General features: G+C 46.4%; 1 protein-coding gene across 1 annotated transcript; it reads right to left on the bottom strand.

The window, feature by feature from the left end:
• Nucleotides 1–35,762: 35,762 nt before the first annotated feature.
• On the bottom strand, nucleotides 35,763–71,878 carry LOC142484937 (indolethylamine N-methyltransferase-like). The gene is made up of 3 exons (XM_075584185.1): nucleotides 71,242–71,878; nucleotides 65,724–65,931; nucleotides 35,763–37,512 (listed from the first exon to the last, which is right to left on the bottom strand). Exons 1-3 carry the CDS (start codon nucleotides 71,390–71,392, stop codon nucleotides 37,077–37,079), a joined length of 795 nt encoding a protein of 264 aa, XP_075440300.1. The 5' UTR covers nucleotides 71,393–71,878; the 3' UTR covers nucleotides 35,763–37,076.
• Nucleotides 71,879–72,089: the final 211 nt, after the last annotated feature.

Raw genomic sequence — 72,089 nt, 5'->3', positions numbered from 1 at the left:
GTGTACTTTCTTTTTCACACAACTGTATATATATATATATATATATATATTTACAGTATAAAAAAAAAATACGAATGTAAAAACAATACATATAAAAAACCCCAATACATATAAAAAAAATACTTATTTTTAAAAAAACAATACCCTCCCCCCCCCCAATACATATTAAAAAAAAACTATACAATTAAAAAAAAAACAATACATATAAACCCTCACCTTGGGGCTGGTCTCAGGTCTCGGGCCCGGTGGCTGCGGGTGGGCCTGGTGGCTGGACAAAGCAGTTTGGACTGACCCATTGTGGCTGCCGGGCCCCAGCCCTCCCCAGCTGCAGGTCTCCCCCTCACTCTGTTCCACGACCGGGCCCTCTGACGTCAGCGCGAGCCTCTCATGCCGGCGAGCTCTGGGAACTGAGCCCAGTTACTTCCCGCGCCGACATCAGAGGGCCCGGCGCGCACTAGCAGCCTGGCGTGGGACAGTTAGTGAGTAGGGAAGCCCGCAGCTGGGGAGAGCCGGGGGCCCGGCGGCCACCAGGGGTCGGTCCCAACAGCTTTGTCCAGCCGCCAGGCCCCCCGCGGCCACCGGGCTCAGGACATTTGTCTCGGCTGTCCCACCCTGTTGGCAGCCCTGCCCCAAACCTCTCTAATAGCATATGTAACAGTGTTTCCCGCACCCTCTGGGAGATCTGCCTGTTACAGGGTGTGAAGTCAGGGCCACCAACAGAAATCATGGGGCCCAGGACAAATGAAAGGAGCAGGCTCCCCTTCCCGCCTTAATCCATAGCGCACCTAGCACGAAAAAAAATGTTTAGCGCACAACTTTTACTTAACTGTTTTCTTGTTATTGTTAATACTTTAATATTTTCAACAAAAGACAAAGATACCCAATGCTACATCCTATGTGACAAAAGGCCTGGGGGAATTCAGTATGGGCCTTGGGGAGGGCAGGGGGGGCAGAGGGGGGAAGTGGGGGGGTAGTTGGATGATCAACTTTGTTAGGCCCCGTGCGGGAGGATTTGACAGAGGGAGAGAGACAGGGAGAATGAGAGAGAGACACACACAGAGAGAGAAAGGGGGTGGGGGGTGAGTGGCTGACTGACTCTTGGGTGGGTGACTGACTGACACTTGGGTGGGTGACTGATTGACTCTTGGGTGGGTGATTGACTGACTCGGGTGGGTGACTGACTGACACTTGGGTGGATGACTGACTGACACTTTTGACTGACTGACACTTGGGTGGGTGGGTGACTGGGTGACTGACTGACACTTGGGTGGGTGACTATGACTGACTGGATTGGTGTTTGTATTCATTCACTCTCAGACTGACACTCTCAGACTCTGACACTCACACCCTCTGACACTCACACCCTCTGACACACACTCACACCCTCTGACACTCACACCCTCTGACACATACCCTCTGACACTCAAATCCTCTGACACACACACACACTCACACACGCTGACACACACTCACAGACTCTGACACACACACACTGGCACTCACACACACTTACAGACTCTGACACTCAGACTCTGACATTCACATACTCACACACTCTGACACGGACACACAGGGGACCAACAGAGCAAGGGGGGGCAAACGGCGGGGGGGGGGCAAACAGGGCAAGGGGAGGCAAACAGAGCAGGGGGTGCAAAAGGAGCAAGGGGCAAGCAAACGAAGCAAGGGGGGAAACGGAGCAAGGGGGGGCAAACGGAGCAGGGGAGAAACGGAGCAAGGGGGGGCAAACAGAACAAGGGGGGGGCAAATGGAGCAGGGGGGGCAACTGGAGCAGGGGGGGCAAACAGAGCATGGGTCAATGGAGGCATGGGAGGTAAGGTGGAGGCATGGAGCAGTACTTACCTTACTTGCTCCATGCAGGAAAAGGCGGGCTTACTTTGCAAGCACGGATAGAACTTGGTGCGGGCCAAAAAACAGTCCTGGCAGCGTGCCAACATGGGCCAGTCAATCAGGAGGGGGCATGCCAGCATGGGCCAGCCAATCAGGTTGGGGGATTTTTTTTGTGTGTGAGAGAGAGCACCGTGGTGACGGAATTTATCGAGGGGCACGACCGCGCAGGGGGCCCGGGCGGCTCGGCCGCCAGACTCACGGGGCCCGGGATGCCAACCCCGGCAGACCCCCGCTGTTGGCGGCCCTGTGTGTAGTGCTGTTTACCTGCTGGTTCACAGGATGCTGAGCTTTCCGACGGTGGTATGGGGAAGACAGGACAGGCTTTTGGGGTGATGTTTAGTCCGTATCTCACTGGTGCAGCGCCTCCATCCCCCGCAGGCTCCAGGAGTGCCAGAGGCAATCCCTGCAGGAGAACACTCGTATACGCCCCCCATAGATTGCACTCAGAGGCAGGAGTATATTTATAAACTGGAACAACTTTATTCTCACAGCAAACAGTTAACTTCGACTGCTTACAATTGGCCACCAGCCTTCAGATGGTCCCTGGACTCAAAATCTGGGGCTTGAGGCCTCAGAGCCGGTCCTATGTTCTTTCCTGACCCCCTGATGGGATGAGGGGTATAGTCCTCATTCCCACTCACCTAAGGGAGGGGATGGAAGGTGACAGAGCCCTGCGCACCTCTTCTGTGAGATCAGTCTCTCTCAGGGGAGAGACAACTCTGCCTAAATTTAGGAAGTGCAGCCCCTTAAGTACCCTGGGTGAGGGTCCACGGTCTGAGCCCAGGATTGGGCAGAACACAGGCCTTGTGCCTCCCCCCTGTCACTCAAAGGAGCTGCTCACTGCAGAGGAAACCTCGGATTGGGTCTAACACTGCCTGCACTGTACCAGGATTTACATGTTAGGCAGGGCAGGGTAGTAGCCCAAACCAGACATGGCTACACATGTCTGAGATTAGATACATTGTAAGGAACTCCAACCCTCTCTAATAGCGCGTCTGAGATCAAATGCATTTTAAGGGAACCCCAACTCACTCTAATAGCACATCTGAGATCAGATGCATTTTAAGGAACCCCAACCCTCTCTAATAGCGCGTCTGTGATCAGATGCATACAGTAGGAAGGAACCCCAACCCTATCTAATAGCACATCTGAGATCAGATGCATTGTAAGGAACCCCAACCCTCTCTAATAGCGTGTCTGAGATCAGATGCATTATAAATTATTCTGTATTTGGTACAACTGTCAAAAGGTCTGAAAATTTTAGGGAACCCTAAATATGCCCGGGGAAGCCAAGCGTTCCTAGGAACCCCTGTTGAAAAACACTGGTTTGACTATACAAATATATGCTGTCCTGCTTTAAATCAGTGACCAATGCATGTCAACGTTAAGAAATTATTTATCCTTCTCACCCTTGAAAACGAGTGCCCCTACTTTCTTGATCTATAGTTTTTGCAACTGTGTCTTTCCCAATTCTTGAAATATTGAGCTTAAAAAAAAATAGGATTCTAGGGATGGAATAAAATGGTCAACATAGAATTAAATCCATGGTGTCATATAAAAAACATAAAAACACCAATAACATATGATCTTAATAACATCTATAACTGTACAACCAGCTGCGGTGCTGTTTATTGCTTGGGGCAATACAGTGCATTAGACATACGCAAATGACAGTACCGATAGGTTTCATTTCTCATCCTGATTCGACTTTTCATCTCTGATCACCCGCTGCATGTTTGGAATTGTTGCAAAATTCTTTACTTGGGAAAGTACAGTAGGAATTCCCAAGTAACTTCTAAAGAAACAAGTATGTTCTGGTTTCTTTTTCTGTGGTATTAATTCCTATGCTTTTGAGCCCACTTTGACAATACTTAGGCTGTAAAACAAAATGTAAATACATTCTACAAATAACTGACAGGGAGTTGAGTGACTGTGTGATTTCCCTTAATAGGACTGAACAAAAATGTGCTTTAATATCATCAACCCACTCCCCTTGTGTAGCATGCTGCACTGTCTCTGGAATTTGTTGCAGATCTCCCTGCTCAGACAGAGATTAAAGCATTGATTGTCCAACATGGTCCCATGCCCCTTGTCACGTACGGCAAACCTGTGAGCATGTGACCTGTATACGGGACAAGGGTTAATACACAGCTCTCTAGCTGGCCCACTTTTCACCTTAGCAATGGTCCCACAAAATGAACAATAACTCCCCTCAATATGTATCCATATACCACCTGTCACGAACAGCACACTTTGGAGCACGTAATTTAGATATGCATCCAGGGTTAATACACACGGCTACTCTAGCCAAGTCACCTGTCGCCTGTGCAGAGTCATTTAATTTAGTTAATATTAACCCCTTACTCAATTGCAATCATGTCTATCCAATTTCACCATCCAAGAAATATGCAAAATATGTAAATTAATATATCTGCCAGGGTCTCAGGTCCGTTTATTATAGAAAAAACTGTGCACAAGAATCTGTTGTAGCAAAATGTGTCCGAAAATGTAAATACTCTATCCAGAGCGTGCTACAGTTCATTCAGAGCCTCAAATTACTTATGATAGAATTGTTTAATATATATAAAAAAAAGTGTCAGATTACAGAAAAAGATCATTAGAAGACCATACAATTACAGTAAATGCAGAACCGTTTCTTAAAATAACAGGATAAAACAGAAATCCCTATACAGTACATTACCATATGTCATAGTTTTCCCCCTGAGAGGTCACTGGCAAAGAAATATAAAAATTCACGTTTGTTCCTAAACACCTCTCTGTTGAATTTTGATTTCATAACTCCAGGGCAAGCCCTATATATAATTCTTTTCCTATTGAAATATCCGCCCACCTCTGTTTTAAATCAGCTGCTCGGTTGACAATTTTACAACACGGAGGAAAAAAAACTCTTTTAATATTTAAATGTGTTGCCTCAATATATAAACGCACTCATAACTTCCTATCTCTGATGCTTAGATACATGTGCGTTATATACATAGATGCAGGTTATTATGACGGATGTAACAAGACTAATTAACCATCTTGCTTCTAAATTTGAGTGACAAATGGATATCTGTCCTTGGCACCTCTTACCCATGTAGTATGTGGTATAGTTTGATTTGTCTTTTTGCCATGATTACAAATATGTACCTGTTATTTTGCAGAGTAGATGACGTCACATAATATTCTCATTGTTAATAAAGTCCCCCAACTAAGTTGTCACCTGTGGGTCACCTCTCTCTGGGACGCACAAATAATCATCCAAGAACATTCAGTTTTCTTTGAGGCTGACAGAGTAGTATCTGGCTATCATTTATTGCCTTCTAAATGATACATCACTTCTAGTGTTGGCCCCCTCACCCCCCTCCCAATTAAGCCCTTCTTGAAGATCAGCACAAACCCAGCAAAATTCTTGACCTGTCATAAACCCAATATATTGTATGTTTAAAATCAAATTGTAGCTCCATTTACCCTTGAAGCACCAGATTGATTAAAAGAAGTAATATCTCATGATACTAACACACTAGGGATCAATTCACAAGTCAGAAACGCTGAGCGTTTTATTTAATGAAAAATTAATTTATTGGAAAAAGAAATATCCACAACTATGTACAGTAAATCAACACACACACATGCAACTGGGAAACTGGGGTACCCTATACACTTGGGTGCAGGGAACTCCCTAAAGAGATTTACCCTGTTCTTTCTTGGTTCCTGCAGACTGCTTCTCCCACTTACTCATAGCTGCTTTCCAGCTACCGCAATTTCCAGCTTCTCCTAGCTGCCTCTCCACATGAAATCTGCCTCACAACTAAAACTCTCAGGTAACAAAGAACTGATTTTATCTCATCTAGCTAGGTGTTTGCAATATAACTCCAGCCCCTGATTGGTGGGGGGAAGTGCAACATCAAACAACGTTACTTGGGAAGATCACAGCCCACTTTACAACACCCTCAAGTATAAACAAAATTAAACCCTGGTCCCTGAAGTTCTGGGGCGTTAATTTAGGTACGTGCTTTGTTAAGTCAGGAACGGTCTCTGATTCTGGGCCTTTAAACAGCAGTGATGGTGATGAAGGACTTAAAAACTTTGGTGCTTCCAAAACAAAATCTATATATATGTAATTTGGATCATTTAAAAAAAGGTTTTTCATTGACATGAGGGGCTTTGAAAAAGGGGGGAGTGGGCTGTTATGTCGTTTCTTTTACCCCCATCATAATGCATCAAAACTTAATGCACAGCACTTTCCTGACAGAACGACACACGCACAGGGCAGAAGATAAGGGAACCAAGAAACGCTCAAATCTACAGTTACAAATGTTTATAAACATTTCAGAAGACAGATGCGTCAGGACAGGGATTATGGATTTACATAAAAAGTAACACGTTCACCGAGCCAAAATAACGCTAATGGTTTTGGTAAATGTTAGCCTGTTGTACAATGGGTACAAACTTCATAAAGGCTGCTACAGTAGGTCAACCAAATCTTATTGGCTAAATAATTCATATTTTTTTAAAGCACCAGTTATCAAGACAATCTGACTAGTTCAATGTGGTTTACGTGGGCCTGCACCGTTAATGGATGAAAAGAATAACATTAGTGAAGAGGTTTATATTTGCAACTAAAACACATATTGCTAGCACTGAAAAAGAGCTTCCCATACTATATATAGAGCTTTGACTGGTCTCTCTATACACATCTTTCCTCAGCCCTGTCTGCGTAAAAAAAAAAAAAAGTTGGCATAGATCTGATCTAAGTTTGAGTTGCACCTGCTGACATCTAACCTACTGATATAACCAACCAGGTAAGCAATTTCCTGCCATTTATATTTTCCCTCGTGCTATTTGGAGGAGTAGGTAGCATGGCTTGGCAACTAGAATGGTTGGCATAAAAGCAATAATATCCGATAGGTCGCTCATCAGGGCTGGGCAACCCCAGTCCTTATGGCCACCAACAGGTCAGGTTTTCAGGATATCCCTGCTTCAGCAAAGGTGGCTCAATCAGTGGCTCAGTGGTAGACCGAGACACCTATGCTGAAGCAGGGATATCCTGAAAACCTGACCTGTTGGTGGCCCTTGAGGACTGGAGTTGCCCATCCCTGTTTTAGATGGTAGGTAAAAGCATAACAGGACTCCGTATAGCTAAATATTGCAGCAATGGGAGGCGCAAACTGAAGTTATTGGTAATCAAGAGTGGACAATGAAACAAAACTAAAAAGTTGATCATAGCTTACACTTGTGTAGCCCCCTGTAAACAGCACAGGCTATACATATCTTTCTCCTACTGTGGTAAGTCCTGTTAAGGGCAGGCGACAGTAGTAATCATGGGTTTTCCCCCTGCATGCCCTACCTTGAGTGATAGATGCAGGCCCCTGACTCTGCTGCAGGCATGAGACAGAGGGGAGGTCTTGCTGACATCATGAGAGGTGGGGCTGACTCTATTTAGCAGCCAGCTCCTGTAAGTCTCAAAGCTGTTCTGTCCTGGGAGTTGGAGGTAACAGTCTAGTTCGAGCTCTGTCCTGGGAGCAGGAGAGAAAGAGAGCTCTGGCCTATGATAAGTTGGCGAGTGAGCAGAGCTCCGGTGGACCAATGCCCCTCACCCTGATGAGGGGGGGATGGGGGAGATTCAACCCCCACCCAGAGAATATCCTCTGAGGTGGGCATTGGGGTATTGAGGCCCCCCACAGACCATCCTGTCGGAGTGCACACTTGGAGGGAAGGAGAGGAGGAAAGGCCTGTACAGATTGGAGGGCCGTGTGCGCTGCTGTGGTTGCTGTTGTTGTTGCTGCTGCGGGCTGCCAAGGCTGCGGTGTGCGTGCTAGAGACAATAAAGAGAGACCTTGCTGATTTTACCAAAGACTGTTGTGTGATTCTGGAGCATCCACCCTGGGACCAGGGTCATTTCTTCTATACGGGTCCTACCCCATATCCCTGGGAAGGTATAGAGGATGGAGGCTCTGCACCACCACTAAGAGAATGGAGGCTACTAACCCAGAAGCCTGGTCCTGTTATCCCCCACACCATCGTGGGAGACTCAGACCCTCCTGTTCCACGCAGGTACGCACCACCAAGTACATGTAGCCAGCCCTCACTACACCCTAGATATGTCAGTTGTGTCTGGGTGGGGGGGAATAAGGGTTACACTTATAAAAGTATATGAATCTACTTTGTTGTCGGGGGAGCCTAATACACTGCAATGCAATGTGAAGAAGGTTCCTCCTGCTCAGTCTGACGTAACCATTTGAGGAAGGGACTCTCACAGGACATGCCTGTAGCCATGTGGATTCCAGTGGGAGCCATTTTCAGAAGGTTTGCAGGAAGTAGCCAAACTAGAGAGCCTGATAACAGTTAGTTTGGTGACGTGTGGATAGCAACTCAATTGGTTTCACAACTCATGGCTCACTGGGTTAATACAGGCTACCAAGGACAGAATTAAATTGGGCACAGCCAGATGCTCCAGAAGTGAAATTAGAAGAGCCAATGCAAAAATATATGTTGAAACCAAACGGGCATCAATGAAGCCTGAGAATGTTATATTTCCTGAGATACCCTGGCTTCAGTTTATAAGAATGACATTGTCAAATAATGCTCAAATGGTTAAAAACAACCCTGCACACCAGTCTTTTACAGCTCACACGAGATGTTGTACTGTATGCCCATGAGATATTTATCAATGTTAACGCTAATGCTAATGAAAATAAAGCTATATGTCAGTAGATATACAAATTATGTCATTTGCGTTATACATTTCATTGCACGATTGATGTTATTACCTTGGGCAGTTGTCACCATAAAAAATATAACAGGAATGGAGTTAATCAAACCACTCTGGATAAAGATTATCCAGTTACGTGCACCAGTTACACTAGATACTTTTGTAATTTATAGCTTAGAAAGTGAAGAGGGAACCATTTATTTTGCAAGTGAAAGTACAGTATATAAAAAAAGAAAAATGTAAACAATCGTTGAGGGCTTCCTATTCCTTTCATACCAAACCACACTTGGCATTGCTTATACGTTATGTGGAACCACAATGTGAGGGATTTCTAGATCCTATTCTCCCTGCTCAAGGAGGTTAACCTCTGTTCCTCCAACAAAATGATTCAGACACGGAGTTCCTACGTAAATGGAGAGAGAATAGTCACCTAATGTAAGTCTTCTCAGGGCCACCTGAAAGCTAGCACCACCACTCATGCGTTAATACTGATTGGCTAGAAATACCTCCTCATCTAGTTCTCTTCCTAACCACTTATTTGTTGGCTTGTCTAGGAATGGCTAATAAGAATAATTGGTCATATCAAGCCAATGGCTTTTAGGAATGCAGTTTTGTAAAGCGCAGGGTTACGATTTACTGCAGCTGTCGCGGTTTACCAAAATTAAACCAGAGTGAAATCGTCTAAGCCAGAAGACGGACAACTCCATTGTCTGAACACAAGAGAAGAAGCCGTTTGGTAGGAAGAACAGCTAAGTTGGTCAAAGTCCCCCTGAAGTTCTCCGAGCTGAGTTTGGTGCTGCTTTTGGGCAGGTCAGAAGAATCCAAGAGGGAGTAGATTCCAATCTTGTTTGCCACGGTGCCAGTGACAATCTCGCTGTCGTACAGGTCGAACGCATGGATGGGGTCAGAGGTAGATTTAAACTGATGTAAAGGTTTCTGCTCTAGCTCCTCCCAGACGGTCAGCGAGTGATCAGAGGATGAACTTACAACGATGTTTCCATCTGCTACCTGCAGAACAAAAACGAAAGCAAGTGAAGCAGACAGGCAACGTTCAGAGTTAAAATGCTTAAATAGGGCAAAAAAAAAAAGAGATAGAGAGATAGATAGATAGAGATAGAGAGATAGAGATAGATAGATAGAGAGATAGAGAGATATAGAGAGAGAGATAGAGATAGAGAGAGAGAGAGAGATATAGAGAGAGAGATAGAGAGATATAGAGAGAGAGATAGAGAGAGATAGAGAGCGATAGATAGAGATAGAGAGAGAGAGAGATAGAGAGATAGAGAGAGATAGAGAGAGATAGAGAGAGATAGAGAGAGATAGAGAGAGATAGAAAGAGATAGAAAAAAAATCAGTAAAGAAATAAGGGCAGTAAAAACACCATTAGACTTGTTTGCAAAACATTTCTAGGATGAGCATTTAAAGAAAAAATGGAAAATACTAAATCACTTAGTCCTGCAAAATTAACCCACATAACTTCCCTTGAACGGGATTTCACCTTTAAAGGCGAAGTTCCACACAAGTCTTAAAATGCTACAGAAACAGCCCTCACTAAAATAACTAATGATCTCCATGCTGCCAAAGACAGAGGTCATTACACTCTGCTCATATTACTCGACCTCTCTGCAGCATTGGATACTGGGGACCACCCTCTCCTCCTTCACATTCGTCACACACTTGGTATCCGTAACAAAGCTCTATCCTGGATCTCCTCTTACCTCTCCCATCGTACTTTCAGTGTCTCTTTTGCCAACACCTCTTCCATCGAACCCTCTGAGGGGCTACCCCAGGAGTCTGTCCTGGGACCTCTTCTCTCTTTATACTCTCTCTAGGTGACCTAATCACATCTCTTGGGTTCAAATATCACCTCTATGCTGATGACACACCCATTTCCTTACACCTGCTGTTCAGACCAAAGTTTCTGAATGTCTCTTAACTTAACATGTCAAAAACAGAGCTCCTCGTATTTGCTCCCAAACCTGGCCCTATTACTTCCTTCCACATTACTGTTGGAAGTACTATCAGATGCCCAGTAGTACAAGTACACTGCCTAGGGGTCACACGCGACTCCTCTCTCACATTCTCCTCTCACATTCAAAAGGTAGCTAAAACCGACCTTTATGTCATCCGCAATATTACAAAGATATGCCTTTTCCTCTGCTGCTTGACAGCTAAAACTCTGACAGAGGCCCTCATTGGCTCCAGTCTTGATTACAGTAACCTCCTGCTGTCCGGCCTTCCGGCCTCTCACCTGTCTCCCCTACAATCTATCCTAAACGCTGCTGCCAGAATCACTATAATGTTTCCTAAATCTGTCTCCGCGTCTCACCTGCTGAAATCCCTCTCCTGGCTTCCCATCAAATCACGCATCTCACACTCAATTCTCCTCCTCATTTTTAAAGCTTTACACTCTTCTGGCCCTCCTTACATCTCAGCCCTAATTTCTCGCTATGCACCATCCTGACTCCTCTGTTCTGCTCAAGGATGTCTTCGGTCTATCCCTTTTGTATCTAAAGCCATCTCCCGCCTTAAACCTCTCTCACTGACTGCCCCACACCTCTGGAATGCCCTTGCCCTCAATATCAGACAAGCACCCTCTCTATCCAAGACCCATCTTAAAACACATCTGTTTAACAAAGTATAATGCCGTGGCGGATACATTGCATCTCATACATAACCCTTGCCCCTTGCAGGCGCCCTTACCAGAACGCCCTCCTACGGTCTCTGTACGTTCTTCTTACCTACCAATTAGATAACACAACACAGTAGAACAACCACACCGCTCACTTAATCAATATTAGTGAAAGTTTTTAAACCATTAGTTAAACCATAGGTGGGTGCTACCTATGCACTTAGTGTTAATAGTATTAACAATTGAATGAAGGTGTAACATAGTCACAGAATCATCCACAGATAGTACATTTGCCCCTGACGAAGCTCCGCCCGGAGAGAAACGCGTAGGGCGTGGGCGTAGTGACGCGGTGACGTCACGACACGTGGTGTGACTGACTCATTCACTGCAGAGACTCATACAGCAGCGCCGCTGCGACGGACATTTGAGGGCTCAGACTGGCGGTGTTTGTAGCTAAGTATCTTGCTGCTACTTCTTCCTAGTGCTTACATTGTTATAATCACTGAATGTGTCACTAGCATAGGTTTCCTAGTAATACTTGCCAGCGATGTTAGAGCTGGGCTGTTATTATTAACAGCATTCATATGTGAGGTTAGAAGCAGGGATTTCCCTTAAGCACCCACTGCTCATACAGCAGCGTCACTGCTACGGATATCTGAGGGCTCTGACTGGCAGCGTGTTTAGCTAAGTATCTTACTGCTACTTCCTTTGAGTGCTTACATCGTTATAATTACAGAATGTGTCACTAGAATAGGTTTCCCTAGTAATACTTGCCAGCGATGTTAGAGCTGGGCTGTTATTATTAACAGCATTCATATGTGAGGTTAGAAGTAGGGATTTCCCTTAAGCACTCATTAACTACTTTGATACACTGCAGTTTGCTGCCTGCGTCTGTACACAGCTGTGCTGAATGTCATGGAGGGATAAGGGTTGAGACTGTTGATTTGCTAACTTACGATTGAATATAACTATTGACTTGCTCACTATCTGGAGCATTGCAGCCTATTACTTACCTTCGGTTGATAATTATATATTGCTATCATATGAGTCTCATCTGAGTGGTTAAAACTTCATGTCATTTGGGCTGTCTAATTATCACAGCTGTGAAGTATATTAATGTATCCTCAGTGTAATCAGTCAGTCAACACCACGTGAGATTTTAAAATTGTTGTTGTTTATTTTTATTTTTATGTCACCTAATCACCTACTGTATGATTTTTCACGTTACAGTATATCATCACTGTAAAAATATAAACATAATATTAATGTGGTGTGCACCACAAATGTACTATCTGTGGATGATTCTGTGACTATGTTACACCATCATTCAATTGTTAATACTACCAATTAGATTGTAAGCTCTTCAGAGCAGGGACTCCTTTTCCTAAATGTTACTTTTATGTCTGAAGCAATTCTTCCCATTATATGTTATTTATTATTTATATGATTATGTCACATGTATTACTGCTCTGAAGCGCTATATACATTAATGGCGCTATATATATAAATAAATTCATGCATACAGTACATGTTTCTATAAAGACCAACTCCTACTGCTATGTCCTGTATATTGCCAACCCAGTACTTCCGCTTGAGCTACAATGGCACCTTGACCCCTGTACATCTACAGGGTAAAAGGTGGATGTAGTTGGCAGACATTTTCTTTTATCCCTTCTACTGCTTCTTTTTACATTGCTGGCCCGTTTTGCCAAAACTGATGAGCTTAAAGCCGCACACTGACCTGCAGTCCTGGTTTCCGGAGATCAATGAAGCGAAGGACGGAGTCAGCACTTCTAACAGCGACACTGCAGTGAGGAGGCGGCATCGTTGCTACAGCCGTGATGGGCACTTTGCTATCCCCAGTCTCGTAGGTTCGGATGGTTTTACCTTTGCAAAGTGAAGAATGTTTACTGCACCTAACATGCTGTGTGCACCAACAGATCTTTAGTAGGAAGAGACCGCTAGTCCCTCGCATTACACCCGTATCTCAAAAGCACAAAAAATATAAAATCAGGTGGTTGAAGACCTTATTCTATATACACAGAAGGCAGGACCCGGCTTGGGAGAAATCACAGGGGCCCGGTGCAAACTAAGTGTGTGGCCTATTCCCTTCCCGGTAGCCCTATCTGTCGGATGGCTGCGGCGCTGGAGGGAGCCCACTCGGAAAGGAGGGAGGGGATCCTGACATGGAAGTTGGGCCAGGTTTCCGTGATTGCTGCCGTGGGGGGCTCCCTCCCTCGTCACTCCCATTCTACAGGTGAGCGCAAGAAGGCCTCAGCAATCATGGGCCCCGGTGCAATGTACCAATGGCACGCCGGCATCAAACCGGCCATGAGAAGGGGGGCGGGGGGAAGGGGTTTTTCGACCGAAAAAAATCACCATAGACATCAGTGGGGATTTTCAGCAAAAATAAATTTAAAAAAAGAACAAAAAGATCCAGAACGTCGGCTTCAGTGTATATATATGTAACGGATTTTCTGGACTAGCCTGACCCACCCAATCTCATATTGGCCCCTGTGGTCTAACCAGTCCCCATTACAGTGTGATGTCTGGTGGTGCACCTGTTGGCAACAGGACTCCTGAGTCTCCCGCATGATGTTGTGTGGGGATTTGCCAACCCAGACAGGCAGCTGAGGTAGTGTGCTGAGTCCTACCTATATCCAGTGCAGCGCCTCCACCTCATCAGGATCCCAGCGTCCGCTTGGGGATGAATCTGATGAGGAACTCCTCTGTGGTGCTTCTCTCTGTGCAATTACTCCACACTTGCACACGAGAGTGTTGTTAATCAGGAACATCTTTATTAGTACGGTGGGCCAGCTGCCCTCCACAATGGGGTATTCTTAGCCTCCCATGTTCACCGCACTTCCCTTTGAAAGGTATGTCTTCCCTTAATTGGTGGATTCCCTATCTCCCCTTAAGGAGATAGTCCCTGTGCCAGGTCCCTGGTCACAGTCTTATAAGCTGTCTCCTCCCAAGCCTGCACTCAGACTTGCTCCTTGTCTCATAGCTCTTACATAACCTCCAACAGCTTTTCTCTGTCTGCCCTGTGCTGCTAGACTCACAGCTCTGCATCTGACTACTGCAACAATGTTGCAGACCTGCATGTGCCTCTTACTGAACAGAGGCAGCACAACAACAGGAACTCAATTAACTTTAGACAGTGCTGTGTCTTATATCACCTAGGAACAGGCACATCTCTGATGTCACTAACCGTGGACACACAGCATGTTGTCACTTCCTATGGGACATATGACACCTCACCAGGGCGTGAGGGCAAACCTCCATGATAACTGCTGGCATGCCCATAATTTACCAGGCCTTACTGTCAGCAGGAGAAAGAGATATGTACACCAATTTTACACATGGCTACATTCTCCCCCTGGTGGAACCCAACGACCCGGCTGCGATCTAAATTTGCGGAACCTTCCTTCAGGTAGCACTGCAAAACATAACAACACACATTACAGTACATCTCTTTTCATCACAATATATAACAGATACATCCTAACTTTAGATGATAACAACCAGGATTATTCCTTGATGGAGTATCCATTAGTGGTACTACCATACCCTTTTAAGGTGGCCTGCACACAGCATGGTCCACTGGGTTTAAAGCAGCAATGCTGTAACCCTCTGGGTGACACTTCTTAGGTAACCCGCCAGGATCCCAATCTTCTTCCCCTGATCCTTCCTCCTCATCAGTGCCATATCCCCTATCCTCACCAGTGGAACCCATCTTAAACTCAATTTCTCCCTCCATGAGGGGCTCAGGGACGTATGGGTATTCCAGGCCATGCGAGTGTTTGTACTTGGCTATAATAGCCCTCTCGGCCCGGCTGCTCCTAGTTAGGTTGACGTTCCCTGCTCTCCCTGGTAACACCCATGATAGGGGCTCGTCTGTGTCCACGGGGTCAGATAATATCCCAGGCCCCATAGGCTCTATATTATGCTGACATATCTGAAACCATCGTTCCTGCATCTCCCTCTTCCTCTGGGCCGGTGTAAATTCCCCCACCGCCCACCAATAGTCCACTACGTCCTCTTTCTGCAGTAAGAACCGTGTGCGGTCCATCCACCCCACGTATCCCTCAAATAAGGGAGCCCACCATCGGGTCTCCTTACGTTCCTCAGACCCCCACTCTAGTGAGTCCCCCTCCTCTGTATCCCCCCAAGAAGATACCCCAGAGGTCCTTGATGAAAGAGGCCTAGACCACCTCTCTTGTTTGGAGCTATCCTGAGACTTAACTATGGCCACACTGGGTACCCATCGGCACTCGGATACTTTTCCCAACTGCCCTCCACCCCTCGACCCACCATCAGAGGCATAGCTGTTCAGTCTCTCCCCAGTCCGTTCCTCACCGATTCCCTGGGACCCTTCCGACACTCCCAAACTGGATGTGGGCCCACAGGAAAAGGTGACAGGGACAGGGGCTTTAGCTAGGGCATGGGGTTGGGCATAGGGACAGGAAATGGGCATCCACGGGGTTCCGACCCGCTCTCTGCCTTCGGATAGTCCCGTATCATTGTGCGTACGTGCCGCTGGTTGGGCCTCACCCGTCTCAGCTCTCCTCGCAGCCTGCCAGCTCTTTGTTGACACAGGTGATCGGGAAGCACTGCCCGATCGCCGAGGCATTGTGGTTCTCTCTCTGGTCGTTCTGCTACCTCCGCCGGAAATGACATCATCACCGGAACCGGATACTCCGCCATCTTGCGATGGATCCCCATGCGGGATCTCTTCCTCCACAACGACATCCGCCGCCGGAAGTGATGGTTCTGCTCTCCGCTCCACTCGGGCCTGGGCTAGGCCTTCCTCCGCCGTTGCCACCACCGGCGCCTGGGGAAGGTAAGGATGTATCTCACCGCTCCGTCGGCTCAGGATGGGATCTTCTCCTCCTTCCACGCTGTAAGTCACCACGGCTGTGGGACTCCGCCGCTCCGGTTGTCTCCGCACAGGCGATCTCGGCACCTCGAGACTCCGCTCCGCTGCGACACAGGTAAGTGCTGGTTCTTTTGCAGCACCGCTGTAGTGGTCCGCCGGTAGGCGCATCACCACCGATGTCGGGCTTGCCTGCTCCTCGTCGGATGAAGCAGACTCCGACGCTAGTAGTGGCACTTCCGCAGGGGACCGACGGTGAGGTTCCGGGTTCTCACAGCGGTTGTAGACCCCTTTCTCTCTAGGCTCCATTGCGATCATTAGGAGCGATCCCCATTCTCCGGGATCAACTGGTTCGGTGCAGGCCGCACGCGGGGCTTCAGCCGTCAGCATGGCTGTGTCCGTTCCCGCCTTGACTACCAGGGAGCCTCCTGGCAATGAATAGGGATATACCCCAATGTCCATCTCGCTCTTTGTTGCGCTGGTTACGGGAGACACTTTGCACAATGGTCTCTCCTGGTCACCAGCTCACAACTGTGGGCCAGGAAGCTCACCCCCAGCTCCTCCCTCAGACAACTCGGGTCTTGCCTGGCAGAGATAGAGACCCCTCCCCCTGGTGAATATTTGGGGAGGGTCCCACAAGTTAATTGGATGCCCCGGCACAGGGGCTGAACTTTTCACAGTCCTGGGGGGCGCGGCCTCAGGTTTCGCGCCAACACCCGAGCACCACTCCTTATTTGGCGCCATCCCCGGCCAAATTTGCTCAGTCTCTTTATCCTGTCCCTCACAAGCAGCAGCAATTACAGGGATTACATTCTGTAAGGGTGCGGCCGGCTCACCAGTTCCTTGCTCCGCTGGATTCATGCCCACGGGGCATAATTGGAAACCACTCCCCCTGGTTGAGATTATGGGCGGGTCCCACAACGGGATAGGATGTCCTTTAATTAAGGCCGCACCTCTTTCAGTCCTAGTGGCCGCAGTCACAGCTTTCGCGCCCTTACAACTGGGTGGGGTTCTGCTTTTGCCGCCAATTCCAGCCGCTTTCTTTCAGCTGCCTTGCGTGCAAAGTATCCCTCCTTTTTGCACGCCACTCCCGAGGCCGGAACTATTTCAGGTAGTTGTGCCGTCAGGGCGCCAGTTCCTTGGCTCGCCGGATTCATGCCCACGGGGCACAATTGGAACCCACTCCCCCTGGTTGAGATTAGGGGAGGGTCCTACAGACTAATCGGTTGGCTCAACACGGGGTCTGAGCTGGTCACTGTCCATGAGGGCGCGGCCTCAGCTTTCGTGCCATACCCCCCAAGAGGGCAGGGTTTTCCTGTTGGCGCCACTCCTGGCCAACTCTCTGCAAGTTTTGCATTTGCAGAATTCTCTGCACTCGGCCCACGCGGTCTCCCAGGGAAGCGGGAGCCGCCATTTTGGGTTGCACTGTCAGTCTGTTCAATGAATGAGGTAGCGTTCATCTGTTTGTATGTCGACTGACAGTCACTCTCACAATGTTCTCCACTTGTTACAACAATGTCCTCCAGGGTAGTACCCTGCGGCCATAGGTAGGAACAAAACGGTGCGGCTACAGCCTTAGCACCACTCCACAGCAGGCTCGTGAATGTCATTTCCATAGCATGCTCTTCACCCGCACACACACCATGTGCGCTCTCTCCATCAGCCTCCGGTCGCCATTTTGGACTATCCGCACCGCGCGGATCCTCCATTCTTGCGGTCGCCATTCTCTCGTAATAGTTATCGTACATGGGGCTCCTCTCTGCGGGGCAGCCACCACACCGTACAATAAAGATTGCCCTGATGCACCACCTTGTGTACCTAATGTAGGCTGGACTCGTGTTTCACTACCTCAGGCTAGGCTCACTCTCTCAGTGTCTGCTGTATCTCCTTCCTCCCAGTCTGTGCTCCCTACGGTGAGTGGTCTGGAATGGGCTAGAGTACTCTGGGGCTTCCATGCAGTACTGGGGCGTCTACCTGTCTTGGTTAGCCTAGCGCAGTTCCCTCTCCAGGATTCCTGACCACGTTAACAGGCTATCCCTTCTGGCATCCTACCAACTAGCACTACCTCAAGGTGACTAGGACAGCTATAGCCCGGCTCCAAACCCCCCACTCCTTTCAGGCCCCTAGGTCGTCCCTGCGAACTGACATACGCCATCAGCCCCCTGACTGCCCCTAGGTCCGTCCCAACGCAGCACAAAGTGGCAGCAGACACTTCTCCCTGTTTCCAAGTGACCTAGAAAAAGCCTGTCCTGTTGACAGGTCTATCTCAGCAGCGCCTCCAAATGTAACGGATTTTCTGAACTAGCCTGACCCACCCAATCTCATATTTTCCCCTGTGGTCTAACCAGTCCCCATTACAGTGTGATGTCTGGTGGTGCACCTGTTGGCAACAGGACTCCTGAGCCTCCCACATGATGTTGTGTGGGGATTTGCCAACCCAGACAGGCAGCTGAGGTAGTGTGCTGAGTCCTACCTATATCCAGTACAGCGCCTCCACCTCATCAGGATCCCAGCGTCCGCTTGGGGATGAATCTGATGAGGAACTCCTCTGTGGTGCTTCTCTCTGTGCAATAACTCCACACTTGCACACGAGAGTGTTGTTAATCAGGAACATCTTTATTAGTACGGTGGGCCAGCTGCCCTCCACAATGGGGTATTCTTAGCCTCCCATGTTCACCGCACTTCCCTTTGAAAGGTATGTCTTCCCTTAATTGGTGGATTCCCTATCTCCCCTTAAGGAGATAGTCCCTGTGCCAGGTCCCTGGTCACAGTCTTATAAGCTGTCTCCTCCCAAGCCTGCACTCAGACTTGCTCCTTGTCTCATAGCTCTTACATAACCTCCAACAGCTTTTCTCTGTCTGCCCTGTGCTGCTAGACTCACAGCTCTGCATCTGACTACTGCAACAATGTTGCAGACCTCCATGTGCCTCTTACTGAACAGAGGCAGCACAACAACAGGAACTCAACTAACTTTAGACAGTGCTGTGTCTTATATCACCTAGGAACAGGCACATCTCTGATGTCACTAACCGTAGACACACAGCATGTTGTCACTTCCTATGGGACATATGACACCTCACCAGGGTGTGAGGGCAAACCTCCATGATAACTGCTGGCATTCCCATAACTTACCAGGCCTTACTGTCAGCAGGAGTAAGAGATATGTACACCAATTTTACACATGGCTACATATAAAATGAGCCCCGTAGGCTCTTATTTAACATGCTGAGTCCGCATCCCTCAAATGGAGAAGATTTTAGTCCCAGTCATTTGAATAAAGCGTTATTTTCTCCAGTACAAGGAAGCTGCTTCACAGGTTACTGAATTAGAGCCTTATACGTAGTGATGCACCAGCGCCCCACTAGATGGCGCTAAATAATTATAGCATTGCATTTACCATAAGAGGAGGGCTCAAAGTCCAGATACACAAATTGTCGCCATGCTTTTGCACTAACACGTGTGTTATTATGTTTTGTTAATTGAACGAATTGTAAAGAGAAACAGTGGATAACAAAAAAAAAAATTTAAATCATAAATAAATCTGTGACCACCCAGAAATTCACAAACTTCACCAGGGGCCACTAAATGGAATTAAGTATATAGAAAAACTCTGGTTAATAAATGAATAGCTAAAATTTGGCAGCAAATGATTTGCTCGCCTCTGACAGATATCATTAGAACAAGTTTTTGAGCCCCACTTGGAAGGCGAGCATAGATTGGTCCGAATACAATCTGACGGACGCCCGTTTTAATATTTGTATTTTTAGTCCAAGTAAAAGCCGTCACCTTTTATGAAAATGCTACATTTTTACATTGCACAAGTGCAACAAAATAACTCCAAATTTTAATTTTTTGTTTTTAAATAAAATGCATTGCAAATTGGGTCCTATTGAATGGTCATCCTGCCCGTGATGATGCCACCAGTGACCATTTTGATTTCCAGGCAGCCCGACAATTCAGGTTGTTACAATTGTATTTTGAACAGAAATAGCACAGGCAATTCCCACTTTGTAAATGCAAAAGATATTGCCAAGAGGTGCTACACTTGTAAAGCTGACACTGCTCTGCTATTATGGGCAGAAGGAGCGACTTAGGGGGTAATGTCACTGCCTTTACAGCAGGGGAGTCTGGTTTAAATCCCAATGGCAGATCTCCTTGTGACCTTGGGCAAGTCACCATCTCCCTGTGCCTCCCTGCACCAAAATTAGATTGTAAGCTCTACGGGGCAGGGACTCCATGTCAGCACTAAGAAATAGTTAGATGGATAGAGAGAGATACATACACGTCAAAATGGATTTGAAGCAAAAGGTGGCATTGTATGCTCATTTGCATGTCATTTCCCAGAATCCCTTCTGCAGTGGAAGCACTGTATGCTGGGTGATAATGGTGAAGGCAGGGTTACAGACCTGTCTAAGACATGCAAATGAGCACACTAATATTTCCATTTGCACACACACACACACACACACACACACACACACACACACACACACACACACACACACACACACAGTCTCTCCTCTCCCCCCCCCCCCCATCACACTCACCTCCCTCCCCGGCGCTCACAGGCAGGGGGCAGCCAGCCTGCAGCTGCCTCGCGGCGTTCACCTCCCTCCCCGGCAGCCCACACTCACCTCCCTCCCCGGCGGTGCACGCTCACCTCCCTCCCCGGCGGCGCACACTCACCTCTCTCCCCGGCGGTCAATGGCAGTGGGCAGCCAGCCTGCAGCTGCCTTACGGCGTTCACCTATCTCCCCGGCGGCGCAAAGCTCACTTCCCTCCCCGGCGGCGCACACTCACCTCCCCGGCAGCGCACAGCTCACCTCCCTCCCCAGCGGCGCACAGCTCATCTCCCCGGTGTTCTATTTGTCAAAATAGGTTCAAGTATTATGTCAAAATGGGTGCTGCTCAAAGTGAAGTCTGTAGCAAACACCCTGGAAGTTTACTTTTAAGGAACTTGGTATGGTGCTCATACAGTATGTTAACAAGCCATTTTTAAGAGCCACAGAAATGTTTTATTTTACCTTGCCTTTTTAAAATAGAAAGCCACCAGCAGATTTCATATTAAATCATGTTATCAAGAGGGAAAAGTAAAGGCTTTTGGCTAGGGAATGGTTCTTCGTTGTTTTGTTAAAAAAATAATAATAATAAATAATAATAATGGCAGCAATGCCACCTGTTTTTAATAACAAAACAAACCTGTACGAGCTATTGAATATGTATAAACAAATACATGGCTTCATTGTATCAAATTGCCTCCCCTGCCTTTGTTTGTACCTGTAAACTGGTCCAATATGCAGACGGCTCCGGTCCGCAATGTGCCGAACCCAGGCACCCGGGAGACAACAAACTGTTCGGTTCATGCGGTCACGGCAACAGATTGACCTATCTACCTTCCTAATAATGGAGTCCCCTACCACTACAATCTTTCTTTGTATCTGAGCATCCTGAGTTTCCTCTGTGCTGGAAGAACTATTCCCCTGGCTGCTAGAGGAATCAGTCTCCCCCCGCCTTGCAATTTCTGCCTTGCCATTTCTGCCCTGACACTCCCAATATCTTCACTCAACACGGCAAATCTATGGGATGGGTCAGCTCAGAACTGGCCTGCCTCTCCCTATTGCCCCTGCTTCCCCTTCTAACTGTTACTGAGCTACCTACCTGCTCCTCACTAACAGCGCCACCATCTGCACCACTAGTCGAAGCAAGAAATGAGATACTAAGATGAGATAAGTAAGAGAGGAGGGAATGTAGGGTGCAAAGACAGGAGGAGAAACAGTAAGGCAGGGAGTGCAAAGACAGGGGAGGAGAGACAGCAAGGTGAGAAGGAGGATAAAACAGAGAGACAGCAAGGAGGACGTGGAAACAGATGAGATACGTACTGCACCGACACACTTTATTCGAGCAAATACCCAGTATGTACCTGGCAGATACCTGGAATGCGCCGCTCCTCACCTCTGACAAGCCCCGTTGTGTTTGCCTTCCCAGCCTGGGTTCATGCCTGGCTGACGGGCGGCTGATCTGTTAAATGATAATGATTAGGATTTAATAGGCTGCAATGCTTCGCGTGTCTACCAGATGGCATAAATTCATGAATTGTAATGCAGTATATATATATATATACTGTGCAGTATTGCAGCCAGCGGGAATAAAATGCTTCAATCCCTGCCTGGAAAATACCTCAATGCACTCGGGCAGAAAACAGTCACAAACCTCAATACACCCGGGTATACCCGAATTCGTGGGACTAGCCGAGCTCGAATAAAGTGTGTCGCCAGTGTAGGAGAGGAGGGAGTGTTGTGGGCACAGAGAGGAGCAGAAAAAGTAAGGCAGGGAGTGCAAAGAGAGGGGAGGAGAGAGTTCAAAAGAGAGCAGGGCAGGATTGAGGAGAGAGTCAGTTGGGGAAGAGGGGACAAGACACAGCAAGGTGTTACAGGGAGGGTTAAAAACAAAGAGTAATGTTTCATTACTAACCTTTCAGATCTCCTAGATCGGTGTATATTATGCTAGTATTTTATAATAGCCATACTGTAAACATTTAACATTGTGCTAATGTATATACTTACATTTATTAATTAACCGAGGTTGTCAGAATTATACCAGGTTTATTTTGCCATACAATTTTGAAGTACGTAGTTTTAAACTAATTTCTTTTTAACACAGATACAAATAATTTTAGTACTGTACATACTGTACCATTTACGTTCATTATGCACATTACTACTGCTGCTCCACTTCTTTATCACCTGTTTGCGGCAATATACCCAAATTAAAAATGTTATGGATGCTTACCACGCACTTTGAAAAAAATTGTTAGTAGTTAGACGTGCACACACAAATAACTCTAAATATTCCATTTGTGACACTTAGTACATCAATCCCAGAGAGGAAAGATTCTCCCGTTATAGGCACAACTTTTGATACATCTGAGAAAGTTGAGAATATAATGCAAGGAGTAGGGGGGGGTCTGACGTAAACAGCACTAGGATCTGAGCAGCCATTTTAGTCAGCATCCATCTTAGGTGCCTGATCTAGTCATCCATTTTGATTGTCTGTATGAAAGTTGGAGTGGACGTTTAGTGTAAAACCACATTTTTTCTTTTTATTTGCTCCTGGAGGATAAGCTTTCAACTAACCACAAACCTTGAAGAGACTGGAGAAATGCGCCACTGTTATGAAAATAAAATATAGATAACAGCCACTTCTCACATTTAGGGGGAGGTTCTCATGGTCAAATTCACCCTTTCCCAGAAATCCTGTATATAGAGAAAAGGTCACTGGCGTGTATAATAAATTTTAGCTGATTCAATCCATCTTTAGTATGAATCTTACAGTTATGTGATTAACTCAATGTTCTCTTATTCATATTTTGTTTATCTTATACGCTTATGTAATGACGCACACGCCACCTCATATAGAGGGCGTGGGCTTAGTATTTTGGTATAAATATGGCTTGTAGGCCAATATGTCGTTGGGGAAGTTTTATTTTGAAACTTCCTTCTATGTGCACATGTACGCAAAATAAACTCATTTGTTATTCTGTGATCCTCAGATTTGTTTCTTTATTCACGCTTTTCATACATCCATTACACTGTTACATTGACTCGCTCCTCCTATAATTATTCCCCATAAAGTGAAAGACACAAGTGGAATAATGTGGTGAAAATGGAGCAAGGATTGATGCAAAGTCACATAATGTTAACATGTCGCTATATTCACCAGTTTGCGAGCAATGCTCCAGTTTGTTACACGTAACCACATCGCCCATAATAATGCCTGTTAACTCATCTCTAACTCCTCCTATTTACACAACTCAATCATAAATTGGCAGACAGGGGGCAATATCCCAACACATTGGAAAAACATCTTCACATTATTTGGAACAGGGGCCATGGACGCCATAAAGGTCGGACTTCATGAACATTTAGCATAAATAAGTATTACATACTGTAATTTCTCAGCATATTTAAGGTTTCGTGGGTTGGATGTGATACTTTTAGTGGGTCAGCATTAATCCTCACTACTGTAAAGAAGTACACGCTGGCCTAATTATGAGACCCGCCATAGGCAGATTTGGTAGGAAATAATAACTCATCTTTTACTGACTTGCATTGGACACAAACAGCTTACTTGGAGAAGAAGTTACATTACGAATATAAATCGGGGGTGTCTCATCAATAGACAAAATGAGGGGAGGGGGGAGATTACAGACTGACCAGTCTCTTGAATCTATCCATGCACTGTTAGTAAGGGGAGAAAATTGCCTTATTGCCAATATGTACTGTTTGTATACAAGGAGAAATTAGCCATTACAGGTTTTCATTTGTCTTTTAGAACTTTTAGTCCTTCCTATTGGATTGGTCCTGAAAATCCGGTAATAATAATAGTTCTGACCAGTGTCTCTGTCACAATGGTCATTAACAATCCCAATAGACAAAACGGGCGACAAGAAAAGAGGCTGACCAGTTGTCACGATGGTCATTAACCATCCCATTGTGGTGTATTTAATGTTTAGCACAAGAAATAACACAACAATCACCGATGATGCAAACAGGGTTTATTCATAATCAAGCAGAGCTCTTCTATGCACATTTACAGATTAGTCTGATAGTTAATATCTTGCCTGGCACATGCCGAGAGAATTAGAGACAAAAGGTTAGAGAAACAGAGGGGTGACCAAAACCAATAACAGTGCTTTAACCCGCCATGTATATCATCTAAATATAGAGGAAATCTGAAAAGCTTTAATATTTCTACTTAAAAAGAAGTCTATTTTATTTAATGAAACCAAGTATTCTCATATCTCTGTGCCCAAGACATGCATGAAAACGAAAGGTAACTCTCAATGTATTACTTCCTGGTAAAACATTTTATAAAAAAAAAAAAGTGTGTTATAACTGCTGTATTTATATTTAAAATAACGTAAGTGAATAAGGAAGAAACAGCAAGTAAATTTGCCGATTGATTATTGGAAATAATATAGGCATATGGAAGAATTGAGGAAGTAGAGATGAGCACAAGACCATTAATAGTGGCAGTTTTTTTTTTAAAGGTTTACATGCAGAAATTGGGACGAAAGTAGAGGAAGTGTATTGGTTGAAAGCATAAAAGATTGTCAGACATTGCTACTGTGGTAGAGAAAAAAAAAGAGCAGGGAAGCTAAGAAAGCAAAGGAAAAGAAAGGACAGGAAGTGCTATAATTGTAAAGAGACAGGATATTTTGCCAGTAATTGCAAACTAGCCCCTAAGAAGAGAACCAGAGAATTTTTTTAGTAGAATATTTTAGTCTAAATTCAGACGGGTCTTTCCCGCCGGTATTGAGAATCTCAAGTATTGTAAATCTTAGTGGAAAATATGTTTTGTGTGTAAATTCAAGGTAGGAAAATTGTTTTTTCCCCAGAATGTTTTATTACATTTTATAAATATGGTAAAAAGGTTGATTGAGTAATCCCTGTGTGCTTGTATAATCTGAGTGAATCCTAACTATGTGAAAGTTTTATGTGCATTGAATAATATGAATGTCGGTTTATTGTATATATACAAAATTATTATCTAGATACTATCAAGTGTTTCTAAAATAAGAACATAATTAATTGCTCGTTAAGTTTAAATTTTAAAGGTGAGAAACATCCCCACTATAACACAAACTAATCAATAATGGGAAAGGGAGAGTTTGACTGGTTATTGAGAGAAGGACAAAGAATGGGCAAATGTGAGAAAAAGGAAAAAAAATTATAATTCAGCCCGGTCACTGGTATATTTTGAGGATTTATTCGTTCTGGCCAGACGATGATTTCTTAAAACCAGAAAGACATCCTTTTCCAACTTCTCTATTTCCATGTCAAGAGAGAGAGAGGGTGAGAGAGAATCAGAATAGCAGCCCAGACAGCCCCCCTTCTCCAGTTGAAAAAAAATATGCAGAGATACATTTGAGACACGAAAGTTAACCGAAGCTCTGTAGCTACAAATTAGGTTTAACTGTTTTATTAATATAGTTTGCGGGCAGGATCAAACAGTTTTACATTGCTTTGTCTTGGTAATTTTTGTTGTATTATTTTTGTTTCTTTTGTGTGTCACATTTTATTCTGTAATCAGGCCGTGTGAGGAGCTGCATTTTTAAGATGTCCCAAATTATATTGCAATGTAATTAACAATTTTTTTTCTTATCTGTTTTGTTCTAAGGTTTTGGCAGGATGCCCAGAAATTTATTTCAAGCTTGTTCCAATCCGGAAAAAAAAAAAAAAAAAGTTTTTAAATCTGTGTCTATAATTTCTTATATTACAGGATGTTTCTGTCAGTAGACAATAGCTGATTATATTTATATTCAGTAGTGTTTTCAGGGGTTTTAATGCAAATTTTATACCCAAAGGTTTCAGGTTAGTTTTGCTACAGATCGAGCAACAATAGTTAGTTATGTTTTGAATGCTGTTATCCTTTCTGTAATATTGTTCACATACAGCAGCGGCAGCTCTTATTCGAGCAAATGCCGCTGGCTGTATGAGGCTGGGAAGCGGGTAGCCGCGGCGCGTGGCGGCGCACTGTGACGTCACAGTCACAGGCGCGCCCGGCTTCCCCGTCTTCCCCGGTTTCCCACAGGCTTCCCCGACACCCCTGGACATCAAATTAAGGTAAGCAGGGGTGCGGGGAAACAGAGGGGCAGAGCAGAAGCCGGGCTCGGGGTCCGGAAGGATAGTAAATTGCGCGCGAGGTGGAGGGGGGGTGCGTGTGGGAAACGCGGCGGCGCGCGGATATTACTGGCGGCAGCTGGGGTAGATCCCGGCATGCCGCCGGCATTTAGTGCGATAAAGTATGTCGCTACTGTATAAAAAAATGATGTGAACAAAGGAGGGGTGTTATTGCTGTTTATCATATAGCTGTCTATGCCCAGAAGTTAGATGGCTTAGTGCCCGGGATGAACGAAATCTGAAATTATTATTATTATTTTTTTTAAGAATAATGCTGAGTGCCTTTTAAAGTTGGCAGTGTGCTCGGCACTTTTCAAAGAAATTATATTACAAGTAATTAGTTTGGAGTTCTATACAGAATTATTTTAGCCATTTTTTTTCTTTTAGTTTGGCAATAGCTGAGGCACCAATTTTAATGAATTTAAATTGTAGCAAAGTCAAGACCACAGTGACTGTTTAGTAAAAAATTAGTAAGTATTGTATGCAACTAATATATTTTTGAGTCTCTCTAGGCACATGTCAAAGTTGAAAGTGCACCTACGATAGACGGGTTAATGGTCAAGCATTTCCTACGCAAGAACGTTCTTCATCCCAGAGGAAAAGGCCCTACTACTACTATGAAAAGTACTACTCATCACCATTACAGCAAATAAAGTGGCAGAGGTCTCTTTTTGGATCCACGTTACGCATATGAAACTTATCCCAGCACCACCCACAGTTGCTTCAATCTACACCATAGCCAAAGTGGAAAAGCCTAGAGACACAGCCAAAATTCCAGGCCTCAACACATGAACTTTGAACTTTTTAATAATCTTTTTTTCTTTACAGGTTTTGTTATTTTAATTATAAATGTATAGTTTATTAGGTTTGTGTAAATAGTGTGCACACAAAGACGATAGGGTAGGAGCAGGTATATTTTGTTTAGTAATTGTTATTTTGTTTTTATTGATTTGTGTATAGCATATATGCAAACTTTTTGTCACACAATGGAATCCTGGTAAACAAAGCCCATATTTTATATATAATGTAACCCAATGTACTATCTATATTCAATAGGTTGCACCCCAGGAAAATGAGTGTTATATTTAACCCCTTGAGAAAAGGACAATATGATATAAGACATTTGTAGAACCATCTATAAGAAATTGGTTACGAAGGGTGTAGAAATACGAGTTTTCCCTAGGGAAGTTGTTGACTCTGTGATAGAAGGACAGATAGAATATTACCCTGCAACTAGAACAGGTCATGGTATTTGGGAAAAGTAGTTCCAGTGTTTAAAGGTAGAAATGACGGATGGGATTTGTTGGGACTTGGTGGTTGGATTAGTTCTCTGGAAGCAAAGCTATTGGATGCTTTTGTATGTGTGTCTGTACTACCCATCACTCTCTATGTATGTGTCATATGCAGTAAACTTTGATCCAGAAGTGCGTTGCACCCCCACCGACGCTATGCCTCTTTTCGGTAATGTTGGCAGTCCCCCAGAAGAAGAGACCGAGAAGAAATCAACTGCGCCGATATAATGGCCGAAAAGGAATGACAAGGCACAATTGGACAATCTCCTGGACCAGCAGGACTATGCAATGGTTTACTGTTCTTTAAATAGACTGTCTCTAAAGAATAAGAGGGGACTAAGAAGATTGGATATGAGGCTATGAGGAAAGTGGGAGGTCACCCAGAGGCGTGTATCAGCCACAAGGAAAGGATCATAAGTCAGCCATTTTTGACCATAGCAGCCATTTTGCTGTTTTGCCATTCTGAATAAATGCAGTATGAAAGATGCGTGCAAGATGGATATTTGTGCAATCGCTTCCGGTTGAAATTAGCCCCCACCAATTTTCATAAATTTTAGCCGCCATAATGTGCTAGTAGTTATAGAAGAGCAGTGTGAATAGTAATTTAGAAATTGGTAATGGGTTTTGTAGTAATAGTCAACCTGGTAAACAGAAAAGATATTATACCAGCCACACCGATATATATCTCTCTACAAACAAGAACTCCTGTAACCATATATATATATTTATTTTCTTCTGACCCCCAAAACCTGCACCACTAGTTCAGTACGACAAAGTATATCAACAATATCAAAAACAATTTAGTAGTTGTTAGGTTATGGACCCATGACAAAATGAGGGAAAGAGAATTGTTATGGGACTGATATTAATCATTTGCATGTTTGTAGTATTATTTGTTATTATTTCATGCTGCAAAATAATGTGTTCATCTTTATGTAAAATGATTATGCCTTCTGTTAAGTCAGTTAGCCACACGTATGCTTCACTGAACATTAACGCCCCTATTCCTGGTCCCGCAACTATAACATACGACTCTAGAATTACACCCACTAGTGTCCCGACACCTTTAGTGGATTATGATAATATTCAAATCCAGTACGAGACCCCCGCACCAGTTTGCGAGCAATGCTCCAGTTTGTTACACTTAACCACATCGCCCATAATAATGCCTGGTAACTGTCACGGTTGTGCTCGCCACAAACCAGGGTCGGACCGCGAGGCTGAGGTGGGGTTGTAAAAGCACCGACCTTAGACCGCGCAGGCTGATCCGGATTGCGCAGTTCGTAGTCATATGTAGCAGAATCAGGATTGGAGAAGACAGCATCGTCGTTGTACAAGCCAGGGTCAGGACAGGAGACGTCAGAATAAACATTGTCCACGCAGGAGTTCGGCAACAGGGAGTCAGGAAAGCCCCGCTTCAGCTTAGGAGCGCGGGGGAGGCCTCTGCGCATGTGGCGACCATGGCCCATGGTACTGGTCACAGGAGGTGGAAGACAGACCAGATTACACACCGCCTAGCTGCACGGGTAAACCAGTGCACAGCGCAAGAGTCCTGATCGGGCTGGGGAATCCTCTGTTTCAGCGCAGGAACCAGGACACGGCCTCTCTAGATTAGGGAAAGAGTAGGCCCCAGGAACCAGGAAGCTGAAGATACACAGGGAAACCTCCGCTTCAGTGCAGGAATCCAGGAGGCTGAAGGACGCAGGGACGAAACCTCTGCTTCAGTGCAGGAATCCAGGAGACTGAAGGACGCAGGGACGAAACCACTGCTACAGCACAGGAGAACAGGAAGCTGAAGGACGCAAGACGGAACCTCCGCTTCAGCACAGGGGAACAAGCGGGAGCTTGAGGGAAGCTGAAGGACGCAGGACGGAACCTCCACTTCAGCACAGGAGAACAAGCGGAAGCTTGAAGGAAGCTGAAGGACGCAGGGTGGAACCTCCGCTTCAGCACAGGAGAACAAGCGGGAGCTTGTGGCAGAACAGGTAGTGACATCCGGTAAGGACTATGCTCGGCCGGGAGCATTGTGGGAAAACAGTACTTAAAGGCCAGAGGGCCAATCCCCGGCGGGGGTGTGAAGGTACTGCTCCAATGAGTGAATGCAAGTCTAGGTTGCAGTGATAGGCTGCACAGCTGCAGTAGATACCAGAGGGAGTGTGTATTGCTTTGGTGAGTGAATCCAGGCTGCAGCAAACATCAGGAGAGCTGTTCCAGAACTGCACCGGTCTGCAAGGTAAGGGAACCAGTAAACCGCGGAGCGGATTCCTTCCAGTACCCCCCCCCTTCACGCGAGACCTCCGGGCGAACATGAGCACTCATAGAGTTGGAGGACCGGGAATTGTTGCTGAACCGTCTAGGATTGGGGTTAGAGTCGTGGTCCTGAGACTCGTGGTTAGTCCTTAGTGTACCCCCACCCCCCAGTGAGAACTGCGGCCAGACAGGACCATCCATGGGTCTCGGGGACATTGAGTTGTTCCTAAAATTCTTTAGGTGGAAAGGGCATCCGTAAACGAGCAGTTCTTTGGTGAGTACAGTTCTAGGATATGAGATTGATGGAAGAAACATCCTTGGTACATGGCTCGCCTCGCAAAATGTCTTGGAAATCCAGGGCTGTGAAGAACCAGAGAGTTCCAGAGCAGAAACGGCAGAAGAACCCCCACTGAAAGCCCAGTCTTTAATAAAGGAACCGGAATCTAGGATCAGCGGCCCTGATAGTTGATCGAATACACCAGGAGGAACTTTGTAACAGAAAAAGTCTTGGCTGACCACTGCATGTTGGAATTTGCGAGGAATTTTTCCTCTAGAAGGCTCCCAGGTAATGGTTAGTAAGGGTATAGGCTGGTTGGAAGCATCTCCCGGTATTGGTATGGAAGGTGACAAGGCAAGCAGTAAACCAGGCATAGGGACCGAAATCTTGGGATACGTACAGAGTATTTCCAACTGAGAGGAAATAACAGGGGCAACCGAAAATTCCGAGGGACAAAACCATGGTTTAGCAGGAGCAGAGAAGCAAACAACAGTAGAGCTCTCCAATACTGGGAAATCTTCATTGGAAGATAGTATTGTCAGTGAATCAGGAATAGACCTTGGGATTTTCATATCAGTAGCTTGAGAAAAAGGCAGAGCCAGGGTAGTGGCGGGAGGGAAGCTAACATCAGAAGCTGAAGTCTGTACCTCAGTGACAGGGACCTGAGAATCAACAAGCAGCAAGTATGAACTATGAAAAATCTTAATGACAGGCACCTTAGGAATACAAGGAGTCTTTTCCGAAACTGCAATGGCCCTAACCACAGGGGTACCTAACCTGACAAAAACATGAATAGGTGTGTTTTCTAGTACAAAATCTCTGATCACAGGACTCCTAACCGATAGTGAGGGTGTCTGGGTTTGATTAGAGAAAAAATCAGATGTATTGATAAGTGACTTAGAAACAATTACTGAGGTTCTAGATTTGCTGGACATGTGAGAAAAAATACCCTTTAAGACAGGAGCTTTAATTTCTTCCCAGAGTAACCCCATGTTTGCTGGGGCATATTTAGACACAGTACTGAGGGACTGGGTTTCAGCAAAGGCAGGACAGCTAAATAGCTTAGATTTAAACCCCAGGACTTGTAATATAGGCATGGTGACCTCAGACAGTACTAAGGGAGTGACTACAGATATGCTGATCTCTGGAGAATTAGCCTGGACAGAGAAATCAGGGGGACCCCCAGTCAGGATAATCATTGTAGGAAGAGCTTCAGAATCAGAAGGAGAATCATTACCTCTCAGAGTCTCAAAACTAGTAAGACACAATTCAGCGAAAAGGGAAACAGTGTGCAGGCTTTTTACTAATCTATATGAAAAAGCGTCACTTTTGGGAGAAAACCGTGCGTCAGCAAACATTCCTGGGAACATAATATGAACCCCAGGAGGGACATACAGACTACTATATGCTTTTAACCCTAAGCCTAAAGAGGAGGAGAACTCAGACAGTACACGGGGGTTAATCATAACTGTACTGGTCTCTGAAGTAGGTATTTGGTAAGGAATGTCTGGGAAACCAGAAATTACTGCAGACTCCATAATGTGGGAACTATGCGCTGAAGCAGGGATCACCGCTATGTGGGCGACAGGCTGGTTCAGTGAAATAGCCGGGAGAAGGAACTCTGCGACCAAGCTTAGGGAAAAACCTGACTCCTGACTACATTTATCAGGAACCAGAACTTTAGCCGAAGTCTCCGGAGGCAAAACTGCGGAAACTTGAGCTGAAGCAGGGGATTTATAGCAAAAAATATCTAAGGACTCCGTACGGTTATGGGAATCCCTCAATGCAACCTCTGCTGTCTGACTTGGGGACTCATTCTCTGAGGCTAAAACGAAGGCATTAACTTGGAGGCAGCAAGAATTTACAGGGGTTAATGCAGACAATGCCTGAGAGTAGAACATAGGTAATCTTCTCTCTGTATTAGGAGAGACCAGGAATCTCTCTTCTGGAGCTAGGGGCGTGACCATGGCTGGCAGAGAACAGGGAATTATCAAAGGAGACTCAGAGAGCTGCCCCACAGGGGTTAATACAGAAATGACCCTGGGAACAGAACTTAGGGATTCTCTCTCTGACGGGGAAAGCGCACAGGACTGCCTAGCAGAGGTTAAAGCTGGAAAACCCTCAAGACCTAAAGAGAGGGATTCAGAGCTAGAAATAGGGGAACTAAGGGACTTATTCTCTGATACTAGAACCTTAGTGTTAGTTAGTGAAACATATGTACTCTCCAGGGGAACCTCACAGGACTGATCGGCAGGGGTTAACGTAGACATATCATTAGTGTCAGGGAACCCGGGCACACAATCAGAGCTAGGGACTGTGGCAGTTACTACGTTAGGAGATATTGCTAATGGGTTCGTTTGGTCATCTCCCGGAGAGGGAGATACGTCCCCCGGTTTAGCGACAGGACTGGCAGCAGAGGAAAACCGCCAGAGGACGGCGTTAGCGGCCAGGGGGCGATCCTGTTTTAACAAGTAACCGTCCAATGCCAAGGAAAGTACATGCAGCGTGTCGTGAGCGAGAGCCAACATGACGGAACGGTCCGGGAGTACTACAGGAATGTCCAATGTTAAAGCCAGGGCATTGAGTGTACTACAGGCGTTGACCAGTTCCACAGGACTCACCTTATCCCCAGTTAAAGGGGAATCAGGGGAGAAAGCACTGTTTGCACTGGCCAGAACACTGGCCAGATACTGTTTTAAGTCTCTGAGGCAGTAAGCCTTACAAAGCAGATCATTACGGCATTTCTTTTGCAAGGGAGTTAAGCCCTCCGACATAAACGGATCTTCCATCAGGGGTATTATATCGCACAAATAATCATTCTCAAACTGGGACTGGTCTACAGACTGGGACAGGTTTTTAGGAAAAAACTTACCAACCCACACCTCAGCGCGGTCCGAGTTTGTGAGGCCGAGCATACTGTCACGGTTGTGCTCGCCACAAACCAGGGTCGGACCCCGAGGCTGAGGTGGGATTGTAAAAGCACCGACCTTAGACCGCGCAGGCTGATCCGGATTGCGCAGTTCGTAGTCATACTGCTGCGGCCAAGTTTATTCGAGCATTTGCCCGTTCTTGGCCGCAGCAGTATCCTGGCGCGCGCCGCAGGGTGACGGGCGCGCACCGAAGCAGCGGAAGAGCGCCCTCCGATCGGGGCGCTCTCCCTACCGCTGCCGGGTCCGCCGGGTCCCCCGGAACCCCCTGCCGCCGTCCCGCGATTGCGGGACACCAGGGCTCCCTCGGGGAGCCCTGGACGCGCGTGCAGGGGGCGCTGGCACCCGATGATGCGTGACCGCGCATCGGTGATGCGCGGCACGCTGAGGGAGTGCGGCTCGCAAGCCGGAACATTTCCCGGCTTGCGGAATGAGCCGCACTCGGATAAACTGTGTCGGCAGTGTATGTAGCAGAATCAGGATTGGAGAAGACAGCATCGTCGTTGTACAAGCCAGGGTCAGGACAGGAGACGTCAGAATAAACATTGTCCACGCAGGAGTTCGGCAACAGGGAGTCAGGAAAGCCCCGCTTCAGCTTAGGAGCGCGGGGGAGGCCTCTGCGCATGCGGCGACCATGGCCCATGGTACTGGTCACAGGAGGTGGAAGACAGACCAGATTACACACCGCCTAGCTGCACGGGTAAACCAGTGCACAGCGCAAGAGTCCTGATCGGGCTGGGGAATCCTCTGTTTCAGCGCAGGAACCAGGACATGGCCTATCTAGATTAGGGAGAGAGTAGGCCCCAGGAACCAGGAAGCTGAAGATACACAGGGAAACCTCCGCTTCAGTGCAGGAATCCAGGAGGCTGAAGGATGCAGGGACGAAACCTCTGCTTCAGTGCAGGAATCCAGGAGACTGAAGGACGCAGGGACGAAACCACTGCTACAGCACAGGAGAACAGGAAGCTGAAGGATGCAGGACGGAACCTCCGCTTCAGCACAGGGGAACAAGCGGGAGCTTGAGGGAAGCTGAAGGACGCAGGACGGAAGCTCCGCTTCAGCACAGGAGAACAAGCGGAAGCTTGAAGGAAGCTGAAGGACGCAGGGCGGAACCTCCGCTTCAGCACAGGAGAACAAGCGGGAGCTTGTGGCAGAACAGGTAGTGACATCCGGTAAGGACTATGCTCGGCTGGGAGCATTGTGGGAAAACAGTACTTAAAGGCCAGAGGGCCAATCCCCGGCGGGGGTGTGAAGGTACTGCTCCAATGAGTGAATGCAAGTCTAGGTTGCAGTGATAGGCTGCACAGCTGCAGTAGATACCAGAGGGAGTGTGTATTGCTTTGGTGAGTGAATCCAGGCTGCAGCAAACATCAGGAGAGCTGTTCCAGAACTGCACCGGTCTGCAAGGTAAGGCAACCAGTAAACCGCGGAGTGGATTCCTTACAGTAACTCATCTCTAACTCCTCCTATTTACACAACTCAATCATAAATTGGCAGACAGGGGGCAATATCCCAACACATTGGAAAAACATCTTCACATTATTTGGAACAGGGGCCATGGACGCCATAAAGGTCGGACTTCATGAACATTTAGCATAAATAAGTATTACATACTGTAATTTCTCAGCATATTTAATGTTTCGTGGGTTGGATGTGATACTTTTAATGGGTCAGCATTAATCCTCACTAAATAAGTACACGCTGGCCTAATTATGAGACCCGCCATAGGCAGATTTGGTAGGAAATAATAATTCATCTTTTACTGACTTGCATTGGACACAAACAGCTTACTTGGAGAAGAAGTTACATTACGAATATAAATTGGGGGTGTCTCATCAATAGACAAAATGAGGGGAGGGGGGAGATTAGAGACTGACCAGTCTTCTGAATCTATCCATGCACTGTTATTAAGGGGAGAAAATTGCCTTATTGCCAATATGTATTGTTTGTATACAAGGAGAAATTAGCCATTACAGGTTTTCATTTGTCTTTTAGAACTTTTAGTCCTTCCTATTGGATTGGTCCTGAAAATCCGGTAATAATAATAGTTCTGACCAGTGTCTCTGTCACAATGGTCATTAACAATCCCAATAGACAAAACGGGCGACGAGAAAAGAGGTTGACCAGTTGTCACGATGGTCATTAACCATCCCATTGTGGTGTATTTAATGTTTAGCACAAGAAATAACACAACAATCACCGATGATGCAAACAGGGTTTATTCATAATCAAGCAGAGCTCTTCTATGCACATTTACAGATTAGTCTGATAGTTAATATCTTGCCTGGCACATGCCGAGAGAATTAGAGACAAAAGGTTAGAGAAACAGAGGGATGACCAAAACAAATAACAGTGCTTTAACCCGCCATGTATATCATCTAAATATAAAGGAAATCTGAAAAGCTTTAATATTTCTACTTAAAAAGAAGCCTATTTTATTTAATGAAACCAAGTATTCTCATATCTCTGTGCCCAAGACATGCATGAAAACGAGAGGTAACTCTCAATGTATTACTTCCTGGTAAAACATTTTATACAATTTTAACAAAAAACATGTTTAAGTATTATTTAGCATATTCACTTGAATTGGGCTGCAAGGTAACTGCTAGAGCTGGAAGCCTTCTTGTAGAGCAGCACCACTTAGTAAACATGGACCTACAGCTGCACAACAGGCCATATGGGCTAAGTCCCCCTTCTCCAGCACCTGGGGAAGACATCATGTTGAATTGGAGCCATAGACCTGATTACGGTTTGACTTTGTGAACATAAGACACCTTGACTTGAATGGACCAGGAGGTCTGTTAGGAAATCATACTGCTTAGTTCGCCCCAAAGTGTTATCTAAAATATCTAACCACGTGCTCAATGTAACAAAGTATTGCAAAGCGTATATGTGAGTTGCATGGTATTTTTAACCATATGTTAAATGAAAATGTAAAATGAATATTTCTTCGTTACTCTTACTCAGAACCCATAACACACTTTATGAATGAAAGGGTCAATTTACTACAGTATCCCGGCTGCAACATTTGGGCAGAACCAGTGGAATAAACTGAGAAATATTCATCAAGAAAAAGGAATCCCATTAAAAGCAAAGGGAGTTTTTCCTGTGATAAATCTGGTGCAATTCTTTTGCACAGTCTTTGCATCAGTTTTGCTTAAGTAAACAACACACAAGGTGTCTTACAGGTTAATGTAGTGTTATATAGCTTTGCACCACTTAGTAAATATTCCCCTTATGTTTTCAGTGCTGGAGAGGCTGCAACATTGCTTAATACACCAATATACAGTAAAACACTGCAACGCACCAACGTTACTAAATGGTGCTAAGTCTTAGCACATTTTTCATACAATTAGTGGGATTTAAGGTGAACTAAGACTTAGCCTCAACGTATCCAACATATCCAACATTTCCAATGTTTACTTATTTTATTGATAAGCTACTAAAATGCCCCTTCTTTTTTTGCTCACCTAACACCTGCATTTTAACACGCTAATAGAATTGATGGGTGAGGGGCTTACAGATTGTGTGGCTTACGGGCATGCACAAAGTAATAACTATCAGAATCAGAAATGTTCAAAGCTGACCGGTGTTCACGTGGAAGTACCTCCAGTTTCTCAATTTCATAACCAGCCCCTTTAAAAGCCAGTTCCAGGCCTTCCTTTGTTATGGCCATGCAATAAAAGCACTTTTGGCCAACATAGTAAAAGGAACAATTTAGCGAACTCAGAACGATTAAGTGACCTCCGGGCTTGATCAGGTCATGGAAATGTTTCAGGGTATTGCAAAGAGACTGGATATCCTTGCAGGCAACTTCCAAGCAGAGGCAGCTGAGTATGCAATCTGCTGGTGGCAGAACTTCAGGCTCAAATGGGTTTCTTTTCAAGACATCACACTTTAGGACTTGTTTCACGGTTCTACGGAGTGTACCTTCTTTTTCCTTCCAGTTCTCACTGTCAAAACAAATAAACATTAAAGGCATTTTATTGTTTGTTTATTTATCCCTATGGATGGAATGTTAGGCCTTAGACCCTTTGGAAAATGTTCTGTGTATACATCACAACATCTTTTTCCTTTTACTCTGTTGGGCTGAAAATCTCTGACACAACAAATTAACCACACCGCTCACCTCATTGGATGCAGTAGTAACTTATGACCTGTGCATATAGGGGAAAGAATTCAGCATAGATCCAAACAAAAAGCTGATGACAGAATCACCAAAAGATTCCTATTTCCTGCACTCAGTCTGGTATAGTTTAGTGTATTTAGCACAAATGTCTAACAGGTATGCTACTTAGATGGTAAATAGATACAGGTTACCCATAGTAGCCGGTCCCATCCCTGTAGGAGGATGGATACCAGTAAAAGCCAAAATGGCCAAAGACAATAAAACTTTATTAATTATTTGACATCGACGAATGAACAATTACAGTGACCATATATACAGTGTAGGGATATAAACCTCCCCAAATATAAAAAAAAGGTAGGTGGGTGCTAGACACACAATTCAGAAATCCACGAACGTATCTACGTTACCAATAACCATATAATAATGTGTGTTAGTGTAACGGGTATTCCCCCATACAATCGCATATAATGTGTGTGTGCGGGGAACTTAGTGTTACCAAGTGTGGTGCTTTACCTGTTAGGCTCACAGGGGGTCTAAGCCTCCGCCACGGGGAGCCTGGGGCACGTATAATAGTAATAGGAGTAACCTCGTACTCGGTGCAGCGCCTCCACCTGCGATGACTCCCACCAGAGGGGGAGTGATCCTCGCAGGACAATATATATATATAGATCACACAACAGCATGTAAAACAACCAATAACTTTACTTGTGAGCATTGAACGTATTTGCATATAATAACCAGGTGTCCCTCCCTAGAGGAGACACTACTACGGTGTCTCGCAGGATGCAACCTCCTCCCACCGGGTAATCCCAGCCCGTGTCCAGTGACCCCACACAATATGTCCCTTTAAATGATATTGATGTGTGTGTGACTGCGCAGCCACTAGTCCCGTGTGAGTACTCTGTTGTTACACTTATAACGATACCTGCCTGGTGCGGCGGCACCTGGCTTTCAAGGATCTTCTCAAAGGATCAGACGAGCTCCTACACGACATCCAGGATCCAGCCGTGTGGTGATCCGTCAGGGGCGATCCCACCCTGAAGATAGTCCAGCTCTCTTTAATGGCGGAGACTTGAGCCCAAGTCTCTCAGCAGGAAACACAGCGTCTGCTGTGTCCCTAACTAGCAAACGGCTAATGGGGCAGGGTCCCTAACCTAGGGCCTGTCCCTATAGCACTCAGCTACTGTGACTCAGGGCTATCTGGGGCCTAGAGGGCTGCTGGCCTAGTGCAGGGAGTCACTGACTCCTGCACCCTACCTCCTTCCCCTAGCTGCTCCGGTCACCAACTGAACTAGCGTGCTCCAAACCCGCAAAATGTATCTTATCTCCCTTGCAGGGAGATCCTCCAGCCCTATTGGCTACCTGGCGTCACCTGACTCTGCCCCTGTGCACCCTGGGGGCTGACTGCTCTTGGGAGCTATTCTCCCTGCGGGGGCCTCGCGCGCACTTCTCTTGCGCATGCGCAACTACATAGAAGATGGCGGCGCCCTGCTCGGGAGCCGCCGGGGACTCTGAGACACAGAGAGCGCTCCCTGCACTAGCCCCCACCCCCCAGAAGTGCCGGCGGGTTTGCCGCGTGACCCTCGGCAGCGGAGGTAAGAGGAGGGGGGGGGGGTTGCGGGACAAGGGGAACCAACTACATCCTCCCCCTGGAAAAAACCCCAACGTCCTCGCTTGGGATACAGAGCTCAACCATGTACAGAAATTATATAATAAAAATGCAGTTTGATCATATAACAGCACATGCACGACTCTAAACAATATTGCACAATTATGTGAGCATCACAATCACAGATTGGATCTTGCTCTGAGACCACTGCTGAGCCTCATAATGGGGTGCCCCAATTTGATCATAGGTTACCCGAGTTGGAGGGTACCTGACTCTTTGGCTCCTGCGGAGCTGTTCTTCTGCAACTCCCTCGGGGGAGTAATAAACACAGTCCTCAGGCTCAGCCTCTTCCCTTGAGGGGAGAAATGTCTCTGAACAGTCTCTGTTAGGCACAAAGCACGGGCTCTGTGGATCCAAATGCTGGCCTGTTGGTGCCACCTTAGTAGGCGTTGGCCTATGGAACCCTTTACCTGTAGCTCCTCTGGGAGATGCCCCTTCTGTGGGGTAGTCCCTTTGAGAGGGTCCTTCCATAGGATCTTCAGGAGTTTCAGAGTGGGTCTCGTTATTGACAGTCTCTTGACCCATCCCTGATAAGTTGGACTCACCGTTGAGCGGTGTGGCCGGTATCTCTGCTTCCTCATCTCCCACTTGTGGAATGGGGAGAAGATGATTACGGTGCCATACCTTTAGCCGGCCTTCAGTGTCTTTGATGCGATAGACCGGGAGGCCAGGCATCTGAGATTCTATTTCATATACCCCATCTCTCCATCGATCGGCCAATTTGTGTTTTCCCGGGACTCCCAAATTCCGAAGCAACACAGCGTCCCCAGGACGAAGTTCCCGATATTTGACCTTATGATCGTATCGCCTTTTATTTCCCACGTTCAGCTTAGCTGTAGACTTCTCAGCTTGTTGATAGGCCTGCTGTAAACTGTCTTTAAGTCTTTACACGTATTTGAAATGGGTAGCATTGTGTATACCATCCGTCGAGACTCTAAGACGTACATCCACTGGCAGTCTCGCCTCTCGCCCAAACATGAGGAATTATGGGGAGAATCCAGTTGACTCGTGTCGTGTGCAATAGTACGCATGCGCCAGAGCCTCCACGTGTTAACTCCATTCAGTTTTCTAAACACTCTGTAGAGTTCCGAGCATGTCCAGTAAGGTTCGATTAAATCATTCTGGCAGTGCATCTCCTTCGGGGTGATACGGGGTCGTTCGTGATTTGGCAATGTTTAGCATTTTGAGCAGTTCTCGGATCAACGTGCTCTCGAAGTCCCGACCTTGGTCTGAGTGAAGGCGGTTGGGAAGACCGTAGTGCACGAAATACTTCTCCCATAATATTTTTGCCACTGTGATGGCTTTCTAATCTTTCGTGGTGATGGCCTGGGCATAATGGATGTAATGGTCCGTGATGACCAGCACGTTGCATATTCCCCTGCTATCGGTCTCAATGCACAGAAAGTCCATACACAAAAGGTCCATTTGGCCAGAACTCTTCAGATGGCCCATGGGTGCTGCTCTGGTCGGCAGGGTCTTGCGCTGTATACACCTAGTACAACGGCGACAGTGGCGTTCGACGGCCTCTCGCATCTTTGGCCAGAAAAAGCGGTCTCTGACCAACCCAAAGGTCTTCTCTACTCCGAGATGTCCATGCTCATCATGTAGGGACTTCAACACCATGTATTGCAATTTCTTAGGGAGGACTAGTTGTCGCCTATCCGGTTGGTTGTGGTATTGCACCACCCGATAGAGTAAGCAGTTGTCTATTTCGAATTTGTCCATTTCCCACATGAGCAAGGCCACCAAGTCATTGGGAGCACGCTTCAGAAGGGCTGGGTTCTTCTTTTCGACGGCTTGCCTAATAATACTAACGACAGGATCGCGTATTTGGTAGTCTACCAGATCTTTCCACCGTAGCACTTTGTCATGCGTTATGTTCATCCCTTTTGGATCGCAGTAGGCGGCTGGGACAGCCTGCGACTGGCATCCCAATGAATCTGCAACCCTTAATTCTGAGAAGGCCACTTGGTCGTTGATGATGGCGGCAGTGCTACACATAGCTCGCACCCTGGGTCCTGGGAGTTCTTCCCATTCCTCATCATCTTGAGTAGCACTTAGCCCTGGCCGTCGGGAGAGGGCGTCAGCCCCGATATTCAAGGGTCCCGGCTTACACTTCAGGGAGAAGCGGTAATTGTTCAGAGCGGCCAGCCATTGTTGTCCTGCTGCATCCAATTTGGCCGAAGTATTTATGTACGTGAGGGGATTGTTATTCGTCCTTACCTCAAATGTAACCCCGTAAAGGTAATCGTGGAGCTTCTCGGTGATCGCCCACTTGAGAGCCAGGAACTCCAACTTGTGGACGGGGTATCTCTGTTCACTGGGGGTCAGACTGCGGCTGATGTACTGCACCGACACACTTTATTCAAGCAAATACCCGGTATGTACCTGGCAGATACCTGGAATGCGCCGCTCCCCACCTCTGACAAGCCCCGTTGCATTTGCCTTCCCAGCCTGGGTTCATGCCTGGCTGATGGGCGGCTGATCTGTTAAATGATAATGATTAGGATTTAATAGGCTGCAATGCTTCGCGTGTCTACCAGATGGCATAAATTCATGAATTGTAATGCAGTATATATATATATACTGTGCAGTATTGCAGCCAGCGGGAATAAAATGCTTCAATCCCTGCTTGGAAAATAACTCAATGCACTCGGGCAGAAAACAGTCACAAACCTCAATACACCCGGGTATACCCGAATTCGTGGGACTAGCCAAGCTCGAATAAAGTGTGTCGCCAGTGTAGGCTACAGGCTGAAGGCCCTAGGGGTGCTTCTGATGCAGGACGGCACCCAGACCATTGAGACTGGCATCCACATGTAGAACGTTTGGTTGTTCGAGATCAGCATACGCAAGCACCGGCGCTTCGGTCAAGGATTTCTTAAATTTCAGGAAGGCCTGTTCACACTCAGACGTCCATTTATCACCAAACGGTTCGCGAGCCGATACAGCCTTCCTTCCGCTATCTTCGGGGTATATCTTCAACAGATTGTTCAGGGGTTTAGCTCTACTAGGGTACCCTTCCACGAAGAGACGGTAATACCCACAGAACCCCAGGAAGGATCGTAGTTCTGTGACATTCTCGGGACGTGGTCAGTTTATGACCGCTTCTACTTTGGCTGGGTCGGTGGTGATCCCTTGAGCAGACACGATGTCCCCCACGTAGGTCACCGAGGTGTGACAAAACCGGCACTTGTCTAGGGACAATTTCAACCCTTCCTTCCCAAGACGGTCTATCACTTTAAGTAGCCTTTCTTCATGCTCTTCCAGAGTTCTTCCAAAGACAATGATGTCGTCCAGGTAGACGAGACACTCCCGAGGGTTCATGTCCCTGATTGTCTTCTCCATCAGTCTTTGGAAAGTAGCAGGGGCCCCACATATACCTTGGGGCATACGTGTAAATTGGTAGAACCCCATGGGGCAGACAAAGGCTGTTTTCTCCTGATCCTCTGCATTCATGGGTACCTGATAGTACCCAGATTGTAGATCAAGCACACTGAGCCATTGGCTTCCATTCAGAGCATTCAGGATCTCTTCAATGCGGGGAAGGTTGTACTGGTCCGGTATCGTACGGTTATTCAGGGTTCGATAGTCGACACACAGTCGTACGGATCCATTCTTCTTCCTTACCACCACTATGGGAGAGGCGTAAGGGCTCCGAGACTCCGTCAATATCCCAGCGGTCTCCATTTCTTGCAAGACATTCCTTACATCGTCCACATCTCTAGGGGCGATGCGACGAGAGTGTTCCCGGAGCGGAGTGGCATCACTCAGTCTAATGGCATATTGAGCGCTGCGACTGCACCCCACATCCATCTCACTCGTGGAGAATACAGTCCGTCGTTTATTCAATTGGGTTGTCAGCCGCTCTTTCCACTCCATTGGCAACGTTGACTCGCCAAAGTTGAAGTCTAACTCGACTAATCGCTCATCCACTGCAGCAGCGTTCACCTGAGACGTTGTTTCCACAGGGCTAACCGGATATATGCAACCCAGACTCAGTCCGGCATCAAGATCCATCGGGAATGGGGAGATGTTCTGCACATATACGTAAGTTTGTAGAGGGATTTTAGTCGTCCACTCCCTTACTTCGGGTAGAACCCGATACCCTCTCTGAACTTCTTCCTCAGGGGTTCTCTCCAGAGAGAACAGCTGATCGTTCTCATCTCGCTCGGGATAACAGCACCAGATGGCCATTCGTCGCACTCCCCCTGGTAATATGGTCGTCAGTCCGCGTTGATGATTGTAGAGATCCCCGTGACGTTCCAAGGCATATACCTGGTTGCACTCTTCTCGTAAGACGGGGTCTAGGAGCGAAATTGCCAGTGGCAACTCGTTGGTCTCTTTCAGGTATGCTCTGATTACAGCTTGTACTATATCAGTGTTGGTTCCCAAGATGATCGGATACTGATCTTGGGGCTCCGGGCATACCATTGCCGCTACATGCATGGGGTGTTTCTTGCCGGTGTTCAGTTGAAGTATTTCCAGTTGCACCCTTACAATCCCATCGATGGGGTAGTCTTCATTACTTAACCCCCTAACCTTCATATGTTCGGCCGACCTCAGGGGGCAGTGTCTAAGGTGCTGGTCATAGAACTTGCGATTTATAATGGTCACTTGTGATCCCATGTCCAGTAGGGCCAATGCGTAGATCCCTTCCAGTACAACAGGTACGATGGCCGCGGGGCCTACTGCACCGACACACTTTATTCGAGCAAATACCCGGTATGTACCTGGCAGATACCTGGAATGCGCCACTCCTCACCTCTGACAAGCCCCGTTGCATTTGCCTTCCCAGCCTGGGTTCATGCCTGGCTGACGGGCGGCTGATCTGTTAAATGATAATGATTAGGATTTAATAGGCTGCAATGCTTCGCGTGTCTACCAGATGGCATAAATTCATGAATTGTAATGCAGTATATATATATATACTGTGCAGAATTGAAGCCAGCAGGAATAAAATGCTTCAATCCCTGCTTGGAAAATAACTCAATGCACTCGGGCAGAAAACAGTCACAAACCTCAATACACCCGGGTATACCCGAATTCGTGGGACTAGCCGAGCTCGAATAAAGTGTGTCGCCAGTGTACTTGACTGTAAGCTTCCCTTGGTGAGGCGTCATCACTGGGGCCGGAGGCAGAAGAGGCATCTTTGGTTCCAGAAAGAGGGGGTTCCAGGTCAGACGCTGCCATTTGTACGCGACAGACCATTGACCGGGCTGATTTTCCTCTATCGGGAGGTTTCTCCTCTGGAGGGTCCTCCCTCTCCGGACTGTTACTGGAAAAGTGGCCCTTCTTACCGCAGTTATAGCTCACAACCTTGTGGCGTTCTGGACGAACCTTGGATGGGGAAGGTGGACTGTCGGAGGGTTTCGGCTTGTACCCCTTGGACAGAGCGGCAGACTCTTCCTTTTCCATAGAGCACTTTCCCTTTGAGACGGGGGGGTTCTTGGATTTTGCGGTAGAGTGTAGCAAAGCATGTGCCTCCTGAATTTTCACCAGGCGCATCAACCCGGTGAACGTAGGGGGACTCCCGTCCATTATTTTGCTGCAGAGCATATTGGCTATGGGGTGAGTGGGGCTTGATCCCCGCAGGTACTGCTTACGAAGTGCCTCATCCATCCCAGGGGCAGGAATCAGCTTACGACTGAGTAGGATTCCCAAGACCAGTTGCAGGCGGTGTATAAAGGCCGACAAGTCCTCTCCCTCCTTCTGATAGAGATTGTAGTACTTCGTCCAGATCGCTCCTTCATCTTCTGCTAGTCCGTACGCTTCCAGCAGGAATTCCACTATCTCCAACGCTGTCAACTCTGGATGTTGGTCCCTGTGGGTGGTTACAATGGCAGAAGCGGGAGGCCTGAGACACTCCATGATACGCTGCCTCTTTACTGTGTTAGTGCACGACCATTCCTCTACAACTTTTAACGCATTCTACCTCCAAAGGTCTATCCCTCTCTCCCCCTGTCGTGTTGGAAGTACTCCCGAGAAGGCTTTGAGTTTCTGGTAGCTTTGGGACTGGGAGGCCAGGGTGATGGCTTCGACGAATTGGGGTAGCGTCCCCCCCATTGCAGAACCTTCATTAGTTACCCTCTCTCTGATAGGCCGGGAGTATCCCTCACGGGGTGCGGTGGGGGGTGAAGGGGGCGGACTGTCAGCCCAACTAGTGGCTCCCGTGAGAGCGTTTGGGGTAAAGGAGACTTTGGGTGGTGGACGTTCGACCCGGTTTGGGGTACTTGACACTGGTGCAGTTGGTGTCCAAGTACTGGTGGATGGTTCATCTGGAGCCGGAGGAGGGGCCCTTGGTGAAAACATTTCCCGTATTACTGGTAAGTCCGAGTATATAACGGGGTAGCCTTCTGGTGGGCACTCGGGGGCTACTAGAGTGTTCGGGGCCGTCTCTTGGCATATGTCCCGCACCACAGTGAATAGTATGGTGCTCCAATAAAAAGTAGGGTCGAACACCCTGTCCCGGTACCATACTTTATCTGACCCTATGAGCTCCCTCAGCGAGTCCCGGATGTTAGTCTCTGCTACTAATGCTGGAACGTTCCCTACGGCCACGACGTAACTAGGGGGCTCCAGGACGGAGATGGCCCACGCATGGACTTCTTGACGTGAGGGAATCCCATGTTGCTGTTCTCTTATGATACAGGTTTGAATAGGGCACCCCAGGTCTGATATCTCAGCAGCGCCTCCAAATGTAACGGGTATTCCCCCATACAATCGCATATAATGTGTGTGTGCAGGGAACTTAGTGTTACCAAGTGTGGTGCTTTACCTGTTAGGCTCACAGGGGGCCTAAGCCTCTGCCACGGGGAGCCTGGGGCATGTATAATAGTAATAGGAGTAACCTCGTACTCGGTGCAGCACCTCCACCTGCGATGGCTTCCACCAAAGGGGGAGTGATCCTCGCAGGACAATATATATATATAGATCACACAACAGCATGTAAAACAACCAATAACTTTACTTGTGAGCATAGAACATACTTGCATATAATTACCAGGTGTCCCTCACTCTCGCAGGAAGCAACCTCCTCCCACCGGGTGATCCCTCCCCGTGTCCAGTGACCCCACACAATATGTCCCTTTAAATGATATTGATGTGTGTGTGACTGCGCAGCCACTAGTCCCGTGTGAGTGCTCTGTTGGTGCACTTATAACGATACCTGGCTTTAAAGGATCTTCTCAAAGGATCAGACGAGCTCCTACACGACATCCAGGATCCACCCATGTGGTGATCCATCAGGGGCGATCCCACCCTGAAGATAGTCCAGCTTTCTTTAATGGCGGAGACTTGAGCCCAAGTCTCTCAGCAGGAAACGCAGCGTCTGCTGTGTCCCTAACTAGCAAACGGCTAATGGGGCAGGGTCCCTAACCTAGGGCCTGTCCCTATAGCACTCAGCTACTGTGACTCAGGGCTATCTGGGGCCTAGAGGGCTGTTGTCCTAGTGCAGGGAGTCACTGACTCCTGCACCCTACCTCCTTCCCCTAGCTGCTCCGGTCACCAACTGAACTAGCGTGCTCCAAACCCGCGAAATGTATCTAATCTCCCTTGCAGGGAGATCGTCCAGCCCTATTGGCTACCTGGCGTCACCTGACTCTGCCCCTGTGCACCCTGGGGGCTGACTGCTCTTGGGAGCTATTCTCCCTGCGGGGGCCTCGCGCGCATTTCTCTTGCGCATGCGCAACTACATAGAAGATGGCGGCGCCCTCCTCGGGAGCCGCCGGGGACTCGGAGACACCGAGAGTGCTCCCTGCACTAGCCCCCACCCTCCAGAAGTGCCGGCGGGTCTGCTGCGTGACCCTCGGCAGCGGAGGTAAGAGGAGGGGGGGGGGGGTAGCGGGACAAGGGGACCTAGCTACATCAGCAAAGCAGGATCTCAACATATCTATGATGACCCGATGTATATTCAAGTCATCCACCGGTAATGCTTTATCTGATATGGCCTAATGAGCCATCAAATATTCTAGGCGATTGGTAGGGGTGATAAGCAGACAAATCTGTCTTAACTCTGTGCTAGTGTAGTAATGCTCAGCAGAGAAGTAAGGTAAGCTGCAAACAAACAGTCATGTGTTGCTCACACTGTGTCTATATCCCCCTCAATATGCAGTATATACTGTATACATATGGAACACCGCACTTTAGAAAAACATGCCCCGCTAACCTGTGGTCCATGGAAGAAAACATAATTTGTACTTCACCTTTTGTATGCTCTACATTTTTTGGGAAATTGTTTCCTGAACCGTGGTAATTACATTTTCTTTCTATTAAAACAAACACGTTACTATATCAGGGGTCATTCTCTAGGTTAAACTTCTCATGCATCATCTGAAACATTTCAGCTATTTCCCCAATAACCAAAGCTTAAAGCTGCACTTCAAGCAATATCCTGCATGTGTGTTTTTTTTAAATAAATCAGTTCTGTAGTAAGAAAAAATACTTTTAGCATTTTCTGTTTTAAAAAAAACAACTTTGAAATATCAATTTTCTTGTATTCTATTTTTAAAAGCATGCTTGTTGCTTTAGCAAAGCATACATTCCCCATATTTAAAGATGTCACCAAACTTTGCCGATCAATAGACGGAGTACGAATTGACCGGCAGCTATGCAGTTCTTCAGGTAAGTAGAGCATGCCCAAATGAAACTATTGAAGTAAAAAAAAAACTAAAAAAAAAAAACGGGATCTTGAACTGCAGCTTTAATGTCCAACTCAAACAAAGGTGATATGTGACTCTTTTTCAGCCTTCAGTATTTCGTCCTCTGTGTTTTATTTGATCACACACAGCAATTCCTGGCAGCAAGTTCCATCATAACGCTCCCTTGTAACATAATCACTGCATCTACTGTACCTAACAACGAGAAACCAAGATCCTGTATCTTATTATAATAATATCCTTGGCTAACATATATTGTGTTGCATTTAATTCAGAACCAAGTTCTCAACATACTTCAAATTCATCTAAAAGTATTTTCCCATAATTCCCTAAACCTTTTTTACCCTAAGTAATGTCTCATTTATAGAACGCCCTTCATTGCTCATTTCCTTTTCAGTTGCCGTAGAATTTCTTGACTGATATTGTGATTGTTTATATGACTGGTCTGTAAACCTGACAATGTATTCTTCCACATCGTCTCAAATTCTTCTTTCAGTTTTGTGTTCCTCAGCTCACAGGTTTTCATTCCAGAAGGCTACTGACACTCTTCAATTCTTCTCAGGTATTTATTCTGGATACATTGAATCTCATATTTCCCTTTTTGAATGCAAACAGCCTCCTCACACTTGCTAAGTGCACTCCTCTCAAGCTCCTCCTTTAGAAATGGCCCAATCCTGAAGAAGTCTTCTCTGTATCTTTCTATGAGATGCACATTTTCGAATCCACTCTCAGGCTCCTGTTTAAGTAACAGCTACAGTACATCTTTTTCTTCCTTACCTAGGGTATGATCAATATTATCTTTAAAGCTTCTACATGTTTCACAGCCCTCCACCAGCTTTTTATTCAAACAATACATTTCACATATATAACGAAAAAACTGCTAGGTTTTTTATTTCGGTTCTCAAAAGTCCTATAGCATTTTCTGGTTTCAGGTCAGCATTATGTGTACACACGTACTGAACAGTGGCATTGTACGCTGGACACGAAAACTGATCAGTTTCTATCACCTCCCTGAAGTTTTCCTTTCAATACGACTGGAATATTGTACGGAAATGTTCACACCTTATTGTCAGGACTGCTTTATGCACAAACAGTAGTGAGAGAAAGTTTGGGAACCTCAATAATAATTATGTACATTCCATTGTTCCATTGTTTTCCCATGATAATCTTTCTTGAATCAAAACCAGTCTTTTCTTAAATATCCAAGAAGGTTTATATTAACCAATTCCATATCTTTTGAAACAAAATGATGTATGAATTAGACAAACAATGAGTAACAGTCAGGTTATGTGCAAAAGTAAGTGAAACCCTGGTTTTATCAGCTAAATTAAAGGGTATAATTGGAATCAGATGTTTAAATAATTAGGTAGATCTTTCGGTGTGAGTTTGGGAGTAAGGTCATGCCATGGTCAAATGAAATCTCTGACCTCAGAAAAGCAGTTATTGATGCTCATTGATCTAGAAAGGGTTACAAGCCCAATTCCCAGGGGTTGGGATGGAGTCCCCACTGTCAGACAGATGAGAACGTTCAAGACCACTTTACAGAGGACCGGTCGCCCTACCAAAATCTCCACAAGAACAAACCGGCAAATCATACAGGAACTCACAAAGAACCCAAGAGTAACATCCAAGAATCTGCAGGCGACTTTCACCTTGGCTAATGTGAGTGTTCATCACTTAACTATCAAAAAAAGACTGAACAAGAATGGTGTTCATGGAATGATAGCCAGGAGGAAAGCACTGCTCTCAAAAAGAACATTGCTGCCATCTGAAATTTGCCAAAGAGCACATAAATGATCCACAAGACTTCTAGTGCAATGTTTTTTGGACAGAAGAGTCAAAAGTAGAACATTTTGGCCTCAATGAGAAACATTATATTTAGCGAAAACCAAACACTGTCTTCGAAGAGAAGAACCTCATCCCAACAGGTTGGTGGATGTGTGATAGTTTGGCGCGGCTTGCCATCATTGACACAACCATCAATACTGCATTGTATCAGAAGATTCTAGAGGAGAATGTCAGGCCATCCGTCCATGAGCTGAAGCTGAACCTAAAGTGGTTATGCAGCAAGACAATTATCCTAAACATACAAGCAGATTCACATAAAAATGGCTTAAGAAATTCAGCGTCTTAGAATGGCCTAGTCAAAGTCTGGACCTAAACCCCATTGAAATGTTGTGGCAGGACCTGAAGCGAGCTGTTCATGCAAGGAAGCTCTCAAATTTCACTGAGTTGAAGCAGTTCTGTAAGGAAGAATGGGCCAAAATTCCTCAAAACCGATGTGAGAGACTGACGAACAGTTACAGGAAACGCTTAGTTGGAATCATTGCTGCTCAAGGGGGCACCACCAGGTACTGAATCTAAAGGTTCACATACGGCACTTCTTCACACATGGATATTGAATGTTCAATCATTTGTTGATAAATAAATGTTGAAAAACTATCAGGTTTTTATGTCATTTGTTTGATCAGTTTATCTTTATTTATTACTAGCTGATATACCCGGCGTTGCCCGGGATTGAATCTCCCGCTCCCCCTCTCTGTCCACTCACCCCCTATCTCTGCGCCCCATTGGCCTCTCTCTGTGGGTGGATGAGTTAGTGACTGGGTGAGTTAGTGACTGTGCGGGTGAGTTAGTCAGTTAGTGAGTGAGTGGGTGAGTTTGTGGGCGAGCGAGTGAGTGAGCGGGTGAGTTAGTGAGGGCGGGTAAGTGAGTTAGTGAGCGGTGTCTCTCAGCTAGTGACTGGGTGGGTGAGTGAGTTAGTGACTGCGTGGGTGAGTTAGTGATTGCGTGGGTGGATGAGTTAGTGACTGGGTGTTTGGGTGAGTTAGTGACTTGAGTGAGTTAGTGACTGGGTGGGTGGGTGAGTGAGTTAGTGACTGGGTGGGTGGGTGAGTGAGTTAGTGACTGGGTGGGTGGGTGGGTGAGTTAGTGACTGGGTGGGTGAGTGAGTTAGTGACTGGGTGTGTGAGCTAGTGACTGGGTGGGTGAGTGAGTTAGTGACTGGGTGGGTGAGTTAGTGACTGGGTGGGTGAGTGAGCTAGTGACTGGGAGGGTGAGTGAGTTAGTGGGTGGGTGAGTGAGTTAGTGGGTGAGTTAGTGACTGGGTGGGTGAGTGACTGGGTGGGTGAGTTAGTGACAGGGTGGGTGGGTGAGTGAGTTAGTGACTGTCTGGGTGGGTAAGTTAGTGACTGGGTGGGTGATTGAGTTAGTGACTGGGTGGGTGAGTGACTGGGTGGTTGAGTGGGTGGGTAAGTGAGTGACTGGGTGGGTGAGTTTGTGACTGGGTGGGTGAGTGAGTGACTGGGTGGGTGGATTTAGTGACTGGGTGGGTGAGTTAGTGACTTGGTGGGTGAGTTAGTGACTGGGTGGGTGATTTAGTTACTGGGTGGGTGGGTGAGTTAGGGGGTGGGAGAGTGAGTGGGTGGGTGAGTTAGTGACTGGGTGAGTGAGCGAGTTAGTGAGTGGGTGAGTTAGTGACTGGGTGGGTGAGTTAGTGAATGTGTGTGTGGGTGAGTTAGTGAGTGGGTGGGTGGGTGACTTAGTGACTGGGTGGGTGGGTGAGTTAGTGACTGGGTGGGTGGGTGGGTGAGTGAGTTAGTGACTGGGTGGGTGAGTGAGTTAGTGACTGGGTGAGTGAGTGGTTGGGTGAGTTAATGACTGGGTGGGTGGGTGAGTGAGTTAGTGGGTGGGTGAGTTAGTGACTGTGTGGGTGGGTGAGTGAGTTAGTGACTGTGTGGGTGGTTGAGTGAGTTAGTGAGTGGGTGTGTGTTAGTGACTGGGTGGGTGGGTGAGTGACTGGGTGAGTGAGTTAGTGACTGGGTGGGTGAGTGAGTTAGTGACTGGGTAGGTGATTGAGTTAGTGATTGGATGGATGAGTGAGTTAGTGACTTGGTGGTTGAGTGAGTTAGTGACATGGTTGTTGAGTGAGTTAGTGACTGGGTGGGTGGGTGAGTTAGTGACTGGGTGGGTTGAGTTAGTTAGTGACTGGGTGAGTTAGTGACTGGGTTGAGTTAGTGGGTGGGTGAGTGAGTTAGTGACTGGGTGGGTGAGTGAGTTAGTGACTGGGTGGGTGGGTGGATGGGTGAGTGAGTTAGTGAATTGGTGGGTGAGTTAGTGACTGGGTGGGTGAGTGAGTTAGTGACTGGGTGGGAGAGTGAGTTCGTGACTGGGTGGGTGAGTGAGTTAGTGACTGGGTGGGTGAGTGAGTTAGTGACTGGGTGGGTGAGTGAGTTAGTGACTGGGTGGGTGAGTTAGTGACTGGCTGGGTGAGTTAGTGACTGGTTGAGTTATTGAGTGGGTGGGTGGGTTAGTGACTGGGTGGGTTAGTGACTTTTAGTGACTTTTAGTGACTGGGTGGGTGGGTTAGTGACTGGGTGGGTGTGTGGGTTAGTGACTGGGTGGGTGGGTAGGTGGGTTAGTGACTGGGTGGGTGACTTAGTGACTGGGTTTTAGTGACTGGGTGGGTGGGTGACTAGTGACTGGGTTTTAGTGACTTTTAGTGACTTTAGTGACTTTAGTGACTGGGTGGGTGAGTGAGTTAGTGACTGGGAGGGTGAGTGAGTGAGTTAGTGGGTGGGTGAGTGAGTTAGTGGGTGAGTTAGTGACTGGGTGGGTGGGTGAGTGAGTTAGTGACTGGCTGGGTGGGTAAGTTAGTGATTGGGTGGGTGGGTGATTGAGTTAGTGACTGGGTGGGTGGGTGAGTTAGTGACTGGGTGGGTGAGTGAGTTAGTGACTGGGTGGTGGGGTAGGTGGGTTAGTGACTGGGTTGGTGACTTAGTGACTGGGTTTTAGTGACTATAGTGACTGGGTTTTAGTGACTTTTAGTGACTTTTAGTGACTTTAGTGACTGGGTGGGTGAGTTAGTGACTGGGAGGGTGAGTGAGTTAGTGGGTGGGTGAGTGAGTTAGTGGGTGAGTTAGTGACTGGGTGGGTGGGTGAGTGAGTTAGTGACTGTCAGGGTGGGTAAGTTAGTGACTGGGTGGGTGGGTGGGTGATTGAGTTAATGACTGGGTGGGTGGGTGAGTGAGTTAGTGGGTGGGTGAGTTAGTGACTGAGTGGGTGGGTGAGTGAGTTAGTGACTGTGTGGGTGGTTGAGTGAGTTAGTGAGTGGGTGTGTGTTAGTGACTGGGTGGGTGGGTGAGTGACTGGGTGAGTGAGTTAGTGACTGGGTGGGTGAGTGAGTTAGTGACTGGGTAGGTGATTGAGTTAGTGATTGGGTGGGTGAGTGAGTTAGTGACTTGGTAGTTGAGTGAGTTAGTGACTTGGTTGTTGAGTGAGTTAGTGACTGGGTGGGTGGGTGAGTTAGTGACTGGGTGGGTGGGTGAGTTATTGACTGGGTGAGTTAGTGACTGGGTTGAGTTAGTGGGTGGGTGGGTGAGTGAGTTAGTGACTGGGTGGGTGAGTGAGTTAGTGACTGGGTGGGTGGATGGGTGAGTGAGTTAGTGAATGGGTGGGTGGGTGAGTTAGTGACTGGGTGGGTGGGTGAGTTAGTGACTGAGTGGGTGAGTGAGTTAGTGACTGGGTGGGAGAGTAAGTTAGTGACTGGGTGTGTGAGTGAGTTAGTGACTGGGTGGGTGAGTGAGTTAGTGATTGGGTGGCTGGGTGAGTTAGTGACTGGGTGGGTGGGTGAGTGAGTAAGTGACTGGGTGTGTGAGTGAGTTAGTGACTGGGTGGGTGAATGAGTTAGTGACTGGGTGGGTGAGTGAGTTAGTGACTGGGTGGCTGGGTGAGTTACAGAGGCGACCAATTTTATTCTAACTCGGCTAGTTCAGCAAATTTCAGTATATCCCGGTGATGTTCGGTTTTGTATCGTTTTCGCCCGGAGTGTATTGCATTATTTTCCCGGCTGTGATTTAAGCATTTTATTCCCGCTGGCTGCAATACTGCAATGCCGTGTAAAAACACATGGGGGCGTTTGCGAGCTGTTGTCTTTGAAGCCGTCCCCTATAACCCCTAACATACAGTACTGTACATTTTTATTCATAGTGTACATGTGCAGGGGGTCTCCGGAGCTGAACCGCGTTGGTTTCAGGTCAGGGGACCCCCTGCTTCCCGAGATATAGACCCCTTTATGAGGTGCCGGTATCCCTCTGCATTTAAAGGTCCCGATCACGTGACCGCGGCCTGTAAAGCAAGCAGAGGGATACCGGCACCCCCTAAAGGGGCCTGTATCTCGGGGAGCAGGGGGTCCCCGGACCTAAAACCACAGCGGTTCTGCTCCGGAGACCCTCTGCACATGTACAGTATAAATAAATCACACACATCAATAAAGAATCGTTCTTTACCTTTGCGGCTATGTGCTATGGTAACGAAGCAGCATTTCTGTATTTTTAATAATATTGTACAGTGAGCAGGGGGTTCCCTGAGCCAGAAATTAATGCTCAGGGGACCCCCTGCTCCTGCACAATATTATTAAAAATACAGAGATGCTGCTTCATTACCATAGCGTATAGCCGCTAAGGCAATGAAGGGTTAAGGCAGAATAAACAAAAAATACATTTAATACATATTTTTAATGTGTGTGTTAAACCTCCATGCCTTCACTGTAATCTATGTAAAACCCCATCCCCCTATTGTGTGTGTTAAACTTCCCTGCCTTCACTGTAATCTATGTAAAAAAACCCTCTCCCTATTGTGTGTGTTAAACTTCCCTCACTTCACTGTAATCTATGTAAAAACCCCTCCCCCTATTGTGTGTGTTAAGCTTCCCTGCCTTCACTGTAATCTATGTAAAAACCCCTCCCCCTATTGTGTCTGCTAAACTTCCCTGCTTTGACTAATCTGTGTAAGCCCCCCTCCCCCTATTGTGTCGGTTAAATCTCCCTGGCCTGTGTTTCTGTGAGTGCAGTGTACTGTATGTAAATGTGGGGAGGGGGATCGCGTGTAAATAACCACACCCACACCCACTACCCACTACCCACCTGCACATGGCCCCTCCGCTGCTGCAAAAAAGAGACAAAAATGAAAACATACAAAGTAATGTCCCCTAACCCCTTAATCACCATAGCGGTTATTAACCGCTACAGTCATTAAGGGGTTAACCCACCCTCACCCACCACTCGGGATGCCTACATACCCTCCCACACTAACCCCCCCCCCCCCCCCCGTGAGGCCTAACCACCCTCACCCAGTACCCACAAGGGAGGCCTACCCACATACCGTTGGGGAAAAAAACAGTACCCACAATAAAAACACTACAGTGACCCACAATAAACATCATTCTATTTATTAAATACAGTAGAGGCAATTCTTATTCGAACAAAAACCAGTGGCAATTCCCCAAAAGACCCAGGTACACCCAGTTACATTCTGAATACATGCCTTAAACGTTCCTTAAACTAGCCCCAGCATTTCTGCATTGATTAATGGCCTATCAGATTAACAGCGGGGGGTCCCTGGCCGTCCCATTCAAACTGAATTGGACTGCCAGGGATCCCTGCTGTGTTAATCCTATGGGTCGTTAGTCAATGCAGAAATGCCTTAAACGTGCCTCAAACTAGCCCAGAACATACCCAGCACATACCCAGAATGTAACCCGGCTAGTTTACGGCAAATGCTAGAATAAACGTTGCCTCTACTGTACATTACCCACCCCCTGTGCCCCCCCATAAATACAAGATTTATTCTTTTACATACAGGGTTCATAACGCAGCCCCACGCGAGTCCCCGGTGGGCTGGCGGGGCACCTGGACAGACCTACAGTTTACCAGCAGCCCTTTTTACACAGATTCTGGAGGCCTGCTGGTGGGTCCCGCCAGCACCATGGCCCCCAGGTGGTCTCATTGGGTCACCGTCGGCCACAATTGGGTCCCCATGGTAGGCCCGCGGATGTCTGGTAGACCCGGGTCAGACCCACAGGTGTCTGCGGGGCCTCGGGTGGTTCCCTCGGGGGTCTGGGGAACTCACGAGTGCTCACTATGGGTCCGTGGTGCCCCCACAGAAGTGGGACCACACATCATCATCCCCGCACCTAAGGGTCGGCGGTGCCCCCACAGAAGTGGGACCACACATCTTCATCCCCGCAGACTACGGGTCGGCGGTGCCCCCACAGATGTGAGACCACCGCTTCATCCCCGTATGTGTCACCCGTCGAACCACCAGCCTGATACCCGTGGGATACCCGAGGCGATCCACAGGATTATTGAGTTTATTGTAGTGTGTCTGTATGGAGAAGTGTTATTTGTAGGACAGTATGGTTTTGATAACCCTTCTACATTTATTTGTATATTGGTTCATCATGTGTGTGTATATACTGTATATATATATATAGATATATCTATATATATATATACAGTATATATATATATAGTTGCATGATGACGCCACTGTACAAATTCATGGGTGAAGGGTGGGTATCGGGCCAGTGTGGCTTAACCCCTTAATCACCTTTGCGGTTATTATCTGATAAGGTGTTTAAGGGGTTAATTGATATCTGAATGTAATTGCAATGTATTGGCTTTGTATTTGCTATGTATTTTGTGGGCAAGACAAGGATTTTGCTGGCGACGGACACTTCGTATTGATGAGGTCAGTAGTACTTTATTTATTTTAATATGCTAGTTAATGTTTTTAATAATGGGCAATTAATCTATTATCCATATCTGGATAATAGTTATTTTGCACATTATTGTACTGTAGGTGTTGGGGGGGGGGGGGGTTGTATGTAATGAATGTATAGGCCAGGTTTATTTTTTTTACATTCAGGGTTGGTTCCGTGGTTCTGCGTGGGACCTCTGGAGACCACCTGTGGATCGCCTCGGGTATCCCACGGGTATCAGGCTGGTGGTTCGACGGGTGACACATGCGGGGATGAAGCGGTGGTCTCACATCTGTGGGGGCACCACCGACCCGTAGTCTGCGGGGATGAAGATGTGTGGTCCCACTTCTGTGGGGGCACAGCCGACCCGTAGGTGTGGGGATGATGATGTGTGGTCCCACTTCTGTGGGGGCACCGCAGACCCATAGTGAGCACTCGTGAGTTCCCCAGACCCCCGAGGGAACCACCCGAGGCCCCGCAGACACCTGTGGGTCTGACCCGGGGCTCCCAGACATCCGCAGGCCTACCGTGGGGACCCAATTGTGGCCCACGGTGACCCAAGGAGACCACCTGGGGGCCATGGTGCTGGCGGGACCCACCAGCAGGCCTCCAGAACCTGTGTAAAAAGGGCTGCTGGTAAACTGTATGTCTGTCCAGATGCCCCGCCAGCCCACCGAGGACTCGCGTGGGGCTGCGTTATGAACCCTGTATGTAAAAGAATAAATCTTGTATTTATGGGGGGGCACAGGGGGTGGGTAATGTATTTAATAAATAGAATGATGTTTATTGTGGGTCACTGTATTGTTTTTATTGTGGGTACTGGGGGTGGGGGGGGTGTGTTTCCCCAACGGTATGTGGGTAGGCCTCCCTTGTGGGTACTGGGTGAGGGTGGTTAGGCCTCACGGGGGGGGTGGTTAGTGTGGGAGGCTATGTAGGCATCCCGAGTGGTGGGTGAGGGTGGGTTAACCCCTTAATGACTGTAGCGGTTAATAACCGCTATGGTGATTAAGGGGTTAGGGGACATTACTTTGTATGTTTTAATTTTTGTCTCTTTTTTGCAGCAGCGGAGGGGCCATGTGCAGGTGGGTAGTGGGTAGTGGGTGTGGGTGTGGTTATTTACACGGGATCCCCCTTCCCACATTTACATACAGTACACTGCACTCACAGAAACACAGGCCAGGGAGATTTAACTGACACAATAGGGGGAGGGGGGCTTACACAGATTAGTCAAAGCAGGGAATCTTAGCAGACACAATAAGGGGAGGGTTTTTTACATAGATTACAGTGAAGGCAGGGAAGCTTAACACACACAATAGGGGGAGGGTTTTTTACATAGATTACAGTGAAGGCAGGGAGGTTTAACACACACAATAGAGGGGTGGGTTTTTACATAGATTACAATGAAGGCTGGGAAGTTTAACACACACAATAGGGGGAGGTTTTTTTACATAGATTACAGTGAAGGCAGGGAGGTTTAACACACACATTAAAAATATGTATTTAATGTATTTATTGTTTATTCTGCCTTAACCCTTCATTGCCTTAGCGGCTATACGCTATGGTAATGAAGCAGCATTTCTGTATTTTTAATAATATTATGCAGGAGCAGGGGGTCCCCTGAGCATTAATTTCTGGCTCAGGGAACCCCCTGCTCACTGTACAATATTATTAAAAATACAGAAATGCTGCTTCGTTACCATAGCACATAGCCGCAAAGGTAAAGAACGATTCTTTATTGATGTGTGTGTTTTATTCATACTGTTGATGTGCAGAGGGTCTCCGGAGCAGAACTGCTGTGGTTTTAGGTCCGGGGACCCCCTGCTCCCCGAGATACAGGCCCCTTTAGGGGGTGCCGGTATCCCTCTGCTTGCTTTACAGGCCGCGGTCACGTGATCGTGACCTTTAAATGCAGAGGGATACCGGCACCTCATAAAGGGGGCTGTATCTCGGGGAGCAGGGGGTCCCCGGACCTGAAACCAACGCGGTTCAGCTCCGGAGACCGCCTGCACATCTACACTATGAATAAAAATGTATTTCAAATGTATTTATTTATATTCATTTATTTATTTATTTATTTAGATTTTTTTTTTTTTTTGGGCGGCTGCTGTGTGTGAGTTTTTTTTATTGTGGGTAGTGGGGGTGGGTGAAGGGGGTATTAGCCCCAACTGTGCTTGTTTAGGGCTTGCGGGGGGTAGTGGGAGGGGTTAACCCCTTCATGACCGTAGCTGTATTAACTGCTACGATCGTGAAGGGGTTAAGTGCACCCGCAACCCCCCCGCAAGTCCTAAACTCACACCAAGGGCCAAATACCCCTTTCACCCACCCCCGCTACCCACAATAAAGCGGGCACGGTGGGTTAACCCCTTCATTGCCTTAGCGGCTATACGCTATGGTAATGAAGCAGCATTTCTGTATTTTTAATAATATTGTGCAGGAGCAGGGGGTCCCCTGAGCATTAATTTCTGGCTCAGGGAACCCCCTGCTCACTGTACAATATTATTAAAATAGAGAAATGCTGCTTCGTTACTGTAGCACATAACCGCTAAGGTAAGGAATGTGTTTTTATTTAAATATGTGTTTTATTTATACTGTACATGTGCAGAGGGTCTCCGGAGCAGAACCGCTGTGGTTTTAGGTCTGGGGACCCCCTGCTCCCCGAGATACAGGCCCCTTTAGGGGGTGCCGGTATCCCTCTGCTTGGTTTGCAGGCCGCGGTCACGTGATCGGGATTTTTAAACGCAGAGGGATACCGGCACCTCATAAAGGGGGCTGTATCTCGGGAAGCAGGGGGTCCCCCGACCTGAAACCAACGCGGTTCAGCTCCGGAGACCCCCTGCACATCTACACTATGAATAAAAATGTATTTTAAATAATTTTTAATGTGCCGATGTTTGCGCAGAGAGAGCAGCGGATCTTTCTCTGCTGCAAACACATCTCGCCCCCGCCGGCCCATAGTATCATGGATGTGCATATACAGTACTGTATGTGTACAGTACTGTATGTTAGGTGTTATAGGGGTTGTTGTTGTTATACAGTATATATATATATATACTGCATTACAATTCATGATTTGATGCCATCTGGCGGACACGCGAAGAATTGCAGCCTATTAAATCCTGAACCATTATAAATTAACACATCAGCCGCGCGTCAGCGGGCATGACCCCTGGCAGGGAACGCGGTATGCTCCAGGTGAACAGTGTCGCATTCCAGGAACCAGCCAGGGACAAACCGGTGATTTGTTAGAATAAAGTCTGCCGCAGCAGTAGTGACTGGGTGGGTGGGTGAGTGAGTTAGTGACTGGGTGTGTGAGTGAGTTGGTGACTGGGTGGGTGAGTGACTTAGTGAGTGGGTGGGTGAGTTAGTGACTGGCTGGGTGAGTTAGTGACTGGTTGAGTTATTGAGTGGGTGGGTGGGTTAGTGACTGGGTGGGTGGGTGGTTTAGTGACTGGGTGGGTGGGTTAGTGACTGGGTGGGTGGGTGTGTTAGTGACTTTTAGTGACTGGGTTTTAGTGACTGGGTGGGTGTGTGGGTTAGTGACTGGGTGGGTGGGTTAGTGACTGGGTGGGTGTGTGGGTTAGTGACTGGGTGGGTGGGTAGGTGGGTTAGTGACTTTAGTGACTGTGTTTAATGACTGGGTTCTAGTGACTTGGTTTGAGTGACTGGGTTAGTGACTGGGTTTGGGTTAGTGACTTTAGTGACTTTTAGTGACTTTTAGTGACTTTTAGTCACTTTAGTGACTGGGTGGGTTTAGTGACTGGGTGGGTGGGTTAGTTACTGGATGGGTGGGTGAGTTAGTGAATGTGTGGGTGTGTGAGATAGTGAGTGGGTGGGTTAGTGACTGGGTGGGTGGGTGAGTTAGTGACTTGAGTGAGTTAGTGATTTTTGAGTTATTGACTGGGTGGGTGAGTTAGTGGCTGAGAGACTCGGCGTTGCCTGTGAGTTACATTTGCCACTATGAGGGGGGGGGCAGTGGACAGGAGGGGGGGACAGTGGACAGGAGGAGTGGGGGGGGGCAGTGGACAGGGGGGGGGTGGGGGGGGGACAGTGGACAGAAGGGGGACAGTGCACACACACACACACACACACCTCATTCCTGCCGCCACCATCTTAGCTACTCTGCGCCGCGAGGGAGGAAGGGTGTCCTTCCGGCCACCGCCATCTTAGGCACTTGGCGCCTCGATGGAGGAAGGGGGTCTTTCCAGGCACCGCCATCTTAGGCATTTGGCGCCTCGAGGACTCTGCAGGCTGCCTGCCCCCCCGCCGAGGAGGGAGGTGAGCTGTGTGCCGCCGGGGAGGTGAGCGTGCGCCACCGGGGAGGTGAGCTGTGCGCCACCGGGGAGGTGAGCTGTGCGCCGCTGGGGAGGGAGGTGAGCTGTGCGCTGCCGGGGAGGGAGGTGAACGCCGCGAGGCAGCTGCAGGCTGGCTGCCCCCTGCCTATGAGCGCCGGGGAGGGAGGTGAGTGTGATGGGGGGGGGAGAGGAGAGACTGTGTGTGTGTGTGTGTGTGTGTGTGTGTGTGTGTGTGTGTGTGTGTGTGTGTGTGTGTGTGTGTGTGTGTGTGTGTGTGTGTGTGTGTGTGTGTGTGTGTGTGTGTGTGTGTGTGTGTGTGTGTAAGAGAATGGCAGTTGGGTGACATCAGACCCACCAATCTGATTGGCCAGAGGCTGAGGACCAATCAGATTCACCGCAGCTAGTACCAACCATTCGATTTTATATATTAAGATTAGGACTTCGATTAGGATCTAATAAAATGTTAGGTTTCAAATATGTGAACATCCTAAGGGGTTGACCAACTTTTTCTCGTCACTGTACATCTTTTCCACCAACTCTAAATTGTTCCTCTCTGGGTTTTTATGCACCTGACTTGGATATACTCTGTCGCTTTGAACCACTGCTTTTCCCTGATGCACTTAGCTTTCTCCACACTGCGGAGAACTTCTCACTTACAGTAAGCTCATCTTTCCATTTCTCCAACTCTTCTATTACTCACTTGGCAACCAGTTTTCCCACGCTTCATGCTGTCTCCCCACTATGTCACAGTCACGGTCATATGAGTCTGGTTCAGCATGGGCACAGTAGCCCGATTTGTATTTGTATTGCACTTTTCAGTCTTAACTTGATTCTTCTATTCTGCATTTTCTGGGTAAGCAGATTGGAGCACTGCAACAGCACAGCAGACGCACTTATAGGACCTATAGGATTGAATTGCACAAGTAGCTTCCGTCACATTCCTGTAGCGTCTTTGTTGCTGACTTTCTCTTACATTTGACTGGAGCATAATCACACATTTCTTCAAATGTTCATACTTCTTCATTTGTCATTGCATTCTACAAACTAACTGAAGAACACAGGTTGCTTTATTTCTGCAATAAAGCTGATGAGCTTTCATTCCTCTAAAGGCAGTCTGCATTACGACAGTTGCAGAGCGTTTAAGCAATAGCTTTCTCTCTCCATTTTTGCTTGGACATAAGCTCTGTAACATTTCTAAAGTGTTAGAATGCTTCTCTTCTTTCTGAACAGTCAGCTCTGATCTGATACAGTTCAAACTGAAGATGCAAGGACTTGCTCTTTTCCTGCTCCAAAGTGCCCTCTGCTTCTTCCAGTGCTAGTTGCACTTCTAACTTTTCTGCTTCCACTACTTTCTTCACATTTTCTACTTTGTGGAGCTTTTTTTCTCTCTCACTGACTTGGTCAGTCAGTCAGGAACCTCCTCTTTCAGACTTCTGTTTTCATAGGGATCCTTAAGTTTATACACCTCTGTGCTGAGACTGTGGACCTCCTTTTGAGAGACCTCAAGCTCTGTTCTGAGATTTTAGACCCCTTTCTGAGAGACCCCATACTTCTGCTTCCAGTCAGCCATGAGCTGGTCGACAAGACTTTGTATCTTGATAGCTGCAGCGTTTGACCTCTCAGAATTAGTAGTCGCATCCTCTAACTCACTACGCAAGAGACACTCTGTCTTCTCCAATGTAGCATACTCAGTGTTATCTATGAACAGGCGCCTCTGTAGCTTGGTGTTAGGTTCTAGCTCCTTTTCCAGTCATTAACTTAATGAAGTCAGAGTCATCCCTTGCTGATTGAAGTGCCTGGTTAATGGATTCATCACTCTTCTGCTCATCTTTTTCCTTGGCGGACATTCCCAGGCTGATTGTGTCAGTCACTAGGCTGCAGAACACGTTCTTTGTGAAGCATACTTTTCTGGAGCGAAGGGTCATCGTTAAATGTTGCTGCAACTTCCATGTTAAATTGAGAACCTCTTTTCTTTTTCTTCTTTCTTTTCTTTGTTGGGCAATCTGTCTCTTTTCCACAGGGGAAAGTGAAATTTCTCTCTGCTACAATTTCCTTGACCCCCCAGCACATTACTTTCTGTTACAGTTGTTTGACTGTCTGGAAAAAATATTTCTCTTGCAGCTGGTACTGCTCTCTTGGGGGTCACATAAAAATCATCATCAAAGTAAGGCCTGAAGGGACACTTTTTGTGTGTGATCGGGCTCATTACACAACAAATTCATAAAATTTTCCATTCCGGTGCTTCAGGTGTATTATTCACACTGACCACAGAAGGCGCTATTACATCAATACTTTTCTATACCACAAGACCTTTCAGTGTGCTGCCTGCATTCTCCACCATATGTGTTAAAAGTCCCTACAGGGAGTTCTGACTTTTGTCGGGTCCTCATTATAGCACAGTCTTTTAGGGTAAAATAGAAAACAGAATCAAAGTTATTAGGTTTTCAGGCTTTTGCCTGGTTTATTCCCCCATGGAGTGGGCCTGCAGCATAAAATCCAAACAGAACAGAAACAAAATCCTAGCTTAAATGAGCTCTAACTGGACAATTATAAAAAGCCCTCTACACAGGGGCATAGCTATAGCCTGGCAAAGCCTGGGGGCCCACACTCTTGGGGGGCCTGCCCTCCCCCCTGTCGGCGGCCCATCTGTCACTCTTCAGATGGGAGACAGGCTTAGGCGGGTAGGAGGAGAGCGAAAGATGTTGGCTGCGGAGTGCAGAGATGATCCCAGAATGGGAGGAGGGAGGTTGGAGGTCTTCCTGCTAAACCACTTCCGGGCAGCAGGTAGCGCTGCAGAGCACTCCATTGCTGCTCCTCTCTGCATCTCCCGGTTCCATGTGTCTCTGTGTTGGTAAGTGTGTGCGTGTGTGTCTGTGTTGGTAAGTCTGTGTGTGTGTGTGTGGGAGGAGGGTCTGATTGTGTCTGTCAGTGTTGGTAAGTGTGTGTGTGTGTGTGAGTGCGTGCGTGCGTGCATGCATGCGTGTGTGCGTGTGTGTCTGTGTGTATGTCTATGTTGGTAAGTGTGTGTGTTGGTGTGTGTGTGTGTTTGTAATTGTAATGCATATGTGTGTTACATGGATTATGTGCATGTATATGTTGTATATTTAGTGGTTTTATTATATGTTTACTATAAATGTGTATTTGTATATGGTATGTGTGTCTTACACTAATGTTGCATGTTTGGTATGTGTATATGGTGTAGTGTTTGTGTGTATATATGCGAGTGGAGGTTGGAGAGAGAGGATGGGGGAGGAGAGATGATGATGAGGAGGAGGAGGAGGAGGGGGAGAAGAGATAATGATGAGGAGGATGGGGAGAAATGATGAGGGTTATTGATGATGATGAGGGGGAGACATGATGATGATGACGATGAGGAATGATGAGATAGAGCAGGGGAGCGCAATCTTTTTCTCCTGGGCCCCCCTTCCGGCTCCCCGCTCCCCAACACTCCCCACTCCCCTTACCTTGGTTCCGGCATTCTGGACGTCATGACATCATGTTGCCATAGCAACATGACGTTACATTGCCATGGCGACACCTCTCCAGAAGCCGTCTGAACCAAGGTTAAGTGAAGTTTACACTTCACCGCTTTCCTGGCATTTAATTTTAGTGCCTTCGGGAAGCGTGCAGGCCTCTGTAAACCCTACGCCCCCCGCAGATAATTTCGTGCGCCCCCCAGTTTGCGCACCCCAGAGATAGAGGATCAGAGAGAGGATGGTAGGTAGGGAGAAAACATTCTAGTCAGTATTAATATTAATGGGGCTCTGAATTTTTTTGGGCCCGGGAACCCGCGAATGTCTAGCTACGCCAATGCCTCTGCAGTTGAGCAGCTTGTCCACTTACCAACTAATCAAACATGTCACGGTTATGCAGTAAGAAAAGACAATGGACTTCAGTTTGCAGCTTCAGCCTTTCTCTCTGAGTCTCATGAAATCAGACTGGCCTCCAGGCTCTTAGGGCAGAGAGAGCGAACATGAACGGTATGTCCAAGTTCGTGCACATGTGCTGATTGCAGTGCTTGAGACTTTACACGTCCGTCCACACTTTTGATGCAGTGACAGCTTGGTAGCTGGCAACCTTCCTATGGTATACATAGACTGGACTTCCCCCAGGATGGCTGTTTGCCTGCACCAAGCCTTGCTCTCTATGCCTGTGACCCTGACTCAGATTCTCTTACCATCTGCCTTGACTTTTATTATTCCACTTGTTTCTTCACCCTTTCTGCTTTGTGGGGCTTGTTTTTTCTCTCACTGACCTGGGCAGTCAAATCTGCAACCTCCATTTCAGACTTCTGTACTCTCTTTTGCAGTCTAAAAAACACTAAGAATGTTTTCATAGGCATCCTTCTATTTCCACGCCTCTGCACCTCAAGACCTCAAGCTCTATGCCGAGACTGCCCATCTCCTTTAGAGAGACAAGCTCTGTGATGAGTCTACGGACCTCATTCTGAGAGGTCTCAAGCCCTGGGGTGAAATTGCCAACCTCCTTATGAGAGACTTCAAGCTCTGTGCTGAGTCTGCAGTAATCCTTCTAAGAGACCACAAGCTTTGTGCTGAGTCTGTGAACCTCCTTCTGAGAGGTCTCACACTCTGTGCTGAGATTGCTGACCTCCATCTGAGGCCCCATACTTATGCTTCCAGTTGGATGACGAGGCTCTTAATCTAGGCAGCAGCAGCATTTGACCGCTGTCAGCCTTTGACCCTGACTCTGATTCTCTGCCACCTGCCTTGACCTCAACCTGTGACCCCAACATCACTATACTCATTCAGGACTCTGTCTCCCGGTTCTAGTCTGTGATCCTATATCCTATCTCAGCCCTGTGGTTCTGCTTGCTGTTTTGAGATGAGAACCATGTAGAGAACATTATAATTTCCATACCTGTCACCTTCCAGTTCACAAACATATTTGGCCACTGGACTCCAGTCGAAAGCATCTGGATCTTTCTTCAGCCATTTCTGCACCTCTGCCCGGTTGTGTGCAAGAAAATCAGATGTAATGATGTTCTTAAACACTTCACAAGCTGACAGGAGGTGGTAGATGGTTGGCCCAGCACCGATATCAATCAGAGTGTCTCCTTCAACAGCACCTTATAAAAGGATTATAAAGAAGAACAAAGAGCTATTCAGCAGATCAATAAATAATACTCATAAGATTTTCCAATAGGGTACATTAAAGCAGTAAAACATGTGACATCTTATATGGGTTTTTTTTTTTTTAGATATAAATCAGTTCGGTAAAATTACTGTATTTTTTCTTATAATTCAACTCCTAATGCCATTTTTTGTTAGTTTTAAAGCATAATTTGATTTCTATAGCAGGTTTTACCATCGCCCCAGCAGTGCAAGATCTTAGCAACACTTTCCTGTTTGTGATATTTTGTTGCCAATATTCTCAGCAGTTTGAGCTACAAACTGTAAGAATAGATAATGTTACCCTAGCAATATCAGGATACATTGTCGTTGCTGAGTTACACTGACCGAAGTTGCCATCCTTTTGAATTGCCCATTCCTCTTCTTTATATAAACTAATTACATCAAGTACATTTGGAAACTTCTAAATGACGGTTCATAACTTTCGTCCTATGTACTGTATGCTTCCTTCTGTAAGCCATTAATGTTATTTCACGCTTTTTGTAGCCTGTTTGTATTTAATATATTGTCCACTGTTAATTCACAATAAGTAGATTTAAATGCAATCAGAGCTGAGTAAATCATCTTAGCAAATCGTTTAATTGCTTAATTGATATGTGAAGGGGTATATAGAGGATCCAAATATACCAATACATACACTCCTGACGAAGCCGTATACAGTCTATTCAGACTGGGCAAAACGCGTTGAGTGGTACCTTTCTGATCCTGAAGGCGATCCGTAGTTCACCAGCCCTGCAGCCGTGACGTCACAAGCTCTGACGGGTGCAACAGAACAAGCTCCGACAACAGACTGTGAGTGGGGGAAGCTTGGAGAATCCAGGGGAGGTGTGAGCAGTGCGGTGACCCTTCGTTTTCACTTATTAGTGATAAATGCTTGTTTTTATCTTGCACATTATAAGTGCGCATTTTATATTCTTTCTACATAAAGATTTTGTCTATCAGCCTGATCGCGCTATGTAGCATTTTCTCATCTCTCCTATATACCATCATACCGCTGAGTGTGCCTCTGAGGGGAGATCCTGACTGCATTCATTCCACACGGGTAGCAGCCCTAATTGCAAACTGCATTTTATTCATCTACATCTTGTGAGTAGGCTGGACATACAAGCCAAGACTATACTACATGCCACATTTTATTGTCCATACATCTGCACTTATATTGTGTGTTATCTTTGTCTTCTTTCCCCTTATATGCTCCTCCTGGATTGTTTGAACATTGTCATACTCCTTGGAACCCGTGAAACAGGTCCCACCAGAGGGTTTGAGCTGGGTTATTAGATCAACACTTATTATTTTATATTATTATCACTATTTTTATTTTTGATTAATTGTATTTATACCTCTATTATTATATTTTCACTTTTAAGTTGTTTGCGCCTTCATATTCACTTCTTTACAATTTATTTCCAGCCAATCAGCTTTTCCTTTTGTCAGAGCAGCTCTGAGACAGGCATGGGATTGGTCAGAAGGCAAGAACAGATCTCAGAAAGGGCAGGGGATTGGTCAGGAAGTAGCAGCAGGCAGTGACACCCCCCACCCCTCTGTGAACACAGATTCGTATTTAGTTGAGGAGCGAGAGAGAGTGTTTGTGTAGCTGCAAAGTAAGTGGCTGTCTGAAGTTTGTTTGTAGCTGCAGTTTCTGTGTGTGTGTGTGTGTGTGTGTGTGTGTGTGTGTGTGTGTGTGTGTGTGTGTGTGTGTGTGTGTGTAGCTGCAGTGTGTGTAGCTGCAGTGTGTGTGTAGCTTCAGTGTGTGTAGCTGCAGTGTGTGTGTGTGGGTGTGTGTCTGTAGCTGCAGTGTGTGTGTGTGTGTGTGTGTGTGTGTGTGTGTGTGTGTGTGTGTGTGTGTGTGTGTGTGTGTAGAGCTGCTATGTGTATGTGTGTGTGTGTGTGTGTATGTGTGTAAATGAAGTGTGTGTGTAGCTGCAGTGTGCAGTTACAGTGTGTTTGTATGCAGAGCTGCAGTGTATGTGTGTATGTGTAGCTGCACTGTGTGTGTAGCTTCAGTGTGTGTGTAGCTGCAGTGTGTGTGTAGGTGTGTGTGTGTATCTGCAGTGTGTGTGTGTAGAGCTGCTGTGTGTGTATGTGTGTAGCTGAAGTGTGTGTGTGTAGCTGCAGTGTGCAGTTGCAGTGTGTTTGTGTGTAGAGCTGCAGTGTGTGTGTGTGTGTGTGTGTGTGTGTGTGTGTGTGTGTGTGTGTGTGTGTGTGTGTGTGTGTGTGTGTGTGTGTGTGTTTAGCTGCAGTGTGTTTAGCTGCAGTGTTTGTAGCTGCAGTGTGTGTGTGTGTGTAGACAGAGTGTGCGAGTGTGTGTGTGTGTGTGTGTGTGTGTGTGTGTGTGTGTGTGTGTGTGTGTGTGTGTGTGTGTGTGTGTGTGTGTGTGTGTACACAGAGGGGGCGGCTGTGTGTGGATATAGATAGCTGCAGTTTGTGTATACAGAGGTGCTTTAATGTATTTAACATTTTATTTTAATTTTTAAAATCTATATAACTACACAAAAGTGTCTATTATTTATGAAAAAAGCTTACATTAGCCTATAATAGTAATAATCCCCTCAGAACAGGGCATTATTGGCCAGTAATGCCCTGTTCTGAGGGGATTATTACTTAAACATTACAGTAGTCAAGTTCACTGTTCTCTGTATACTCTACTTTGGAATGTTTGGCTTCTAACATCTGCTTGAGGGGAGTGAATAATTTTGTGCATCATTTAACTGCTCTAATACTGTATGGGACTAAGTTCATTAATTTTTTTAAAGGGATACATTTCTCTCTATGCATATTACCCTATTACAACATGTCATGTGTATACCATGAAAATATTCAGTATTTTAACAAATCTGGGACACAAACAGTTTACAGTACTTCTTACAAGATAAAAATTAAACATACATGTATGGTTTTATGGCTGGTCAAACCACTGACCCAGCCTGGGTTTCTGTGTTTGTCTAGGAGTGAGGTTATCTGGGGCCAACCCCTGTTTTGGAAAATGGCGTGTAACTGTATCTATTAACCATTGTCACATATACAACTCGCTTGCTCACAGGTATGCCACTGGTAACTCCACCCAACAAATCCTCTAAGTTCTCTTTCTACTTCTACTCCTCAGTCTTCTTTTATTTTTAACAAACCAACATACTCATTTTAATTTCTGTCTTTTTTCTCCCTCTCTCCCTCTCCATGTCTGTATATCTCAATTTCTCTCTCTTTATCCCTCTTCATCTCCATCTGTCTGTATCTCTCCCTCTCTCTCTCCCTCCCTCTCCATCTGTCTGTATTTCTTCATTTCTTCTCTGTCTGTCTCTCTCCCTCTCTATCCATCTTCATCTGTCTGTATCTCTCCATCTCTCTACCTCTCTCGGTCCCTCTCCATTTACTAATTCATGACAAAAAGCATCAAACATAATCATTGGATTTATCAAATGCATGGTGGTCAATTAAACTCAAAATGTTGGAGGTTATACTGATGTTATTCTTAGTTCGTTAACTTGTTCAACATAATATAAGTGACAAGGGTTTTTAAATTTCCAACCTTAATATAATAGTCACATGTGCATATTATCCAGCATGTAGGGAACCAAAGAGGGTTACCTAGGCACACACACAGGACATCTCAGATACTTTGTTTGTGGTGTCCTTTCGGATTCCTGTGCTAGTCCCTTGTGGTCACCCACCCAACGACTCCTTAGTCCGCAGACAAGATAAATAAAAATTGACTGCAAACAATGAATTTAACCACTTCAGCGATATCTTACCGCAATTTATTCAGTCCCCTGTGCAGAGGCAATAGACAGCAACAATGTTTCGGGAGGGGGGTGGAATATGGGGGTCTGGGGACACAATCCCCACCCTTCGTTTGGTCCTATTGTCTCTGCACTGAGGACTGAATAAATTGCAGTGAGATATCTCTGAAGGGGTTAAATCCCTTGTTTGCAGTTCTTTTCCATGTATCCCATATTATACAACTTCACTCACAAATTTCAATAGTTCTTTAGGACATTTCATAATGCTCTAATAAAGCAATCAATTTGGATCACACTTGGCTTACCTACGTTTGCATCTAAAGGCTGAAAATTATAATGTTAACAAAACAAAAGTGGTAAACATCTACAAAAACTATATTTAAATCTGGACAAAAATAATTGAGGCAAACCCCTCCCTTAAGAGTTAGTTAATGCATGTGATTAGGGTACTTGTTAGTGTAACTTGGCTGTGAGCCATATGGCTGTGTAACATCAAAAGAGTCACATCTTAAGTGTCATATCTAAAGTGTCTGCAAGAGTTAATTTGGGAGTTGAAATTGGAGGTGAAGATTGGAGGAAGATCTGGACTCTGCATTACAACTTTGCCACTGTGAGACATTCACTTTTAACATCTGTGATTATTTGTTCACTTTTATCCTCCATTACCTGTGATGTCTCTCCTCCTGCATCTTACTATGCCCTCCCTACTGCTTTTTCTGTTTTCTGTTTTCTCACTCCTTTGTGAATTTCTCTGTTCTCTCCAACATCCCTTCTCCCCTATGCACCATTATTTATACACCTCTCTCCCAACAAGTTCTATACCCCGCAACAAAAAACACCCACACAAATCCTCTATTCACACCCTCTATCTACTCCTTCCCACTGCTGGGGATCTTCCCATAGCCTGAAGCCAGACATACACACCTGATCTCACTCATGCCTCCCTGCCATCTCTTCCCCTGTAAATTGTGTTAACCTTTTCATGTAATACTGACCAGCCTTAAATCTCACCCCACAAATCAAGTATCCCAATAGCCTGCACTCAAGGCTATAGTCCCACACTTAGTCACTCCTACCACCTGTTGTGACCAAGCACTGCCACCTACAGCACTTACTCCCTCACCTACTGTCTCTGTAAGTTTCCCATGAAACCTCGTAGATTGTAAGCTGTTCGGGGCAGGGATTTCCTTTCCTATTGTCTGATTTTGCTGCACTTATTGTATAATTATGATTCCCTGTACTGTATTCTTTGTGAAGCGCTGAGTACACTTTTGGCGCTATATAAATAAAGACAGACAATACAATACAATTGAGCTTTTTACATTGAGAAAATGGAAATACGTTATTAATAATAATATTAAAACAGTGTACATTTGCAGCTAAAGGTATACTTATTTCAGTAGATAAACAGTTCTGAACAATAAAGCGGCAAAAAAATCTACTGTAATTACGTGATGTATGAAAAGAAAACTGTCTAATTTAATTAGCCATTATTTAAGTTAAAGTTACCTGGGGTGAAGGTTTCATGAAGTTTTCTTAACGCAAAGTTCAACCATTCTCCTTTCAGGACTCCCTTTTCTGCAGAATAGTATGTTTCAAGGTAGTCTTTGGAATTAAATTCCTGTATATATGTTTCCTGCTTGGTGAAAGATGTATCCATTATATCTACAGTTACCCGGTAACAGCTCCTCAACTGTACCTGCTTTTGAGAAGTGTTACTGTATTTAAAAAAAGGGTATTCTGCAGTGTGCTACAAAAAAGTTATCGGATTAATTAGTGTGTAATACAGTGTGCAAATCAGGATGATAATTTTCCTAAATAAATATGTGAATCAATGAGAAAAAAACAGTCTCATGGAAGATGGCCTGCAGGCCAAATCCTCAATGTAAAAAACTCTACAATTATAACTACGGTAATTAACTAAAACGTTCATGAAATGAAAAAGTTCCTGGTGAGGAAGAGTCCTTATCTGAAGCAAGTCCCAGAGTCCTGGATCTGTGGCAGGCGTGGGCAGCTCTCTCTCTGTTTGAGGTTTTCCTCTCTTCTTTCAGTACATGTAGAATAAGAGAAGACTGAAATTACAGAGAACGCCCATAACGCAACACAATTATTTAGTTAAAATAAGTGAAAACAAATGGTACTAAACTCACAAGGTGTCAAGGTAAAAACAGCTCTCACACTTTTTGGGTGTGGGGGGGGGGGGGAGTTTGGTGCCAACAGGTTCAAATGGCGGGGTCCGTCTCTCTCTCCGCTTGTCGGACTGTGTAATTGCCTCTGTGGTCTCTGGCAGTGTGATATGTACCAGCTGTTGGTATATATGGAGGGGCAGGGGGGGAGAGCTTGTGACAGACCTTGTG

This window comes from Ascaphus truei, unplaced genomic scaffold (genome assembly GCF_040206685.1).
Source record: "Ascaphus truei isolate aAscTru1 unplaced genomic scaffold, aAscTru1.hap1 HAP1_SCAFFOLD_473, whole genome shotgun sequence".
Lineage (NCBI taxonomy): Eukaryota > Metazoa > Chordata > Amphibia > Anura > Ascaphidae > Ascaphus > Ascaphus truei.
The sequence above is the reverse complement of the archived record's forward strand: the minus strand, read 5'-3'. Positions and strand labels throughout refer to the sequence as shown.

Coding starts and splice junctions, on each gene's coding strand:
- LOC142484937 (XM_075584185.1), bottom strand. CDS start 71,392: ATGGATACATCTTTCACCAAGCAGGAAACATATATACAGGAATTTAAT. Junction 65,932..71,241: donor TCATGAAACCTTCACCCCAG/GTAACTTTAACT, acceptor TCCTTTTATAAG/GTGCTGTTGAAGGAGACACT. Junction 37,513..65,723: donor TGTGAACTGGAAGGTGACAG/GTATGGAAATTA, acceptor TTGTTTTGACAG/TGAGAACTGGAAGGAAAAAG.